The sequence below is a fragment of the Miscanthus floridulus genome, chromosome 1 (assembly GCF_019320115.1).
Source record: "Miscanthus floridulus cultivar M001 chromosome 1, ASM1932011v1, whole genome shotgun sequence".
NCBI classification, from domain to species: Eukaryota; Viridiplantae; Streptophyta; class Magnoliopsida; order Poales; family Poaceae; genus Miscanthus; species Miscanthus floridulus.
Genome location: NC_089580.1, coordinates 38507226 through 38577401, shown reverse-complemented (window position 1 = coordinate 38577401; position 70176 = coordinate 38507226). Strand labels below are relative to the sequence as shown.

The following is a 70176-nucleotide window of genomic DNA, read 5'->3' as shown; positions in this document are numbered from 1 at the left end:
TTAATTAATGCATAATTTCATTTTTTGTTTCATAGATATTTAATTCCACAACTCATCTGGAGTTGGAAACCGAGCCAAACATAAAACTCACTTCTTCTCAGACTTCGTTGAAACGTTGCCATATATCATTAAAAGTACTGAGAAACTCCGATCAAACTCCCATAAGACTAGCAGTACAACCTAGAGGCTTTGATTTTGAAACAGTCGTCAATTGCCGTTGCCACGGCACATCAACAACTTGATCGACTGAACCGGCAGGGAGGGAGCAGGGACCCACGATTTCTGAACCCTGCAGTGGGTTAGTTACTTAGGATCTCTTCGCTTATCTTATAATCTGTTTTTTTAGCTTGTTTTTTCAGCCGAAACAGTATTTTTCTCTCACAATAAATCAGCTAGAACAATATTTCAGTTTGTTTTTTCAGCGAAGCGAACGGAGCCTTAATTTAGCATGATGTTTCAGGTTGCAGCTCCATGAGCGAGCATGCTCAAAGTATGAAACAGGTTCAGTAGTTTCAGGGTTCGGTAGGATGCTTTTTATAACTGGTATAAGAGTAGACTGCTGTTGGGCAGTGAGATAGGACACATGCCTGCAGGTTTACTGATTGGCTGGTGGCCTGATCATGATGCTACGAGAGGAGCCGTGCAATTCCAGCAGGTACAACTGCTTGGAGCTTGCTTGGACCTAGCACAATATGGTTAGTTAACCTAACGGCGGCGACGGAGACTAATTACAGGAAGAGTAACCCATTAAACAAGTGCGTTCTGTGTGATCAGTGGCTATATCTCAGTCGTCACATGCTTGGTGGGACGTTTTTGTCACTGATCGGCCAAGAGCGTCGATCCTGGAGCGCGATATGGACAAACGGACGATCTCGTCGTCTGAATTTTCTGATGAAATGGCATCAGTCACAAGGGCGGCAAAAGAAGCCATTCTCGAATTGCTAGTAGTAATCAGCACCGGGCAAATGTTAAGGTAGCAACGTAACGGGCCAACTACTTGATAAAAACCAGCGGATTGGAGTGGACGACCTGTAAACCTATGTTACGTAAAGTAATCTACTGAGGAACAGACGTCGAAAGGGTTTCCCTCCTGCTGCTGCACTATAGCCGCGGTAGGGGCAGGCACCGAAAGGCTCCCTTGCCGCACTGTAGCTATAACCAGGGCAGACGCTAAAGTCAGCCTTACTGTCACATCTAGTCACTGTAGCAGCCTGACATATCTGTGTACTAGGATTAGATGTGTAGAGTTGTATATATAGCTTCCCACTGCAACTCAATAAAGTTGAGCAAGTTCCGTTTTCCATATCCTCTGCAGAGCTCCAGCCAACGCTGGTGCTTGTGCTCTGTGTGTGCACACGTTCTGTTCTCCATCTCTTCTTCTACCTCTAGCCACAGTGAGCGAGAACGCCAGTGACCGATCGGCTCACCCGTAGGAGATCTTGGGACCAACACTTTCAACTTCAGAAAAGGCAGCTCATGAACTCTGAACTCTTGATAACAATTCAAGTTTGGTTTCAGGACAGTAGTGCATCACTGCATATGATCGTTGTCTTGTATTGCACTGTCATGTAGTATGTAAAATCATGAATGCGTTTGTTTCAAAAAAAATCATGAATGCGTCACCGGATTGTCTTTTTCTGTTAAATTATGAAGCTAGGGTGAGGTGAGACGACACTGTCGTCTGAAAACAACCTTCAGGGAACAAGACGACAGCAGAGCCAATGCATGTGTGAAGTCCAATTAACGCGTTACTTTTATCACTTACTGCCAACAACTACGTAAAGAAAACCATCATGGAGAAGAAAAGGTATACCTCAAATCGAGTCCTGAACAATGCTTAAGTAATGCATCAGCTGTACTATCCAAGGCAAGGTTTATTTCTTCAGTTAGTGGGCGGAGCGCGACCGCCCATCTCCATCGCATGTCCTCTTGAACGAAGCCAATTTTAATACTGCATCATCATCAGCTGCTTAATGATCATTATTCACGACCACCAGCACAACGCGATTCTCGATTAATTAATCAAATGATCGAATCGGAGCTAGCTAGCTTCCAACTCACGCTCTCTGCTAACCTCATGTTCCTGCCTCGCGAGGCCAGCAGCAACTTCGTACCGGATCCAGCCTAGCACAAGTCAAAGCGTCACTACGTATATATAAAGTCCTAAGCTTTGCTTGCTCCTGCGCTGAGCACTAGCCTTGCGCATTCTGAACATTGCAAGCTTAATGCTCGGCTTCGTGTGGTTTTCAGGGGAATCATCACGTTGTTTCCAGTGAAATTCCTGCCGCCGCATAAAGCTACCGCTTTTGCTTATGGATCCCAAGCAGCAGCAGCAGCAGCTCGCTCTGCGGCCCATCTCCACCAGGAGAGCCGGCAGCGTCGCCGGCGAGGTGGCCGCGGCGATGGAGCGGTCGAGCCTGGCCACCGCGTCGTTCCGGGTGTACTACAGCCTGCGCCCCGGCGCCGTGCCGTTCCTGTGGGAGTCCAAGCCCGGCACGCCCAAGAGCGGCGGCGGCGGCGCCACGGCTGCCGTGTCGCCCGCGCCCGCCGAGATGGTGGCGGCTCATCAACATCAACTCCCGCTGGTATCGCCGCCGCCGTCGTACCACTCATCCCAGCTGAAGAAGGGGAGGAGGTGCCGGCCAAGGGCGTCGTGCCAGGCGGCGGCTGGCCTCGTGAGGGCGCTGCTCGCCGTGATCGGCATCAGGAGGAGGTCGCATCGGCGCCCACCAGCGTCGCTTGGTTGAGCTCATGTCGAGTCTTGTTTGCCGCGCGCTTACTGCACAGCCGCACAGGGACATCAAACTCATACAAATAACATTAAGCATGTTCGCTTGGTGGTTTTAACCGGAGCTTATCAGCCAGCCAATATTGTTTTTCTCTCACAACAAATCAGCGTTTATCAGTGTAGAAACCAACCAGCGAACATGCTAATTATACGTACACATACACTATACTACTATACCGTGGTACATAGCTATTTGCAATAGATAGTTTAATTTCTTATATCGTGCTCCCTCCGTTCTAAATATTAAGTCGTTTTGATTTTCTTTACATCGAATTTGCTATTTATTTAGACATACGTTGTATCTTGATACATAGCAGATTCGATGTAAAAAAAAGTCAAAGCGACTTATAATTTAAAACCTAGGGAATATATGTGCATTAGCTGTGATTAAATTCTATGTTATCCTTTGTATTCAAATCTAAGTACCAATATATAATAGTATTTTTTCTTAAGGAAAAGAAAAAAAAAATAGTGATGACGGTTCTTATATGGAAGCACCCGACGTGGATTATTCACGACACATTCTCCATATATGAGCATCCAAGAAACAGTCGAAAAGAAAAACTTCTACATAAAATTAGAGAAATGATATACGATACTCTGACACGATTTTGTTGCCACTCAATTTTAATGTACGCTATTGTATCTGCTTTTTAAGATGTCACCGGCAGAGCGAGAGCCCTACCTAAATGATTTTCCATTGATACCAGACAAGACGTGTCGAGCACCTAATGGCCCTGTTCGCTGGTCTGAAACTTGGCTGAAACTGGCTGAAAAACATTGTTCCGGCTAAATTGTTGTGAGAGAAAAACACTGTTCCGACTGAAAAAAGAAGCCAAACAAACTATTTTTAAGACAAGCGAACATTTTCTTGAAGGTCAGAGAAGTACATGAGGGGGAGATATAGACATATATCTATGTATATAAGCATCCATTGATACACTGTTGTATCTTGCTATTGGATTTGGTTTTGACCAGATCAAATTGGATTATAACCGGGTCTAGTTGAAATTGGTTGCTGAGGGGGTTTGGTTTAAACTGAGTTTGGTTATTGGGTCAGGTTCGAACTAGGTTCGAACTCGGTTAAAATGGTTCTTTTTAAGGGGTTGGTTGTAACACCCCTGATGTTACGAGCTCGTTTAACATCGAGATTTAGGTCTAAGAAAAATTTCCAAAACGAGTCTCTCGGATTTTAAACTTTAAAATATCTGAGCTTATGTTTAAAATGACATTTTTGACAAACTATATTGGGCAAAGTAATTAAATAGCGCTTAAATATTTTGTCTCTATAGGTTAGTGCGAAGTATGAACTTTTGCGTAAAATAATTATTGGTGGAAGTTAATCGGATCGAACGATGCATAAACACACAATGTGATAAGACAGAAGCACAGTATTCATTTAATTTTCTTGACTTCACTTGATTGGGTCTCATGAGACGTACTGTCATACTAGGCGTGCCTGCACTAGTGTAGTACGTGTCCGTATATGATATATAATTGCACTGCACTCATGTCATTATCACCCCATCTCCCATCTATTCACCCGGCTCGTCATTCCTGGTAGTAAAATTTTGCAAGCTACGGCTTTGGCTCGCAGCGTCAACAACCATCACATCTTCTCATGGTTCTTGGCACTAGTACTAGCTCTCCTGCTTGTGGAGACCTTGGCACATCGCTCCAATGCACTCTGGGCGAATAGAAGTAATAGCTGAAGCGGTGCTTCACCTTCACTACGCAGGGGCGTCAGAAGCACGTGGTCGTGCCCCTGCCTCGTGTCCTCTCACCTTCCTATGCACACGCTGGAGCACCACTGTAGGCCGCGCTGTGTCATGCTGTCTCTGCTTGCCTACCTCTGCTGTCTCTGTCTGTCGCTGCCTACCTTCCTTTTCTCTGTTTGCTCTTACGCCGGGCCATCCATGCTGCAGTAGGCATTTTTCTTCCTTGCTTCTTCGCCTACCCCCTGCGCTCGGAATTCGAGCGTCCGCTCCCTTGCATGCACGCCCACAGCCACAGATCTGGCTCGCCTCCTCTCCCCCATCTCTGCTTGCCTTCTTCGTTGGGATGTCGTTGCCGCGCCTCCCGCCATCGTCCGCCTCGCCTCGCTACCTTGGGGCTCTACCGCGCCGAGCCCCGTCTCCTTCCTCCTTGTCTGGAACCGCGATTCGCGCCCTCCATTGCGCCCCGCCATGCTCCTCCGCCTGTGCAGCCCCGGGCGGGCGTCATCGACGCCTCCGTGGCCGAAGCCCGCTGTGCCCCGCCCCAGCACGTGGAGAGCCATGTCCGCCGGTGCTGAGGTGCTGCCTGCCGTGCATCCCCCGGGGTCATGCGCTGCCGCGCCATGCCTCCCATCGCCTGCTGCCGCGAGCGCCTGAGCCCATGCCGCTTCACCTCCATCGCCGCGCACTGCAGCGCCCTCGTGCTGCTGGCTGTCGTTTCCCCGCCAAGCTGCCGGCCAGCCACAGCTGCTCGCCTCCGCGGCTGCTGCTGGTCATGCCACACATCCCGTCGCCGTACGCGCCGGTGCCGCTTGCCTTCGCGTCGCGTCCGTCCCATGTCTCCTCTGTTTTGAGGAAGGGGATAAGGGTAAGGTTTGAATAGAAAAATTGTAAGGGGTTCTTATTACGAAGTACGTGACTCAAATGAATAGTAGAAACTGTAGCATTCTAAATAGATAGAAACTTGGGGACATTTTTACAAGACCGTCGACGCACACTGGGCTTGCCCAGTTGGGCTGGCTGTGTGCGCTGGGCCATGCGCCCCTGTGGGCCACGCGCGCCCCGCCCACACCTAGGCCGGTTGCCTGTGCGCCTGGGCCGCTGCGTCCTTTACCGCGCCGTTGGGCCGCGCTTAGCTAGCAGGCCGTGCGCGCAGTTGCTGGGCCGCTTGTGCCTGCGCGGCGGGGCCGCCTTGTAACACCCCGGTGTTACGATCTTATTTAGCGCCACGATTTAGGCCTAAGTTAAATTTTCGTAACGAGTTTCTCGGAATTTTTAATTTAAAACGTATTCGACGCGATAAGCGAATCCGGGGCGACTTTGTTTCGTGGACTCAAATACACGCTCAAGTTAAATTACGCCGTACGTAGAAATATTCAGGACTGTCCGATAACGATGCTATCGAACGATAATCCTGGCAATTAAATAGCGAACGGTGTGTTCTAGTAGATTAAGCGGGGAAAACAACTTTTATAAATAGAATAAAATCCATTAATAAATAGAACGATATACATATATATAGTGTTTGAATCAAATTTAAATTTGAGCCTTGCTGAAATTTTCCTATGCCTAGCCGTTGCAAATTGACTAAAGCAGTAAACCGTTATATAATATATATATATATATACCCGTTACGACAATAGCTCTAAATCTGTGCGTGCATGCATGCTATCGATTGTCTCATTCAATTAGTTGTTCGTTCACACACACGGACATATATATATATATATATATATACACACACACACTATCTCCTCCTCCTATGCTCTCATCAGACGCACTGGCTAGCTAGCGTCCGCGAAATAGACCCGTCGTTTGGCTATTACTGTCCTAATAAAAGTACCCTTTGGCTTGCTTAATTAGGCATCGCGGCACGTAACGACGAGCGCGCGATTAGATTGGATTGAACATGCTAGCTACAGGAGTAGTAAAGTAAACAGAGCGTGGTGACAGATAAGACAACAATATATATATATATATATATATATATATATATATATATATATATATATATATATATATATATTACCAATAGTACAGGTTGATCGATCGGTAGCTTTGTCTGTGAAGGGAAACAGCTCGATCCGTACATTATATAGGTATTCGCTCGGTCATAACGTCAGCCCCGCCATGTGCCTCGGCTGCCCCCCCTGTCTGTGTCTATCCTTGTGCTAGACTGTGCTAGTTGACCTGCACCTTTGCCTGCCTGCGGCTCTCGCGTTTGCATCCGTACCGGACCCCTCAACCTCGGCCGTCCACATGCCTCCACGCCGCAAGAATCCTGTCACCTCCTGTTTTCCTTGATTTAACTTGAGTACGGAGCGCACCAGGGCCGCCCCACTCCGTGACCCACCATTGTCTCCCTCTCCCCCATCCTTTTCCCTGGCGCGCCGCACCACTGCAACGCCTGCGCCGCTCCTCCCTTCCTTTTTCCTCTACCGTGCTGGGCCTGCTGCTCTCAGCGTCGCCCCTCCATTTTCCCCGCTCGCGTGTGTGTGCGTGCCCTCGGCCACGCGCCTGGGCCGTGAAGCACCGGCGCCCCTCCTCTTCCTCACAGCGCCGCCGTCGCCCGCTCACCCGGGCACCACTCGGTCCCACAACTGCGCGCCGTGCATCCGGCTGCCTGCGCCCTTGTCCTGCTCGCTCTTCCCGCGGATACGCTGACTCTACAGCACCGCTCCATTCCCGTACTCCGAAGCGCCCCAATGCCGAGCCGGTTCGCCCCGGCTGTTCGGCCACAGCACTTGTCCGTCTCAGCGACCCGCACCGACTGGACGCCGTCGGTGGCGGTTCCCCGCGGCTCCTCTGTGACCGCGCGCGAGTGCCGCTGCACCCGAGCGACCCGTCGACTTCCGCACGCGGCTCCGCGTCGTCCTCGCCACGCCATCCTAGGGCGCCATCCCGCGCTGAGCCCTGTGCGCCCATGCCGAATGGGGTCGTGTCCTCGCTGCCGTGCCGCGTCCGACCGCCCGCGCCCGAGCCGCCTCACCAGCCTGCTGCACCTCCCGAGCCGCGTCTCCGTCGCCGTCCACTGCCGCGAAGGCGCACCCGTGCCCGCGCCCCGGTCCCACGCTGGGCCAGCTGCTCCGCGGCGTCGTGCCGTAGCGCTCAGCCGCACTGCGTCCCGTCGCTGCCCCGCGCCGTCGTCCCCCACCGGCGGGTGCGTTGGTGGCCGGGTTTTGGTCGACCGTGCCCGCCGGCCGGACCTCCTCTGCTCCTCTATATGAAGAAGAGGATGGGAAGGGTATAAGTCCAAGTAATATTTTGTACAGGGTTTTATTTGCAAGATACGAGACTCGTTTGAATAGTGAACTAGATCGCAGGTTAATTAGTTAAAAACCGTGGGACTTTTCTGTAAGTGTGCGCGCTTGTGCTTGGGCCATGCCGCGTGGGCCGGCCTATTGGGCCGCTGACATCCGCGTGTGCGCCCCCCCTTTTTTTTGGGCTGCCCTGGCCGCATGGGCCGCTGCCGCGCGCGAGCCTGGCTGGGCTGCTGCTTTCCCGCTGGGCCGTCTGCGCCCGTCCGCTGTGGGCCGCCTGCCTGGCCGGCCTGCTCCCGCGCTGCTGGCCTGGCCGCGCCGCTGGGCCGCGCAACCGCCTGGGCCGCGTGCGTCGATTTCCGAGTTGGGCCGAATAATTAGCTGCTGGCCCCTTTTTGAATTCTAAGGCATTTGCCAATTTAGTGATGAAATAAATTGTAAAAATTGTAGTAAATCATAGAAAAATCATAAAAATGCCAAACCAGTTTTGTTAGTCCCCTAAAATCGTGCTCTACATGTTAGTATATTTTGTTCATGTAGTTTGGTAATATTTTTGGGAGCTATATAATTAATCTAAGATATGTAATATCGTAAAATATAAACTTGTAGGAACTTCCGTGATAAATTGGTAATAGTATTGGATCTGAAATCTTTACAGTAGGTTCCTAGCAATATTAGCTGCTCACTGTAATTTTTGTAGCTCCAAAATAATTAGCTTGCTAAATAGATAATGATGCCTTATCCGACAACGTGTATATGTAGCCTAAGTACGGTCGTCGTTAGAACTAGCTCGTTCACTAGAGAGACGTAGAGCGTATTTATACGAGTCACGATTGCAGTCAGTTGATCATACCCTTGCATTTCATTACATTGCATATCATGATAGGGACGTCGATGGATCACGGAGTCATCGGGAGTTGCTGAAGAAATGGTGCTTTTGGAGATCACGTCGCCATGATGGAAAGCTAACTTCTAATTATATTTTAACCAGGCAAGCCCCGGTGCATAACCCCTACTTTCTGCGGATTAAATTATATTTGTGCATTAAGTTTTAAGGAGTTGAATGAAACCACTTGCATATATATCTTTACCCTATGAGTCTTACTAGTATGACAGGATCGTGTAGATTGCTATGCTACAGGACTCCGGTAGAAGTCGAGTGATTGCCTGTCACTCGCGAGAGATAGGAAATATATTATTGGATTACTATCACTTGGAAAATATGAAAATGGTGGAAAGGAAAATGGTGACCGGGCAGGGATATGATTTGGGTATTGGTGGGTGTAAGAAGTTGTGTCGCCGCGGAGGCGGGTCATAGCTTGGTTACACCGTTTCTCCCTGTCTGGTCGATTAAGGACCGATCATGCATATGACTCTAGGCAGGTCACAGACTTATTATCCCGAGCATATACTTGTGTATGGGCGCTTGGAAGACTTGTTGCTCTCTTGTCACGGATCCAGCTCTTTCCGGACCGACTGTTAGGGTTTGTTTTTGGTGGAGGAGGTCCTTGCACCGCACTGAGTCCGGGACTCAGGGGCGGGGGCTTGGAGTCCCAGTTTGGACGGGGACCTGGACACCCGGGACAGGAGAGTGACGGGTTGGTCCTACTTGTGCCTGGGGTACAAGCGGGGCATGTGTTTTCGGGGTACCCAGCTGGGGGCATTGATTCGCGAATCGCCGGACTATCCGGTACGGCTTGTCTACGGTTTAGCATCGTAGTAAGAATTGAAGATGAAAGATGGAAGATGGAAAAGGAAATCTGATTGCTTACCATCTGCTTGAAAGTAGCCCAGGTGCTTATATAGAATGGTTAGTTAATGAACCAATGCTTCCTGCAAATGCAATGAACCCACAAGCCAAATAGCTTTGCATATCCGTGGAGTCTTTTCTTTTCTCCTATCGGGTAAGTCTTGCTGAGTACAATTGAGTACTTAGGGTTTTATTCCCCCTGTTGCAGGTGACAGGTGGATGCTAGAGCTGACCTTTGTGTGTGGATTCCTCCTGGTGGGCTCAACGAGGATTTCCTTTACGCTGCGATCGTAGTTGTTATTTATAACTCTCACCAAATGCTTTTATAAATGAAAGTTTAATAATCTGTTGTCGTAGTTTATATATCAATACTTCATCATGTCATTAATAGAGGTTTATTTTCGTTGTAACTCTGATCACATGTTTATATTCCGTTGTTCAATTAAATTGTTTACAACTCTGATAATATGATTTCATTCCGCTGTTATATTAATAGATATTATACTCTGACGTTGTATTAAAAGTGATGTAAGAAATGGTTATGAATGATGTAAGCTTTATTCTCTCATTTGTGATCCTGATGGCAAAAATATGGATTTTTGAGTTCTCCCCTGGGGTGTGCCCGACAGAACCAAGTAATCTAGTGTTCTCCCTTAAGTGCTTAGTGTTTAATGGAAGACGAGCACTCCTGTGAGGCATTAAATTAGGCGGTTCTGCCACAGGTGGTATCAGAGCATAAATGAGGAAATAAAGCTTTGAAAACCTTTTCTAAACTAAAATTAGATAATCCATTGTTGCAAAAAGTTAGGATGTTTATATGCGAAGTTATATAAGTAGCCCTATTACTATGGTTATGTATCCAGGATAGATGGCACTCTGCTGACTTAGATAGGCTTGATCAAGTTTTCTGTAGGTACACTGACTCGAGCATAGTTCGATAGTATCGACTAGTTACAGGGAGAGAACGATGTGCCAAAAATCTGAGAACGGTTGCCTTATATGTTGACAACAGTGAAAGGACGTATAGGGCGTGCATTCATGTATATCCTGTTTGTGCATTGTCGTGCCGTATTACTTGTAAATACACCATCCATAGGTGTCATGAGTGTCGTATTGTGCACGTCTGACTCGTTCCTATTCTAGAGTTAGGTCTGCACTATAGCTTCGTGTTCCGCGTTCGCCCTTAGTTCACGCCGGTCGTGACCCACGTCTCTTCATACCCCTTTCTGCGCTCTTGTCGGACCCTTGCCCTGTAGTCGTACTAGTCAGTAATGGCATCGCACGTCGCTCGCCTTGAACTCGTGGAATTTGGTCGATTAGTCATAGTGACCCCGCGCGGGAACCCTGGTGAACCACGCCAGGACCACTGAACGCTCCGCCTTTATAAGCAGAGTCTGGCTTAGCCATTGGTACCACCACTCGGCGCACTTTAGCTTGCTTAGCTTTTCCTTGAGCCAGCTTTTCGCTCAGCCTTCCTTGCAACCACCACCAAAGATGGCAGGATCCTGGGTTAGTACCTACTGCCTGAACATTGAGGGTTTTCCCAGAATCCTACATGCCACCTTGCAAAAGCTCGGAGTCAATGATCGCCCCGAGTATGAGGGCCGCGAGTATGAGGAGCATGGCACCGAGCGGTGTGAGGTTACCATCTATATCAGGAAGAGTGAAGAGTTCCCCGACCTCACTAAAGCCTGGAGTGTGACCGCAACTGGGTTTTGTTTCGTCGACACCTACCAGGTTGTGGCCCGTAAAGCATTGCGGTACCTCTGCCAGATCTATGAGGAGCCCATTGCTCATACCCCCATGCGGTTCTTTCCTCCTTTGGACAAGAATCGGCGGGCATGGAGGGCCCGCATGGAGGCTTTGCAAGGACGAGATGTGTAAGAGGACAGTCCCACCATGGTGCACTTGACCACGTACCTGCTCGCTCTAGATGAGTAGTACGACCGTCAAGCCTTGGAACTAAGGGTGTGCCTTCGGCGCGCCGAGAAAGCCGAGATCTTCAACCGGATGCTTTAGGTGCAGATCGCCGAAGCGCATGTCAATGTTGCAGCTGTTGAGAGCCGAGAGTCTACCATGGAGGAAACTCTAAAGGAGGCCAAAGATCGGCATGTCCATCAGCTGCGGGTGGTCTATCTTGTTACCAGGGCCGAATGGAGGATGTTGGCTGCTAGAAGGCAGGATGCCCCGATCTTGGAAGGGATCCCTATCCACCCGCTAGAAAGAAGAAGAACTGGTGTTATAGCACCGCCCACACCTCCACCCTCGGAAGTGTCAGATGAAGAGCCCTTGGTTCCTCTCACTCAGTTGTTGCCCTTTGAGGATGTAGACTAGTTGCCTTGGGACGTTGTGCCATAGTAGTAGTGTTTTTTCGTTGCTGTCCCCCTGTATTGTACTCTTGCCATTGTTGTCGTCCGTAGTTGCTGAGATCATTCGCCAGTAGGGAAGGTGAATGCTGTGTCGTGAATGGGAGCCTGAATGCCTATACGTTGTACCCGTATCAGATCATTGGAACATGCATTTTGTTATTTTACTGTGCTTATTGCGTTCATCTACCTTAAAGTTTTGTTAGATGTGCTTAAAGTTTTCCAGGGTGATATTAAGCAGGTTACAAGAGAAGTTGACATTCGAATGCCAGCAGATTAGCCATGATTGGATAAATTTGGACACTGTATCGACTAATTGTGGATGTCCCAGCAGAACACTTGAAGCTCTTTAAAAACAAATCCGCAGTTGGATTTGAATTCCTTGTCCCTTGTTGTGAAGGGAACTTTTGTTGTTTGAATTTATCCCTTGCAATATTCCCCTTATTTTGTGGTCTATGACCCCACCGCCTTCATGGCGTGTAAGTTGGTAATAGTTGCCTGGTTAATAGCTTATGGTGCCGCGACGACACCGAGGGTCCCTGTGGAATAGCTGCCACCTGTGACGCTGCTCGGCACGCGCTGGTATCGAGGTTGTTAACCAAGTACCTTTACCAAGTTACACCGCCGTACCGTTTTGTTTTAAAAATTTTCTCCTTGGAAATGTTTAGGTGTTCAAACGGGAAATCCACAATGGGTTGATGCAGAGGTGTTCTCTCTAGTAACCAAGAGGAGATGGTTTGGAGAAAGAAAGTATGACATGATCTGGGTTTACAGAAAAGACGGATGTGGTTAAGGAAGGAAAGCAAAAGAAGAGTAGTAACGGAAGGTTAGCCGTGGATAGTCGTAAAAGTCTGAGTGGACGTCTTGCCCAAAGCCCTGTGCTTAGTTGACCGCTACGCATGTTGGGTCATTTCGCTACGTGCCCTACGAACGCCGTCGGTGTCGGGTCCATTATCTTCCTGTTTTCGCGTGGCCGTGGCATCATGCAGTGCTCGTCGTCTTTGTGCACTGTGCATTGCTCCTTTTCCCCAGCATCCGGTCGGCTCTCGACTCTCACGCCTCGTCTCTCATACCGGACCCCCTTCCCTCTCTTTTTTCTTCTTCTTTTGGTGACACGACCGCCCGCACGCCTGCCTCGTCGAGCGGACCCCTCCCCTCCTTTTATTTTCCCCTTCACCGCTCACGCAGGAAGCGCACCATATCCTCGACCTTATCTCCACAGCACTCACCGTCTGTGTATCTCGTCCCCGCCGCCTCCACCGTCGGTGTGTTGCTTTCCCCTCTCTGTTTGCCTCTATAAATACCCTTGGTCCTTGCTTTTCTTCTTCATCCCCATTCCTCTCGCATTCCCAGCAGAGCTACGAAATTCAGTTATCGTTGTGAAGCTAGGTTCGGCAGTCGGAGGTGATAGTGTGATCTGAGAAGAAGGAAGGATCCGATTCGTTGAAGAAGTTCAAGTTCCCTTTTTGGGTAGTCAATCTTAGGGTGCATGATGTTTTACTTCTCCGTCGACTATTTCTGGATCTGTTGGTGCTACGCCATGTTTTGGATAATCATTATCTTGTTGTTTCTCCATTGTCCTCGTCTATCTCGACTTCTGGATTAAGTCTTGGTTGTACCAAGTTGCTCTTAATCATGTATCCCTAGATCTCTGTGTGGTGTAGTATTCGAAGTCATGTAATCTCTCGTGTAACCCCTGATCTACGAATGTAATTGCGTTTTCCCTTTTTCTGGTTCTAGCTTCAAATCTCAGGACGAGATTCTTTTTATGGGGGGTTGGTTGTAACACCCCGGTGTTACGATCTTATTTAGCGCCACGATTTAGGCCTAAGTTAAATTTTCGTAACGAGTTTCTCGGAATTTTTAATTTAAAACGTATTCGACGCGATAAGCGAATCCGGGGCGACTTTGTTTCGAGGACTCAAATACACGCTCAAGTTAAATTACGCCGTACGTAGAAATATTCAGGACTGTCCTATAACGATGCTATCGAACGATAATCCTGGCAATTAAATAGCGAACGGTGTGTTCTAGTAGATTAAGCGGGAAAAATAACTTTTATAAATAGAATAAAATCCATTAATAAATAGAACGATATACATATATATAGTGTTTGAATCAAATTTAAATTTGAGCCTTGCTGAAATTTTCCTATGCCTAGCCGTTGCAAATTGACTAAAGCAGTAAACCGTTATATAATATATATATATACCCGTTACGACAATAGCTCCAAATCTATACGTGCATGCATGCTATCGATTGTCTCATTCAATTGGTTGTTCGTTCACACACACGGACATATATATATATATATATATATATATATATATATATATATATATATATATATATATATATATATATATATATATATATATATATATACACACACACACACAATCTCCTCCTATGCTCTCATCAGATGCACTGGCTAGCTAGCGTCTGCGAAATAGACCCGCCGTTTGGCTGTTACTGTCCTAATAAAAGTACCCTGTGGCTTGCTTAATTAGGCATCGCGGCACGTAACGACGAGCGCGCGATTAGATTGGATTGAACATGCTAGCTACAGGAGTAGTACAGTAAACAAAGCGTGGTGACAGATAAGACAACAATATATATATATATATTACCAATAGTACAGGTTGATCGATCGGTAGCTTTGTCTGTGAAGGGAAACAGCTCGATCTGTACATTATATAGGTATCCGCTCGGTCATAACGTCAGCCCCGCCATGTGCCTCGGCTGTCCCCCTGTCTGTGTCTATCCTTGTGCTAGACTGTGCTAGTTGACCTGCACCTTTGCCTGCCTGCGGCTCTCGCGTTTGCGTCCGTACCGGACCCCTCTACCTCGGCCGTCCACATGCCTCCACGTCGCAAGAATCCTGTCACCTCCTGTTTTCCTCGATTTAACTTGAGTACGGAGCGCACCAGGGCCGCCCCACTCCGTGACCCACCATTGTCTCCCTCTCCCCCATCCTTTTCCCTGGCGCACCGCACCACTGCAACGCCTGCGCCGCTCCTCCCTTCCTTTTTCCTCTGCCGCACTGGGCCTGCCGCTCTCAGCGTCGCCCCTCCATTTTCCCTGCTCGCGTGCGCGTGCGTGCCCTCGGCCACGCGCCTGGGCCGTGAAGCACCGGCGCCCCTCCTCTTCCTCACAGCGCCGCCGTCGCCCGCTCACCCGGGCACCACTCGGTCCCACAACTACACGCCGCGCATCCGGCTGCTGCGCCCTTGTCCTGCTCGCTCTTCCCGCGGATACGCTGACTCTACAGCGCCGCTCCATTCCCATACTCCGAAGCGCCCCAATGCCGAGCCGGTTCGCCCCGGCTGTCTGGCCACAGCACTTGTCCGTCTCAGCGACCCGCACTGACTGGACGCCGTCGGTGGCGGTTCCCCACGGCTCCTCCGTGACCGCGCGCGAGTGCCGCTGCACCCGAGCGACCCGTCGACTTCTGCACGCGGCTCCGCGTCGTCCTCGCCACGCCGTCCTGGGGCACCGTCCCGTGCTGAGCCCTGTGCGCCCATGCCGAATGGGGTCGTGTCCTCGCTGCCATGCCGCGTCCGACCGCCCGTGCCCGAGCCGCCTCACTAGCCTGCTGCACCTCCCGAGCCACGTCTCCATCGCCGTCTACTGCCGCGAAGGCGCACCCGTGCCCACACCCCGGTCCCACGCTGGGCCAGCTGCTCCGCGGCGCCGTGCCGTAGCGCTTGGCCGCACTGCGTCCCGTCGCTGCCCCGCGCCGTCGTCCCCCACCGGCGGGTGCGTTGGTGGCCGGGTTTTGGTCGACCGTGCCCGCCAGCCGGACCTCCTCTGCTCCTCTGTCTGAAGAAGAGGATGGGAAGGGTATAAGTCCAAGTAATATTTTGTACAGGGTTTTATTTGCAAGATACGAGACTTGTTTGAATAGTGAACTAGATCGCAGGTTAATTAGTTAACAACCGCGGGACTTTTCTGTAAGTGTGCGCGCCTGTGCTTGGGCCATGCCGCGTGGGCCGGCCTATTGGGCCGCTGACATCCGCGTGTGCGCCCCCCCTTTTTTTTGGGCTGCCCTGGCCGCATGGGCCGCTGCCGCGCGCGAGCCTGGCTGGGCTGCTGCTTTCCCGCTGGGCCGTCTGCGCCCGCCCACTGTGGGCCGCCTGCCTGGCCGGCCTGCTCCCGCGCTGCTGGCCTGGCCGCGCCGCTGGGCCGCGCAACCTCCTGGGCCGCGTGCGCGGATTTCTGAGTTGGGCCGAATAATTAGCTGCTGGCCCCTTTTTGAATTCTAAGGCATTTGCAAATTTAGTGATGAAATAAATTGTAAAAATTGTAGTAAATCATAGAAAAATCATAAAAATGCCAAACCAGTTTTGTTAGTCCCCTAAAATCGTGCTCTACATGTTAGTATATTTTGTTCATATAGTTTGGTAATATTTTTGGGAGCTATATAATTAATCTAGGATATGTAATATCGTAAAATATAAACTTGTAGGAACTTCCGTGATAAATTGGTAATAGTATTGGATCTGAAATCTTTATAGTAGGTTCCTAGCAATATTAGCTGCTCACTGTAATTTTTGTAGCTCCAAAATAATTAGCTTGCTAAATAGATAATGACGCCTTATCCGACAATGTGTATATGTAGCCTAAGTACGGTCGTCGTTAGAACTAGCTCGTTCACTTGAGAGACGTAGAGCGTATTTATACGAGTCACGATTGCAGTCAGTTGATCATACCCTTGCATTTCATTACATTGCATATCATGATAGGGACGTCGATGGATCACGGAGTCATCGGGAGTTGCTGAAGAAATGGTGCTTTTAGAGATCACGTCGCCATGATGGAAAGCTAACTTCTAATTATATTTTAACCAGGCAAGCCCTGGTGCATAACCCCTACTTTCTGCATATTAAATTATATTTGTGCATTAAGTTTTAAGGAGTCGAATGAAACCACTTGCATATATATCTTTACCCTATGAGTCTTACTAGTATGATAGGATTATGTAGATTGCTATGCTATAGGACTCCGGTAGAAGTCGAGTGATTGCCTGTCACTCGCGAGAGATAGGAAATATATTATTGGATTACTATCACTTGAAAAATATGAAAATGGTGGAAAGGAAAATGGTGACCGGGCAGGGATATGGTTTGGGTATTGGTGGGTGTAAAAAGTTGTGTCGCCGCGGAGGCGGGTCATAGCTTGGTTACACCGTTTCTCCCTGTCTGGTCGATTAAGGACCGATCGTGCATATGACTCTAGGCAGGTCACAGACTTATTATCCCGAGCACATACTTGTGTATGGGCGCTTGGAAGACTTGTTGCTCTCTTGTCGTGGATCCGGCTCTTTCCGAACCGACTGTTAGGGTTTGTTTTTGGTGGAGGAGGTCCTTGCACCGCACTGAGTCCGGGACTCAGGGGCGGGGGCTTGGAGTCCCAGTTTGGACGGGGACCTGGACACCCGGGACAGGAGAGTGACGGGTTGGTCCTGCTTGTGCCTGCGGTACAACCGGGGCATGTGTTTTCGGAGTACCTAGCTGGGGACATTGATTCGTGAATCGCCGGGCTATCCCGTACGGCTTGTCTACGGTTTAGCATCGTAGTAAGAACTGAAGATGAAAGATGGAAGATGTAAAAGTAAATCTGATTGCTTACCACCTGCTTGAAAGTAGCACAGGTGCTTATATAGAATGGTTAGTTAATGAACCAATGCGGCTTTTAATAAAAATCGAATATAAGGATGCACGTTTAGTAATGCTTCCTGCAAATGCAATGAACCCATAAGCCAAATAGCTTTGTATATCCTTAGAGTCTTTTCTTTTCTCCTATCGGGTAAGTCTTGCTAAGTACAATTGAGTACTCAGGGTTTTATTCCCCCTGTTGCAGGTGACAGGTGGATGCTAGAGCTGACCTTTATGTGTGGATTCCTCCTGGTGGGCTCAACGAGGATTTCCTTTACGCTGCGATCGTAGTTGTTATTTATAACTCTCACCAAATGCTTTTATAAATGAAAGTTTAATAATCTGTTGTCGTAGTTTATATATCAATACTTCATCATGTCATTAATAGAGGTTTATTTTCGCTGTAACTCTGATCACATGTTTATATTCTGCTGTTCAATTAAATTGTTTACAACTCTGATAATATGATTTCATTCCGCTGTTATATTAATAGATATTATACTCTGACATTGTATTAAAAGTGATGTAAGAAATGGTTATGAATGATGTAAGCTTTATTCTCTCATTTGTGATCTTGATGGCAAAAATGTGGATTTTTGGGTTCTCCCCTGGGGTGTGCCCGACGGAACCAAGTAATCTAGTGTTCTCCCTCAAGTGCTTAGTGTTTAATGGAAGACGAGCACTCCTGTGAGGCATTAAATTAGGCGGTTCTGCCACACGCCTACCCCGCTGGGCTGGTCGGTTGCCACCGCTGGGCTGGTTGATGGCCGCTGGCCTTTTATTTCTAAAACAATTCGCTAATTTAGTTGGGGAATAAATTTATAAAATCAATATAAAATTATGTGGCTGTCCAAAAATGATGAAACCAATTTTATTAGTCTCCTAAAATCATGATCTACCTGTTAGTAGATTTTGTTCTCATAGTTTGATAATATTTTGGAAGCAATATAATTAATAAGAGATAATTAATATTATGAAAAGGTAAACTTGTATGAATCATTATGGTAAATTATTAATAGTATTGGATCTAAAATATCTACAGTAGGTTCCTAGCAATATTAGGTACTCGTTGTAATTGTTGCAGTTTCAGAATAATTAGTTTGCTAGATAGATAATGATGTCCTATTTCGAATAATGATTAAATCAATAGAATAAAATGAAGAAACAACTTGAGTTTATGTAACAAAAATAATTGTTGATAAATAACGTCTTATTCGACAACATGGATATGTAGCCTAAGTACAATCGTCGTTAGAACTAGCTCGTTAGCTTGTGAGGCGCGATCGGATTTCTAAGCATTTCGGCTATCGTTGATTATTTATATCTATACATTTGCATCAATACATATCATATAGGTACGATGATGGATCAACGGATCAATTGAAGGATGATTGGGAATTCAAAGATGGTGTAATGGTATTCTCTCCAGAAGATGACGCGATGGGCTTTCTATTCAGTGGATGATGAATGATGTGAAGATGTAGATACCAACTTTTAATATATATCTTACCTAGGTAAGTCCCGGTGCATAACCTCTACTTTTCTACAGTTTAAATTATATTTATGTATTTAGTTTTAAGGAGTTGAATGAAACCCACTTGCATATATCTATCTATCTCTCTCTCTCTCTCTCTCTCTCTCTATATATATATATATATATATATATATATATATATATATATATATATATATATATATATATATATCCTAGGAGTCTTACTAGTATAACAAGATCATGTAGATTGCTATGCTACAGGACTCCGGTAGAAGTCGAGTGATGGCTGTCACTCGTGAGATATAGGGAAATATATTACTGTATTATTATCACTTAGAATATATAAATGGTGGAAAGGAAAAATAGTGACCGGGTGGGATATGGTTTGGGTATTGGTGGGTGTAAGAGGTTGTGTCTTCGTGGACGCGGGGCATGGCTTGGTTACACTGATTTCCCTGTCTATGTCGGTTAAAGACCGGTTGTTGCATAAGCCATCGAGGCAAGTCACAGATCTATTGTCCCGAGCACATACTTAGGTATGGGCGCTTGGAAGACTTGTTGCTCTCTTGTCGTGGGTTCTTGCTCTTTCTGGACCGACTGTCAGAGTTATTTTTTTTGGTGGAGGAGGTCCTTGTACCGTACTGAGTCTAGGACTTAGGGGCGGGGGCTTAGAGTCCTAGTTTGGACAGGGACCCAGAACCCCAGGATAGGAGGGTGATAGGTTGATCCTGCTTGTGCCTTAGGTACAAGCAAGGCGTGTGTTTTCGGGGCACCCAGCTAGGCACATTGGTTCGCGAATCGCCACCGAGTCGGTACGGCTTGTCTTATGCCTAGCACCGTAGTAAGAACTGAAAGATAAAAGATGGAATGGAAAAAGGAAATCCGATTGCTTACCACCTGCTTGAAAGTAGCACAGGTGCTTACATAGAATGGTTAGTTAATGAACCAATGCGGCTATTAATAAAAATCGAATATAAGGACGCACGCTTAGTAATGCTTCCTGCAAATACAATAAACCCAAAAACCAGATAGCTTTACATATCCTTGGAGACTTTTCGTTCCTCCTGTCGGGTAAATCTTGCTGACTACAATGAGTACTTAGGGTTTTATTTCCCTTATTGTAGGTGATAGGTGGATGCTATAGTTGACCCTTATGTATGGATACCTCCTGGTGGGCTCAGCGAGGATTCCTTTACGCTGCGATTGTAGTTGTTATTTATAACTCTCACCAAATGTTTTTATAAATGGAAGTTTCATAATCTGTTGACGTAGTGTATATATCAATACTTCATCATGCCATGATAAGATAATTATTTTCGTTGTAATTCTGATCACATGTTTATATTCCTCTGTTAAATTAAATTAATCATAACTCTGATAATATGATTACATTCGGTTGTTATAATAATAAATATTATACTCTGATGTTGTATTAAAAGTGGTGTAAGAAATGGTTAAGAATGATGTAAGCTTTATTCTCTCATTTGTGATTCTGATGGAAAAATATGGATTTTTGGATTCTTCCCTAGGGTGTGCCCGACGGAATTGTGTAATTTAGTGTTCTCCCCTGAGTGCTTAGTGTCTAATGAAAGACAAGCACTTCTGGGAGGCATTAGATTAGGCGGTTCTGCCACAGGTGGTATCAGAGCGGAAATAAGAAAATAACGCTTCAAAAACCTTTTCTAAAATAAAATTTGACAACAAATGATTTTTAAAAAGTTGGGTCATCTTTATGCGAAGTTATATAAGTAGCACTACTACTATGGTTATGTATCAAGGATAGATGACACTCTACCGACTTAGGTAGGCTTAATCAAGTTTTCTGTAGGTACACTAACTCGAGCATAGTCCGATAGTATCGACTGGCTACAGGGAGAGAATGTTGTGCCAAAAATCTAATGACGGTTGCCCTATATGTTGGCTCTAGTGAAAGGACGTATAGGACGTGCATTCATGCATATCCTGGTTGTGCATTGTAGTGTCGTATTGCTTGTAGATACGCCATCCTTAAGTGTCTCGCATGTCGGATTGTGCACTACTAATTCGTTCCTGTCTGGAGTTTGGTCTGTGCTGTGGCTTCATGTTTCACGTTCGCCCGTGGTTCACTCCTATATTGACCCATGTTTCTCCTTGTACTATTTTCTGCGCTCTTGTCGGACCTTGTCCTATAGTCGTACTAGCCAGTAATGGCCTCGGACATCGCTAGCCTCGAACACGTGAAATTTAGTCGATTCATTCGTAGTGACCCCGCGTAAGAACCCTGGTGGACTGCGCTAGGACCACTGAACACTCTACCTTTATAAGTAGAGCCTGGCTTAGCCATTAGTATCACCACTCGGTGCACTTTAGCTCGCTTAGCTTTTCCTTTGAGCCAGCTTTTCGCTCAGCCTTCCTCACCACCACCGCCAGGATGGCAGGAGCCTGGGTTAGTAGTTACTGCTTAAATGTTGAGGGTTTTCCAGAATCCTGCATGCCACCCTGCAAAAGCTCAGAGTCAAAGATCGTCCCGAGTATGAGGGCCATGAGTATGAGGAGCATGGCACTGAGCGGTGTGAGGTTACCGTCTGCATTAGGAAGAGTGAAGAGTTCCCCGACCTCACTTAAGCCTGGAGTGTGACCATAACCGGGTTTTGCTTCATCGACACCTATCAGGTTGTGGCCTGCAAAGCCTTGTGGTACCTCTGCCAGATCTATGAGGAGCCCATTGCCCGTACCCCCATGCGGTTTTTTCCACCTTTGGACAGGAATCGGTGGGCATGGAGGCTTTGCTAGGGCGAAATGCGCAAGAAGATAGTCCTACTATGGTGCACTTGACCACGTACCTACTTGCTCTGGATGAGCAGTATGACCGACAAGCCTTGAAACTGAGGATCTACCTCCGTCGAGTTGAGGAAGCCGAGATCTTCACCCAGATGCTCGAGGTGCAGCTCGCTGAAGCGCATGCCAGCGCTGTAGCTGCTAAGAGCTGGGAGACTAACATGTCAAAAGCTCTGAAGGAGGCTGAAGATCGGCATGTCCATCAGCTACGGAAGGCCTATCTTATCACCAGAGCCAAGCGGAGGACGCTGGCTGTTGAACAGCAGGATGTCACGATCTTGGAAGGGATCCCTATCCACCTACCAGAAAGAAGAAGAACCGGTGTTGCAGTGCCACCAGCACCTCCACCCTCGGAAGTGTCAGAAGTAGAGCCCTTGATTTCTCTCACTCAGTCACTGCCAAGAGGAGAAGCGGATCCATAGCCAGGGAAGTGGAAGAATCCGTCACGCCCGGAAATGAAGATGCGTGGCTAGAGTAGCTTAGTTGCCTTGGGATGTTGTACCCATAGTACAAGCGAGACGTGTGTTTTCGGGGCACCCAGCTGGACACATTGGTTCGCGAATCGCCGCCGAGTTAGTACGGCTTGTCTTATGTCTAGCACCATAGTAAGAACTGAAAGATGAAAGATGGAATGGAAAAAGGAAATCTGATTGCTTACCACATGCTTGAAAGTAGCACATGTGCTTACATAGAATGGTTAGTTAATGAACTAATGCGGCTATTAATAAAAATCGAATATAAGGACGCACGTTTAGTAATGCTTTCTGCAAATGCAATAAACCCACAAGCCAGATAGTCTTGCATATCCTTGGAGTCTTTTCGTTCCTCCTGTCGGGTAAGTCTTGCTGAGCACAATTGAGTACTCAGGGTTTTATTTCCCCTGCTGCAGGTGACAGGTGGATGCTAGAGCTAACCCTTATGTGTGGATACCTCTTGGTGGGCTCAGTAAGGATTCCTTTATGCTGCGATCGTAGTTGTTATTTATAACTCTCACCAAATGCTTTTATAAATGAAAGTTTCATAATTTGTTGTCGTAGTGTATATATCAATACTTCATCATGCCATGATTTGATAATTATTTCCGCTGTAATTCTGATCACATATTTATATTCCGTTGTTAAATTAAATTGATCATAACTCTAATAATATAATTACATTTCATTGTTATAATAATAAATATTGTACTCTGATGTTGTATTAAAAGTGGTGTAAGAAATAGTTAAGAATAATGTAAGCTTTATTCTTTCATTTGTGACCCTGATAGAAAAATATGGATTTTCGGATTCTCCTCTAGGGTGTGTCCGACGGAACTGTGTAATTTAGTGTTCTCCACTGAGTGCTTAGTGTATAATGGAAGACAAGTACTTCTGGGAGGCATTAGATTAGGCGGTTCTGCCAGAGGCTCATGCCTCCGTCGTCTCCGATCCTCCCTCCGTGACGACAAGAGTACACACCACCCCAAGTCATATAGAAGCGCCTCCACGAGCGCCCTCCTCGCAAAACGTCATTCCAGGAGCACGAGCACCCTGAGTTCACCAACTTGCCATCATTGGGGATGGCAACGGGTCGAGTGAGATGCGGGTGGAGCAAAAACCCGTTCGCGATGAGACCCGCAACAAGCAGCTGCATCCGCTCGCGACGAGACACGTGGGTAAGAAATCACACCCGCACCCACAGGTCGCCCGTCGTGTTTCGGGCACCCATCAGCAGCGTGTTCGTTTCATCGTATACGATCACGGATTATTTATTGTTGGCTGGTTTGGCTGATTTGGTGTGAGAGAAAAATACTGTTCCAGCTTATAATCCACGATCGTATACGATCGTATAAGCTCAGCCGAACAATGATACATTATTATGAATTATGAATATATATAGATTTGGAAAATAACAATTTAATATACATAAATCTATAAAACCATGTTGCATAGTAGAACACAAGTCAAAAGTTCATATTTTACATCAAAACCATTATTACTACCTCCACAGCTTCACGACTTACTTGCTGTATCACAGCACAAACAAAAAAGAAAAAAAATAAAGAAAGCAGATCAGTACCCACAGCTGCAGTTGAAGAACCGAAGGGGGTGCATGACGCGAATGCCAGTCACTGGCCCTTGGACCTCACGGCCTCACCACACCTGCACAGCCACTGGCGGAGCACGAACTGCCCTCGCGCGGATGGTGGATCTAGCTGTGGTCGGCTGAGCTACCGGCACCGGGACTCCGAGTGCGAGGGGCGGGAGCTGGTCCCTGCGGGTGGCGACAACGATGCTGGCACTCCGGATGCGAGGGTGTCGGAGGTACTACTCCCTGCGTGGTGGCGACAAACGACTCCGGCGCTCCGGGGATCGAGGCGCTCCCTACGTACGACGATTCTTCGTCGAGTATGTGGTACGGAGTAGTACGTGCTAGCTCAAAGCCGTCCGATCAGGTGTCAAGTCCAAGTTGTATTTTGCTTTTCAAACTTCCTTCATGGACCCTGGACCAATCCAGCTACGTGTTCCAGACGGACTCTAGTCCGCACAAGCGCTGCTGACGCTAGTTGATTTTCTGTTGCCCGCTTGCTTCCTTTCTTTTAATCATGTATGTATGAACACGATCAGCTGTCAAGCAAAATAAGTGATACGTGATGTACCAGGACCTGGAATCTTCCAAATCCAATACCCAGCCAATAATCGATCCTTTACTGCTTCACGTGATATTAAGCAATTCGACTTCAATACATTGTTTCAGCACGTCAATCCTACCAAATATTCCATGCCCAAATAATAGGCCGAGGAATATTAATAATATATTCTATATTTGGGTTTTTAGGCAAGATTCTTTATTTGGGTTAGGATTCCTATTTAGTTTACTCGGGACCGAGGAATCTATTTGGAATAGGATTCCTAAATATCCAGGCCACCTTAAGAATCGGTGTCTACTTTGGAATCAGATTTCGTTTCGGGCTAGACAAGAGCTATTCTAATTCGTATGAACACAGGTTATATACATAAATCCAGACAGATGAAACTATCCATTGTTCGGTAGTTAGAGGGAGACAGAACAAAAAAAATGGATGGATAAAAAAATAGACTGAAATTTTGCCTCTTTATTATTACTAGCAAAATTAACCGTGCATTGCAACGGGGTTAATAAAAAGCATATACTAATTTTTATTCGACTAAGATTTAGGTGTAAAAGAAATAATTGTTTATGTCAAAAGATTAAATTTTGTTTAGTGTCTGAACACTCATGGTAGTTGTGCTTCGTCTCCACCTCATCGACCTCTCCTCAAACACCGCTACTATCACCTCTAGCTTGTCCATGTAGGGCATGGCGTCTTTCCTCCGTACCTTCTGAAGTGTGCACTCCCACCGTGCCACTACATTGTTGTTTTCAGCGTAATGCGTGATGCAGAACAGGGTGCGGCGTGGTCAGAACGCCAGAACCGCACCCAATCCACCACTGACGAGCAGTGTCCCAGATAGAGCCTCATCATAGGCGCTGGCCCCAACGGGATGCTTCACATATAGCAGGACCACTGAGCTTGCAGAGATTAGAGCCCTAGTTGCCGAGCTTGTTGGCTCTGCACCGCCGCTCTATGGCATCGTACTCCGTGAACACCACGCGGTCGCCTCACAGTCGTTATTCTAGCCATGGAATCCTAATCTTCTTATCAATTCCTATTTCTGATGCCAATGCAATGAGACTCATCTACGTCGTGGCGACAAGACTGTAGGATCTCTAGTTGGCCTAGAGGAGGATGAATAGGCCTGTCAAAACAAACACTCAAACTTTTATTAAATTCACCCTGCGACACTGCCGCTCTGGAGGGCGGTACTGTCGGACCAAAACAGCGGCACTGCCGCACCTACAGACAACTTCGAGTCACAATTCAAAATCAGTGAACGAAAACTTAGATCGGAGAAATTTCTTAGCCTACTGCAGATATGATAGTCACAGATCAAAAGCAAGAAGTTGTAGAAACACTGCGGCAGAACCGTCGAGATAACATGCTTCTGGATGCACTCGTCTTCCACTAGACACTAAGCACCTCAAAAGTGAGCTATATCGGACAGTTTCATCGAGCACACCCCAAGGAAGAACTCGAAACAATCCACGTTTTATATCCAGAATCCAATAATAAGTACGAGCTTACAATACTTAGTCCATTTCATACAACAAGAGTTCTTAAAAATTATTTATTACAATACCAGAGTTCATAGTGCGATAATTAAACAACGGAATAAAAATAAGCATCTAGCGGAAATGATTCAAGGATCCGTCTGTGCCCACCAGAAAAATTCTCCACACAAGAGCTACTCCTTAAGCTGCACCTGCAACAGGGGTAAAATAAACCCTGAGTATACAATATACTCGCAAGACTTACCCGACTAATGGGAATAATTTCCTGACTCCAAAGAATATAATAGACAATATGAGTTTGTTGTTTTCTTTTTATTTATGAAAAGCATTACTAATAGTTCATCCTTACAGTCAAGTTTATTAGCAGTCATGGTTACTTCATTAGCTAACCATTTTAGGTAAGCACATGTTCTGTTTTCTACCAAGGGTTGAGCCATCAGAACCATTTTATCATCTTTCATCTTTTAGTTCTTACTACGGTGCTAGACCATAGCCAAGTCGTACCGTCTCATGAAAATCGTGATTCACAAACTAATGTATCCTAGCTGGGTACCACAAAACACACTCCCCCGTTTGTACTCCAGGCACAAACAAGACCAACCCATTCCACTCCTGTCATAGGGTCTAGGTCCCCGTCCAAACTTGAACTCTAAGCCCCCATACTTGAGACCCGGTCTCAGTATGGTGCTTAGAACTCCACCTTTTCTCACCTCCAATCAGTCGGTCCAAAAAGAGTCGAACCCACGACAAGAGCGTAACGAGCATTTCCGCTCCTATAAGCAAATATGTGCTCAGAATAATAAGTCTATGACCTGACTACCATCCACAGCAACGGACGGTCCTTAATCGACACGAACAGGGAAACAATATAACCAAGTTAAGCCCCGTCGACCGTGGGACACAAACTATTACACCTATCAATACCCATACCATATCCCTGTCCTATCTCTATTACGCATACTAAGCTACTAAGGTAGCTCTAATGACTAAGATACTAAGCTAACTATCATCTTTATCAAGCGAAGTGTTGGGTTCAACTAACAAACACCTAGCTTTACAAATGAAGAATATATCTTTATCTCTACTAATAATTTAATATATATTGAAACAAAGAGCATTTAACTACCCTAATGCTTAGTCTATTCTAAAGCTACAAAAATTAAAATAAACACATAATAATACAAAGAAGCTACCATAAAAATTTTAGGACTAAAGCTATCACCAATTTACCATAAAAATTCCTACAATAATTCTCATAGCAATATTAAACATTTTCAAATGATTTAATAGCTCCTATTATCAACCATGTACATGTATGAACTCAATACACTAACAGAAAGAGCATAATTTTAGAAACTTAACAAAATTTGTTTCACAATTTTTGGACACCTACATGATTTTATATGATTTATCAAAGATCAGCTCAAAAATTATATTAGAAAACTATTTCTAATTTCTTATGAAAAAGGAAAACGAATTCTCCCGTGCGGCCCACGCGACGCAGCGCGCGCGTGAGCGCTCGGCGGCCCGCGATGGGGAAACCCCCCGCGCGCTGACGTTTTTGTAGAAACACCCCCACGCTATCCTCTATTAACACGATGACTATGCGCACTATTTCTACAAACAATGTTTATGCAAGAAGACCGTCGTATTAACCCGTCTTCGCATCGAAGAGGCCCCCGACGCCTCTGTGCTCGCCGACGCGGCATTGATCAACACTGGGCCGCTATGCCGGCCAACTAGGGACCCCCTCGACCCATCTAGAGGACCGATGCTCACCTACGGGACAGCGCACAACAATGGGTAGCGATTCGAAGACCGGAGACGCCCTGAGCAAGGCTGGACACGTACGCGCGGCGAGCTCGGCGACGAGCCACGGCGGACACGACCGCATCAGCAGCGTTGGGACAACGATAGGGGTACAACTCAGGTGCGCATGGTGAAGAGGGGTTCGAGGCAAGTCTAGTGATGCAACCAATTTGGCCTGAGGTAGTTAGATGAGAGCTGCCCTCGGTGATGGGCGGACTCGGCCTTATCGGCACGGTGACAGAGAAAAGCTCCAAAATTAAAGCTCGACCGGACGCCATTCAAGGCGGGGTAGGGACGGGTAGCTAGGCAGCTGTGTGACGGAGCCAACAACACGATGAATCGACTTGAGGTGATCTCACCCTGACGAATTTAATGGCGCGCTCGATGGCGGTAGCAGAGGGAGAAAGAGAGAAAGAGAGAGACAGGGCATGGCAGGTGGCTCGGCTCGTCCTCGCCTTAGCTAGACGCGAGTGGCACAATCAGGACACCCACGCATAGGCGATACAGACAAGGCATGTGCGCGTCTGACCAGAGTCTTAAATGACAAGCCGACGGTGGCTCGACCACGTGCGCGCGGCAATGGTAGCCTTGACTAGGCCGATAGCGACGTAGAGGGTACAACGAACAGGCGTGGACACGATGATGATGCGACAGTAGCAATAGCGTCGTGGCGCGAGGCGGGTCGGTAGTGCGGCGAGGCAGCAGTGGGTGGACACGACGGCAGCGCGGCCGCGGCGACACCAATGGTGGCAGCGCGAGGATGGGCAGCAGAACACGGAGCCAGCGGCTCACTGCGGTCTTGACTGACCCAGCGTGGCGGCACCGGGCATGCGGCCATGTGCGCGACGTGGGGTGGCCACGCGGTGACAGCGCGCACGACGCCAACCATCCCGAGACTTTGACGTGCACAAATTTTAAAGCGCCCATAAAAACTAAACGATTGCTTCTAGACCTAAACCATCTTCACCATGCTCAAGATGGCACATGAGACTATCAAATCAAGTTATAACACTACACCATCCCTTAACCTAATCTCTCAAAATAATTTGCTAAACATAACAATGTCTAGCTGTTGACAGACTTGAAAATTTTCTAAGTTTTGAGGCGAATTTGATTTCAATTTACGATTTCTAAGCTAGTGGAAATATTAGCTAATAATATTATTTTTCAACAGCAAGTATTTCACTGTCATCTACAAAGTTTATACTTTAAACTTTATTTAAGTATTACACACATGTTCTATAGCATTTTTGTTCACTAAAAAATAGTTTTAAACCCTACTTGATATACATGAACTATTGAATCAACTTTCGTTTAATATTTTTATTGATCATTTTAAGTCACAAGAAATTTATCTATACATTCTATCACATGCATTAACACAAAAATATGATGCTCATGACATATTTTAGTAAACGATTTATGGTGCAACACCGAGAGTGTTACAAACACCACACATAAGTAAATCGACTAGAAACCCTAGAAATCACCTGAATCAACAATATGAAATGCAAGTAATGTAAATCAAGCATAAATGACACAATGATTTATTCCGTGATTTGGCTCGCCACCAAGACTTGCCTACCTCTATGTTGTTGAGGTCAGCCACTAAGGCTTAGGGCTTTCCAATCCTTCCTCGTTCTCAAGTCAAGAGACTTAACTCTTGAGATGAGGTGTGAGTATATTAGTTTCAAGAGATGGTTATAAATCTTTTGGGGCTGCCACACAAGTTGGCAAGCTCCACAGGCGACGCTCTAGCCAGCTAGGAGCCAAGCTCCAAGAGTAACAAACACAACCGCCGACCAAAACGTGAACCAAATACTCTTTTGAGTTGGGGAATCAATGGAGCTGCTCTCTAATCGAGTTTTGGATCCTTTTCTCTCAAGAATTTATGGGGAAATCAATGGATTTGCTTGAAGGCTCAAGGTCAATAATGAAGGAAGAGAGAGAAAGGCTCCTTTCTATTTTTGACGAGCTGTAGTGAGGAAGAAGAGGCAGAGAGCCGTTGGAGAGGAAGGAAACGGGTATAAATATTCCTTAGCCCCCAACAGTCACTTAAGTCATGGCAGTGCTGCGGCTCAAGTGCGGAAGTGCCGCACCATGCAAGACAACAAGGATAAGAGTGAAGTGTAGACTGTCTTAGCTGTGAATATGATGATGCATGTGTATATTTGAGCACTTGGCAGCACATATGAGCTTAAGCATTATGTCCCCCTTTATAGTACGGTTTTTTTATACTCAAATTCAAAATATAAAAAATTTAAACCTTCTTTGAGTTTAAAACTATCTATATTTGTAATTGGGGGCTCATCCGTTTCGTGTAGTATCCTCAAATATGAATTTTCTGCTTGTCATCTCGATAAATCTCATTAGTTCTCTAATTGCGTGATCATTATCACAAATACCCATAATTAGGGCTTAATTGCACTTTCAAAGACCAAGCGTAGGCCCGAGCCATGTAGATACACAAGTTTTGTAAGCTGCTGATGCGGCATCATACGGGCCGCCTGTAGGAGTATTAATCCCGTTTGCATCACTATTTGTAGGGAGATAGACTTGTCACCTGTGGTGGCGTAGCCTCGAGTGGTTTGTGCTCCTACGTTGTATTTCATTTGGATCGTCGTTTCTTTTTAACTTTTGTACATGAAATTTTTACAATAGATTCTACACATCAATAGAAGATTACCATAAAATTTCACCGCAAAAGGACTAAGGAAACATCTTCTATCAATTTACGAAAGAAAACATAGATCTATAACTACATGAAATATTTTATTCTAGTGTAGACCTAGTCAATAGGAGTTTTAAAAATATAGTTTTTCTATTTTTTTAGTTTACTATTTCTATAATTTTCACATAATTTACAAGTTTATTGTTTTACCAGAAAAAAAGAAGAGGCTTGACCGAGTTCGCTAACGCAAAAGGCCCACGAGGCGGATTCCCGCCCAGCAGAGAGGCTCAACGTGGGCTAAACTTTTACATCAGGAATCCCTAAGTTTTTTTAATTCAATTTAGATCCTTTCACCTTTTTCTTTCCCTTTTACACTTTTGCACCTAGAACCCTTCCTTATCTTCTTTTTCTTTTTTCTCATCCTCTTCCCTAAACCCACGGAACCGTCCGAATTTCAAGCTGATCCATGCCGGCGGCAAACAGATCCAGATCGGACACGGATAGGCTGGACGAAAATTTGTAGGTGGCAGAAATTTTTCCTCTTTATTATTAGATATAGATATAGATTATATTATATATATTATTATTAAATAATAATTAAGGGGTATAGATTACCGAGAGGAGTATAGGAGTAATAAGAAAAGGAATACTGTAAATAATATACAGCTGGCCGAGTCGGTTTGCTAGTTGTTGTGCTTTTGCGAAGAATCACAAGAAGCCTAACCTTCCGACTTCCTCGTCACGTCTTTCTCCGTCTCGAGAACTGTAGAGCCGCGCGGGCGCCGCCCGCCTCGTCCCCTCGCGCGGCTCGCAGTTGTTCTTCAAGTGCCGCCTCTGCTTCGGCGCGGATCGTCTCCCGTTTTCCCGTTCATGGCCGGCCGCGGCGATAAGAAACCGGCGAATTCCGCCCCGCCGCGGAAGGGCGGTTCCCCTCACGGATCGGTAAGTGCAGCGATGGTCCAACACTCCAATCCCTCTCTCTTTCGGCCGCCAAAACGCCGATCGCCCCACTAATTTTCGGCCCCTAACGCTTGGTCCTCGCCGCTGTTGATTGCTACAATGTAGTGCTGCTGGATCGCAAAAATAACGCCATGTTTGTGTGGTGCGGCTGTGTTGGTGTTCAACGTGGGTTAGTTTCTTATTAGCTGCATATTCGTGGTTTGATAGGAAGTGGGAATTTGTTTTTTTTAATGAAACACCGTATCCTGAATGATTTATCATTGTTTCCGTGGTTTACCACTTTTTGAAGTGGGAATTTGTGAACCATCTCTTTTCTAAACCTTTTTCTAGAGGAACGCAAGCACTGTCCTTTCTCTGCAATTAGGACATTGAATTTTTATGCCTATTTGTATGTACAATATATGAGTTGCAGTTTTATAGTTCAACTGGAATAACAAGATGTACGCTACTCATAGTTTGAGAATTGTTTGATTAGTTATTAATTCTAAATCTGAATTCAGGTAATGCTGGATATGGTAGGTATATTTTTGATAAACCTCGATTCTTTTTTTTTTCATGCTTCTGACAATCCATTTTTACCTTAAGGTCTATGGAAGCTCTTCGGCACCACGAAAACAGGGTGCCTGTACATTCTCTCCTTCGGTTAGCAGCAAAGATTCACAGCAAAAGTTGGTTACACCAGTTCAACCACAAAAACCTGTAGAGTCCAGAAGCAGTCAGTGTAGTACAGGATCTGACTCTGGAGCTGCCCCACTTGATATATGCATGAGTGCTAACACATGCGCTGTCAAGTTAAAACCTTCTATACTCGAGACCACCAGAGAAAAAAGGCGAGACAGGGAATGTTCCAAGGATGTAGCTCCATTGCAATTGAGATCTGGAATGGTTCTGTTGAAAAGATTCTTAAAGCCTAATGATCAGGTATGTCTATGTTTACACATGTTATTGTTGTAATACAGGGTCAATCACGTACTAGTCATTATCTGAGCGTTAACTTCTCTCTTTTTAAAAATTAGCCTCTTATCTTTGCATAAACATCTTGTTGGAAGTAGTATTTTATCTAGGAAAAAGTAATGTTTATACTTTATAGGCAATATAAAGAGTATGAAATGTTAGGGCCTGTTTAGTTACCTCCCAAAATGTAAAATTTTTCAAAATTCCTTGTCACATCGAATTTTTGGACGCATGCATGAAGTATTAAATATAAATAAAAAATAAAACTAATTACACAGTTTAGACGAAATCCACGAGACGAATCTTTTAAGCCTAATTAGACTATGATTGGATACTAATTGTTAAATAACAACGAAAATGCTACGGTGCTCATTTTACCAAATTTTTCGGATCTAAACTGGGCCTTATTCTCCATGCAACTTTTCTCCTTTTGAGAAAATTTGAGTGCTCATTTCTTTGTGGTTTTTTCTTCAATGTCTTATCAGCACATTTTGTTGCAACTTGCATAATTCTTGGATTTCATATTTTGCCATGAATGCGCGTGGTATGCTGATTTGATTATCATGATATTCTTAAGTACGTCAACTAATGAACACTTACTGGTGGAAGTATATACCTGACGCTTTTATTGCTCATATCAGGTTAAAATTGTCAAACTTTGTCGGCAACTTGGTGTTGGTCCTGGGGGATTTTATAGACCTGGCTACCGAAATGGTGCTATGCTAAGACTGTGGATGATGTGCTTAGGGAAGAACTGGGATCCAAATTCATACTCATATGGAGATAGACGTCCGTTTGATGGTGCTCAACCACCGACCGTACCAGAAGAATTCAAGAAGTTCGTTCAAGATAGCATCCAAGCTTCCAATGAATTTTTGAAACAACAAAAAGGAGCTGCCAATGCTATGCAAGAAATCCCTGCGATGTCACCAGATATCTGCCTTGTTAACTTCTACAACAGTAGTGGGAGGTTGGGTCTTCATCAGGTACAAAAAGAAACACTTTCTGTGTTGGTATAATGCAAATATCAGTTTCAGAACATTGTAATTTCAATCTGAGACCAATCTAGTCAATGATCTAAAGCCTGGACTGCTACTTAATTTTTTTTTTCTTTTAAAAAGGAAAGGGGAACTGATTCCTGCTTAGCTAAATCGTTAAACTCTCTTTTTGGATGGGCACCTGCAGTTCTATAGGCAAGATAAAAGCAGAAGCTAGTTATTAGGCTTTACTTTTGTTTTCTCCGAAACGTGAATTTCATGTTCTTGGGCATTTCTAGTAAAGCGTCCTTAATTCCACTGATCTAACAATTGAAATGGCATATCATTGCGATCTTGTTTGGTGATTACTCACTGGATTGTACCATTGTGTTATTTGATAGGACAAAGACGAATCAAAGAGCAGCATTGACAAGGGATTGCCTGTCGTTTCTTTTTCGATAGGCGAGACCGCAGAATTCTTGTATGGTGATGTTAGAGACGAAGAGAAGCTTTCAAAGGTTGATCTTGAATCTGGTGACGTCCTAATATTTGGTGGTAAGTCAAGGCTCATATTCCACGGGGTTTCCAACACCAAACCTAAAACGGCACCAAAGTGGCTGATGGACGAGACAAATCTTCGACCTGGGCGTCTGAATCTCACATTCAGGCAATACTAGGCAGGTTTCTTTTTTTTACAGAAACAGAGGGGGAAAACATTCCCCACCTTGAGCATTGGCATCGGAACAGCGAAGAACTTGCTGTTCTATCAGATGAAATTTTAGTACAGGGTATAGCAATTAAGCCATATAATTGAATCAATGCAGATGCACCAAGAATAAACTACACTCGTAAATGCTCATGATAGTTGGGTTACTTGAAATTGCAAGTAGAGATCACTTATCATTTCTTATATTCCCGCATGTTCTTAGCTAAAAGGTAGCAAGGAGATTTATCTAGTAACTGAAAACCACGACTTCATGCTTAGATGTTTGTTTTCATGGTCAATTTTTTGCCTTCATCATGCATGTGAGCATATGCCTATATGGGGACATACATCAATTTTTACAGGCTTTAACTGAAATACAATGAAAATTCTTACAGCACTGTTATACACAACAAAACTGAGAAAACACTTAGCCGGTGGAGACAGATTGAAAGGAACACGAATGACAGGAATTCTGATCTTTGACGTCTTCCTTGAGAAACAGAGGGAACCTCAACGTTCTACCTGCGGTGATGCATCTCGTCCAGAATAACGGTCAGTGCAAGGATGAACGCTCGGTCTATGCCTGGGCTGATCCTCGCAGTATACGTGTGCCTCCCGAGTAGTGCACCCCCTGCGGTGTTTGACAACCCACGATATAATCAGCTCAAATCGAATGGGGGGAAATTCATGAAAAAAATAGTTGGGAGAATTATTTATTTGACACTGAAACAAATCAGTGTTTCGTATTTGGCACTCGAAAATTTGAACTTTCTTATCTGACATCAAGTTGAAATTTCCTTTCGTAAATGACACTGTCGTCCATTTAGGACAGTAACGGTGTCATGTGACTGGTAAAAAGACATAAATACCCTTGTTTTGCAGCAGAAATCCACGGTGCCAAATAGGGAAGTTCAAGTATTTTCCTATGGACGATATTGCCGGAGCTCTTTGCGCAGCCCGGTGCCATCGCCCCGGTGACCCGACGCATAGACCCCGTACCAACGTCCCCGCATCGCCGCCCTACCGATTGAAGGAGGCAGGACGATGGCGTGTCGCTGCCCCCACGGGAGCGCCTAGCTCGCTTTGCCGCAACCTCGCTAGTGCCGCGCGTTGGTCATCGCGGTCTCCGCGTGCCGCTCGCCGCTGTCCGCGCGAGGTCTGCCGGCACCACAGCGCCTCACCATGCACCGGCGCCGCTGTCGTGGCCCCGCACGCGAGCTCCCAGCTCGCTGCCGCACGCGAGGTCCGCTCGTGCTGCTCCCCGTGCGAGGTCTTCCCGCGTCGCCGCGGCCTCGCCGTGAGCCGGCTCCGCCACTCGCCAGTCGTCGCTGGACCTGTGCGCCGCTTGCCGCCATCCCCGGGCGCCAGCTCGTAGCTCGCTTTGCCGCGTGTTCGGTGCTGCCCTGCGCGCGTCACAGCTCACCGCTTGTCGCGGCCTCGGGGATGGTGGCGGCTGCATGGGCGGCGTGGCTGATCACCGGCTGGCACGCGCCCTGGTACACCACGTACAAGGCTCACTACAGGGAAGCCGAGTGCATGAGGGTGGAGATGGAGGAGCTCCTCTACGCCTACGGCGTCGACGTCGTCTTCACCGGCCATGTAAGCCTTGCCCTTGCGCCTCTACTGATGGTCTGAGCTGAAGAACGATTGAACACGGTGGTCTGTGATCGATGTTCATCAGGTGCACGCGTACGAGCGGTCGAACAGGGTATTCAACTACACGCTGGACGCGTGCGGCCCCGTGTACATCTCGGTGGGCGACGGCGGCAACCGCAAGAAGATGGCAACGGCGCACACGGACGACCCGGGCCACTGCCCGGACCCGGCGTCGACGCCGGACCCCTTCATAGGCGGCCGCCTCTGCGCGACCAACTTCACGACGGGCCCCGCCGCGGGGCGCTTCTGCTGGGACCGCCAACCGGACTACAGCGCATACAGGGAGAGCAGCTTTGGGCACGGCATGCTGGAGGTGAAGAACGACACGCACGCGCTCTGCGCGGTGGCACCGCAACCAGGACCTCAACGCCGCCGTCGCCGCCGCCGAGGTCTACATCGTCAGGGAGCCCGACAAGTGCCTCGGGGATGGCGTGGGAGTCTTCTGTGTTTCGTATTTGGCGTGGGAGCCTGACAAGTACACCGAACGAGAAGGCAGCGAGCGAGCCGCCGCCGGTCTCGCGTGCAAGGGCCGGGGGCGCTGCTGTCGCGCAGATGGTGGTCGGCCTCACCCTCGGCTGGCCATGGCAACGGCGAGTGCGTGCGCCCGGAGCTCCGCTCCGCCGTGGCCGCGCGAAGGTGAGCATGGCCTACATGAGCACGCCTCGGAGTGCGCTGACGCTGGCCCCAGCACGGGTACGTGGCTCGTCGAGCAAGGCCGGGGGCGGCCTCCCGCGGGGTGGCATGCTCGCATCCCGTGGTGGTAGGAGAGTCGGGGCTGCTGCGTGGTGGTGAGCTCGGACACGCCGTGGAGGCCGGCGATGGACTACGTCGTGGACCTCGTGGAGACCGGCGCCACCGTCATCAGGCTGGGCTCGGCGTTCCATGCGGACATGAGCGGGCCCAACCTCACCATGCGGCCGATGCCGGATTCGGATGCCGGGGCGGAGCTGACGGAGTCGGACTTCCTGGCGAGCGTCACGTCGGTGACCGAGGCACTGGTGTTCATGTCCATCTCCTCGGGGCCGCTGGGGCTGATGGGGACAGAGGTGTACCCGGGCCAACGCCCGGACACGGAGTAGTGGACGAGCGAGCGGAGCGCGGAAGCGCTGGCGGAGTTCTGGACGAGGTTGGAGGCAGCGGAGACGGAGACGGGCACGCCTCGGTCGAACTCGAGGGCGAAGTACACCATATCCGCGGCGGTGTCGACGGAGACGAGTACGTCCTGGTCAAACTCGTGGGCAGCCTCGTACAGTGCCCCGGATCTGGGATGCTGGGGCTCGGTTTCGGTTAAATTTCAGTCTTACGTAAACAGAGGGGTCCGTTGGACAAAGGGAGAAAAAACTGACAGTCAACTAACAGATAAGCAATGAAAATAGACGACAGTGCCAGTTAAGAAAGGAAATTTTAACTTCATGCCAAATAGAAAAGTTCAAATTTTTGAGTGCCAAATACGAAACACTGATTTATTTCGATGCCAAATAAATAATTCTCTCAAAATAGTTTGGTTTAGGAGCTGAAAGATGCTGCTGGCTTGAGCAATGGCGGCATCGGAGCTGCCGCGACAGACAGTGCACGCGCCGTCGTAGTAGCTGCCTCGGATGACGAAGTCAGGCGCCTCCTCGCCGGCGGCGTTGCCGGCCAGGAAGACGTAGATCTTGGTCCTGATCTGGAACGCCGACGGCTTGACCGCGGCGAAGAGCAGGTTCCTCCGGCTGGAGCTGTCCCCTCTGAAGACGGCCTGGTGTCCATGAAGTAGCCCGAGTCCTTCGTGGTGAGCACCGGGCGGCGCGCGGCGTCGAGGAGGGACTTGCGCAGGAGCGCGAACACCGCGGCCTCCACCTGCATCACCGCCGCGCCGGCGGCGTCCGTGACGGTGAAGTCGCGCCCCATCAGGCTGATCGTCTTGGTCACCGCGAACGCCGTGGCCACCGGCGCGCAGGACCGCGTGTCCACCACCGCCGTCACTGCCGGTTCCGGTGCCGGAGCCGTGGCTGGTGCTGGCGCATCCATCTTCTCCGAGTCCTGACCAACAGCCGGGAACCCGAGCGCGCGGTGCCTATATATCGTCGGCGTCCAGCCGACGAGGCAAATGACGATGTTGAGGTCTCCGGTCGGTTTGACTTTGACGCGGGCCGCCGCCACGTTGGCGTGGGCCGGGGTCAGCAACCATTGGCGTCAGTAATCCAGCTGATCGCTTCCGGCCCACCAATGACCAATCATATATCGACCACTCATTGGCCAGCGTAAAGTCGGCCGGTCCATGAATGTACGTTCTACTCTTGACGCAACACGAACTTATCCTGCAAACGGAGCAGCACAACACAACAGTCTTTTTTTAGGGAACGGCTGCCGGTCGTGTATTAACAAAGGAGAGTTACAAAACTTAGTAACAAAGAAAAGAAAAAAAAAACATTTATACAGCTACGAGGCATCTAATAACATAAACACAGCTCAAGAAGCAAAAACATAGTTACATTGATGGGACAATCTCTCTCCAACACTTTAACTCCTTCGGTGCACTAAAGCCTCGCTTCACCCTAATCTTGGAAATGAGGTCTTCGTGCAAAAGAGTGGCGGCAGTTAAAAAAAATATTAATTTCCTTTCCTTCCACAACTCTCAAACAACTAGTAACAATAGTGATCGGTGTTAGAATTAACTTAGGGTTAGCTACTTTTACAACAGGATCTCTAGTTCTTAGATTTGATCTCTTGGGTTACCTTTATTAGTAGAGGAGAAAACCATTAGGCTTTAGGTGCGACCATGCCTACGTGATGCAGGCGCTGATGTAGAGAGGTGGTGATGTTGTCTCCCGTAGTCGTACCTGTCGCCGACATCCTCTTGGCAGCGGCGACTCCCTCCTAGGATCAACCTACAGGTGGTGGCAATGACCTCGTCAACAAGATCGGAGAAGGAGACGTGGGGCGGCGGCCTTCAATTCCTTTTTACTCACGCGCTCGATTAGATTGGGTACTTAGGGTTTTGGGTCTGCCTAACCTCTCCTGTTTGTGTTGGCCGCCGAGAGGGTCAGGGAACCTTCTTTTGTAAGCGTTGTATAACGGTGGGGGGGGGGGGGGGGGGGGGGGGCAACCGGGATTCCTTTTTGCGACTCGATCAAGTTGCGCACATGGGGTTTCCCCTACGGACTTGGTCTTTTTGACCGTTCATGAGTCAACACAACAATTGGACCACCTTACCCGATAATCCAAGGGGCGTCCCTACCGTCGGCCACCGATGTGAGATGGAACCAAGCCCCTGCCAATGCCATGTGCACTAGAACTTTCCACCCACAGGTCAAAAACCTCGGCCCATGCCCACCTGATGAGCAAATAGGGTTGGGTAGGATTGAGTTCGTCGGGTTGGGTCGCCCACGAATAGATCTAGGCTCAAGTAGTGCAAGAACCGTCTGCAATCTACATACACCGATGATGAGAAGGCCTTTAGACAAATACATTGTGTGCAAATTTAAAGTGAAGAGATTGGCTTCGTATTGGGGACTAGTTTTCTTTGTGAGTTGTGCTCGCTAGCTAGGCGCTCATGCTGTATTTTGTTTCTTTTCTTGTGGTTTGCAAGCCTTATGGCTTCTTTTTTTATTCTCAACTCTCGGCTGTGTATCATCCGTAGATGGTAGACGTTGAAATTTTGCTCCCTTATATAAAAAAATATATCATCTCTAGTAAATACTCCATCTGTTCTAAATTATAAGTCGCTTTGATTTTTTTTTTCATTCGATATATATTTAGATGCATAGTAAAATAGATATATCAAAAAATTAAAATGATTTGTAATTTGGAACGGATGGAGTAGTACAGTGCATCTCGTCGACGATGAGGGCATAGTCAATGCCTGGACTCTGTACGCGTTCTTTCCTATCAGCGCGGTGGACCGTGGTGCGGCATCTTTCAATGGATGACGCGTCATGAACTCTGAAGGTCAGCGTTGCACTGATCTTTCAGGAAAAATAATCTGGTCCGACACTCCGGCTGTGTTTTTTTCTCTCCTTCTAATAAAACTTCCAAAACCCACAGCCTCAAATTGTAGGAAGGGGACATTCTCAAATTGTACTTATCGTTGTGACAGCCTTGTCAAAGGCACACCAATCACAACCCACAGGAAACCCCAAATGGAGCAACACCAATGGCGTCAAAATTACTACACTCTCCGTACTGTATTGCATAGACTGATCAGGACAACACAAACACAAGGAGCAGCATAACTGAAGGCGCGCGGCGGGCGTGCTTGGAACCAAAACTGAAGCGTACATGCGTGTCATCGCTGGAAATGCATCTCGTCGAGGATGACGACGAGCGCGACGACGAAGGCGTAGTCGATGCCCGGGTTGACGGTGACGCTGTACGAGTTCTTCCCCAGCAGCGCGCTCACCACGCTGAACCGCCAGTCGATCTGCGGCGGCAGCCAATCCATTCTCAGTCCAACTGTCCAAGAAAGCAAATGGGAAGGAGACACTTCCACACTTGCCTTGGCGATGACGGTGTCGGAGTCGCCGAGGCAGACAGCGCAGGCGCCGTCGTGGTAGCTGCCGGTGATCCTAAAGTCGCAGGCCTGCTCGGCGTCGTTGCTGGCGAGGAAGACGCTGACCTTGGTGGACCCCCGCAGCTGGATCAAGGACGGCTTCACCACGGTGAACATCAGATCCCGCCGGAGGGTGCTGTCGCCCCGGAACACCTTCCACCGCGTGTTCAGCATCAGCGCCTGCGTTCCAATTCCAAGCAGCCGCGCGCGCGTCAGGACTCAGGGAAGGAGGACGTGAGGCGGGGAAGCGGAACAGATAGAGCGAGAGAGATGAATAAACAAACTGATTCTTGGACGGTGAGGACGGGGCGTCGGTCGGCGTCGACGAGGACGCAGCGCCGGCGCAGGGTGAAGAGCACGCCGTCGACGCGCAGCACGAGCGCGCCCGTGGCCGCGTCCGTGACGGCGAAGTCGCTGCCGGACATGCTCAGCGCCTTGGCCACGGCCAGCGTCGCCGCGTCCGCCGCGCAGAACCGCGCGTCCACCACCGCCAGCGCCGGCACCGCCGCGTCCTCCATATCCATCGCCGCCGCGGCGCGCGCAGGCACGGGCTAGGGAGGGCCGGACCGACGGCTGCGGCGAAGGCAAATCAGGGGCGAATGCGTTGCGATGCGACCAGACTCGGCGCACGGACGCGTCTTCGTTTCCCCTCCTCGCCAAGTTTGACCAGGAGGGCGCTCAGGCAGGCAGGTGCCTATAGCCTCTAGTAGTCTAGTAGCAGCGGTACTGGCAAGCGACTTTTCCGTCTGTGCTATTATAAAAGATTGTAATCCTTCTGTATGCCTCTAAAAAAATTCAGCGGTCTTCAGCGTTATTACTCTAACTTTTTCGTGTCATCCATGCCACTTCTGTCAGTTTGGGCTCTAACGCCGTTAAACTGCAGGTGTGAAAAGACGAAAATGCCCTTAAGTTCAAATATGTAATTAATTTTTTTGAGCATCTTAACGACTTCAAATGAAAAAACTCAAAACTAGAAAGTTATAGATCTCGTCGAGATCTATAATTTTTATATAATTTTTTTTCATTTAATTTCGCAAAAAAATATGATTTGATATGATTAATATATCTTAGAAAAATCATATTATTTTTTTTGCGAAATTAAATGAAAAAAATTTTATATGAAAATTATAGATCTCGACGAGATCTACAACTTTCTAGTTTTGAGTTTTCATTTGAAGTCGTTAAGATGCTCAAAAAAAATTAATAACATATTTTAACTTAAAGGCATTTTCGTCTTTTCACTCCTGCAGTTTAACGGCGTTAGAGCCCAAAGTGACGGAAGTGGCATGAATGACACGAAAAAGTTGGAGTAGTGGCGCTGAAGACCGCTGAATTTTTTCAGGGGCACACAGGGGATTACGATCTTTTATAATGGCACACAGGGAAAAATCTCTACTGGCAATGGCAGCTCTGTTTGCACCGTCAAATGTATAGATTCCAAAATTTTTTTAAAAAGTGTCACATCGAATCTTGCGGCATATGGCATATGTATGGAGTATTAAATGTAGACGAAAAACAAAATTAATTACACAGTTAGGTGAGATATCACGAGATGAAAGTTTCGAACTTAATTAATTACCAAATACAAACAAAAAGTGCTATAGTAGCCAAAACCAAATTTTTTCAGCTTGGCAAACTGACAACACGGTTTCAGATTGCGCAGCTGCATCTAGATCTCAGATTCTTCTTAACCAAGAGGAAGCCTTTTGGTGGTAATAATAAAATGAAAGCCGGAGGAATTCAGGAAAGACAAATCTGCGTTCACTTCGTCAAGTAGTACACGTGTGAGCAGCATAGGTGGTGAATGGAGTATGGACACCGGACAGGCGGACACGCTTTAATTTCTCTCCTCTCTCTTTCGTCGTTCCTTCTTTAATCTTTATTCATTCATTCCCGTGTGATCTGATCACATCTCTAGCTGAGTCATGGCACTTAAAAGGAGTGTTCGGGAGGGCTCCTCTCCATGGCTTCTTCGGAGGAGCTCGTGGCTCCTATAAAACGGTTCTAGCTTATCTTTTTTTCATTGAAAAAGTACTTTAAATAGCTCCTCCATCTAAATTGTTTGGCAGGGCTCGTCAAGCCGGAGCGAGGCCTGCCAAACACACCATGGCCTTGTTTAGATCACCTACAAATTCCAAGTTTTTTTCACTCTCTCTCCATCACATCAATTTTTAGCCGCTTGCATGGAGTATTAAATGTAGGTAAAAAAAATAACTAATTACACAGTTTAGTTGAAAATCACGAGATGAATCTTTTGAGCCTAGTTGGTCCACGATTGGACAATATTTGCCAAATAAAACGAAAGTAGTACTATTTATCAGGTTAAAAAAAAACTTTCATTCTAAACAAGGCCCATAAAAAAATCATCCGTGCTCAGTGGCTTTCTTTCCCTTTCTTCTTCTCTTTCCTCGATAAGCCAGCACTTTTTTTTTGATCGGGATAAGCCAGCACTCTGACAACACGCAGTGTAAGCCGCCCACTTCGGTGGCGGTCGGCACTCGGCGTTTCAGTGGGCCGACCTGGCCGTGTCCGCGTTCCAAATCCGTGTCCAGCCCATGTCGAAGACTAGGTCCATTCGCGGCCCAACCCACGGGCGCAGTGCAGTGTAGGAGGCCGAAATTTATCTGTGGAGGAGGAAGGCGTACGGCCCAACCTGGCGGCGAGCTCCTTTCCTGTGGCACGTGCTCATCTCGTTTCCCTGCGGACCGAGCAGCTCCGCACGGTACGGCAGCCGGCAGGCAGCAGCGCGCCATGCATCCCCAGCTACCGCGGCAGCCAGCAGGTAAAGAAGAGTAAAGAGAGCAAGGGCGGCGGCAGTGGCCAGTGGCGACCGCCCGGCCGGTCCCGGCGACAAGGCGCGCGCTAACGCCCAACCGCCAGACCAGTGGCCCGGCGCGCAATTATTCCCGCGGCGCTCGGTGCCAAAACGCCCGTCCTTGACGCCGTTGTCTTCCTCGTCGGCCATGCAGCGCTATCTCGTGCCCGGCCGGCAAAATGGCCAGGGAGGCTGTAGCTGCTGCAGGTGTCACAGACTTCCAGTCGGTGTACTCGGCGCCGATGATTCCAACCAAAAACTTCATCGAAAAGGTACGGTCACGGTGGTCCACATCAGTTAGGTGCTACGGCACACCTCACTCTTTTAATAGCACACAAAAACGTTCGTCATCAGATCTCCTGCTGCTGGGTACGCTACCTTACCTGTATCCGTGTGCGAAAAGTATGCTACAGCTCCGTTTGTTTTGGTTTGTTTAGCTCGTTTTTGCTCTAATGAATATTATTTTTCTCACACTAAATTAATCTATAGTACTTTTAGTCATATCTTATAAACCAAACGCGACCAAACCAACAGGCTCATAAGAAACGTTCACCCTGTTCGCTTATTGGTTTCAGCCAGCCCAAACCAGCCAGTCAACAATATTTTTTTCTCACAATAAATCAGCACCGACCAATCTAAACCAGCCTAGAAACAAACCGCCGGTTAACTGCAAGCTTTGGGGTGGTGAACATATGCTTCCGAGATCCGAGTGGAAGCTCGAATACCAAATGAGAACGTGCAGCGAGAGAGACAGGAGGACAGCTCATGCTCACTATTTTGTTCTGCAGCAACAGGTAGCTAGGCGTAGCTAGCGTAGCAAAAGAAGAACCAACCAGTCGAGCTTTAAAGCTAATACAGTAGTATTTGGATTCAGCTACTAAAATTTAAAAGATGTGTTAGAAGAGTGTTGCATAGGATGTTTAAATATTAATTAAAAAATAAATTATATAATCCGTCAGTACTCCACGAGACGAAATTTTTAAGCCTAATTAATCATTCATTAACATGTGTTTACTGTAGCAAAACATTATCAAATCATAGACTAATTAAGCTTAAAAGATTCGTTTCATAAATTAGTTGCAAACTATGTAATTAATTTCGTAATTAGTCTATATTTAATATTTTAATACATATGTCTAAATATTTAATGGGACACTACTAAAATTTAGAAGAGCAACCAAACACCCTCTAAAGCGCTTTATCACAAAAACAAGCAAAACAAAACACACTTCAAAAAGCAAGCACCTTCACTAAAAAAAGCGGGGTTCGATCTTCCAGGAGAAAATTCGGGAGGAACCAAATTCCAATTAACCGGTGGTACTAGTTTCTGCTGTACCGGTACTGGCGTGCTGCAGTGACGTCTCGTCCGCAGCCCACAGGTGCGTGCCAAGGGAAAGCTCACTGTCACCGGCCATTAAGGGTGTGTTTAGTTCGCGAAATGAAAATTTTTGATGTCATATTAGATGTTTTGGAGACGTTGAAAGAAGTTTTCGGATACTAATAAAAAAAACTAATTACATAGATCGTCTGAAAACTGCGAGACGAATTTATTAAGCCTAATTAATCCATCATTAGCGCATGTCGGTACTGTAGCATTTATGCTAATCATGACCTAATTAGACTTAAAATATTCGTCTCGCGATTTCCAACCAAACTGTACAATTAGTTTTTTTCGTCTATATTTAATACTCCATACATGTGCCGTAAGATTCGATGTGACACTTTAGAGTGGAAATTTTTGGAACTAAACATGGCCTAAAAGCATCCGATACCAGGTGATAACACCAAAATTAACGCGCATTAAGGTGTGCTCAAGTACGTTGCGCTCCGTACATGCTGGGTGCACTCCGCTACTAGCTCGCCTCACTTGAACTCTGATTAATTCGACTTGCCCTTGCCCCTTGGCTACTACTGCTGCTCAGGCTGCTTTATTTTGCTGGAGCTTTACCAAACGCACTTGTTGGGTGCAGTTTGCTAGCTGCCATATCGGATGAGATGAGACGAGAGCTGCCTGAAACCCAAATGAAATGATGATGACTAACAAAGAGGCGTCTAGCCGTCTACGTCCACTCGTCCACAAGACAATAAATAAATAACCCCATCTCCTGCCAGCTCAGCACGGTTCAACGCTGGGCCCCTCACCGTCAAAACCCAAACCACCCAATCTGACCCCTTAATAATTTCCAACTATCAATAAACAACGGGCCCCACCTACGGCCCAGCGTCCTGGCCCACCTGGCAGCCGGCGGAGCCCCGCGCGGGACTAGTGGACAAGAATATCTTCACGGGGCACGAGGGCGCGCGGGCCCCGGTCGTCAGCGCCTCGCCCGCCCGTGACGCCGCTGTTATAGATGTGAAAGAATGTGCTAGCCGTATAAATCTCGTTACCCTCACTCCGGGGCCTCGTCTTCCTCGTTTCGCCAGTCGCCACGCTGAAAAATTCACGCGCTAAGCGCACCCCGCGAAATCTACCAGATGCTCTACGGGGCGGCGCGCGCGCCAATGGCGGGGTCCTGAGGTGCACGGGGGCAGTGGGGAGGGCGGGGAGGAAGGACGGCGCTGGTGAGGCGGAGGCTCTCGGCGGGCGGGGATGATACGGTACCAGATACGGAACGAGTATGGGCTGGCGGATCCGGAGATGTACGCGGCCCCCGGGGACGGGGAGGAGGATGACCCGGAGGCGCTCCTCGAGGGCGTCGCCATGGCCGGCCTCGTCGGCATGCTCCGCCAGTTAGGGGATCTCGCGGAGTGAGTGGCGCTGCCTGTTCTCCCGATTTTGTGTTTAAAGCTCTATATAGGTCCTGTACGTAGCTTGTGATTTCGGTTTCTTCTTCGTCATCTGAGGCTTGTTCTGTCGCAGCCGATTTGTGCTGGTTGCCTTTCGTTTTGTTTTGAGAGGTGTTTGTGTACAGTGCAGTGTAGTTTGGTTACTTATTTGGTCGAAATTTTGGGCGACTTCCTCAGCTTATTCGCTCAATCTGAGGGCTTCAGTTGGGCGAGGAACTCACCTTCTTCGTTTTGTTTTCCAAGTTGCATTTCGCTGGCAATGGTTCGACTTTTTTTAGCGGACCCTCGGTGTTGGATTTTTCTAGAGATAATTTTAAGGGAGTGCCATTTGAATTTCTGCACAAACTGGGTCTGCGAATCGAATTTGCATCCATTCCAGGGTTGCTGAGATGGGTGAATGTGGGAATTACACTGTCTGGTGTCTTTGTTGCAAGAATTTGAGGTGTTTCCAAAGATTTTTTTGTCTGTCACGTCTCGCCTAGTAGTTGACCATAACACGAGTGATGAGATTAGACTTTGGAGTGCATATTTCTATTTCGCTGTGCAAGTCAAATCTGTTGCGTTTTATATAGGTATATAATATCAGCTGACTTGCGCACATGGGTTGAAGTGGAAAGACGCTGCAGAATGTGAAGTATTTGACCTTACTTAGTCACATCTATCTATCTCTGCAGCCAATAATCAGGGCTTCATCAGAGTATTTGACCTTTGTTGAGTCTGTTGAAGGAGAATTTGCATAACCATTGGGGTTTCCTACTGGCGAAATACCTAAGGGCATTGCGTTGTGAATCTCATAGCTGCAAAGAAATACTCCATTCCAAATTGTAAGATGTTTTGGCTTTTCTAGATACATAGCTTTTGCTATGCACTTACACTATGTCTAGATACATAGTAAAAGCAATGTATTAGAAAAGCCAAAACGTCTTACAATTTGGAGCGAAGGGAGTACTTCTTGATCCAATGAGAGTGCTTGCAATATATGTGGAAGGAATGCATTGCCATTAGAGCTCTGAACTTTGCTAGCCTTTTGGTCTGCACATTAAAAATTGGGGTAATTTGAGGACGATTAGAAGAATTTGCACTATGGTTGCTGTTTTCTCGACCTTTTGTTGTTGTTCGGTTTGAACCAAACTTTACTGCTTACTCCGTGTATTTTCTTATTTAAAAAAGACTATAATGGTGGCCTGGCACTTCCCTTTTTGTTAACTAACTAGATGTGTCATTCAAACTACTGGCTTGGTGTAATTTTACTGATGAATATTTGTTCTATTTTTGGCTCAACTTCAGCATTTTAATTAAAAAAAATCATATTTTGTTGTTGTTGAGGAGTTGGTGGTACTACTGTTTTGTCTGTCAGAACATCTTTGCATCAGCTACTGTTCCCATTTGCTCAACTAGTCAAGTTCAATGTTGTTGCAAAATCACAGTATTTTTTTTTAAAAAAATAATTCTGTATGTTATTTTTTAGTTAGTACCAGTGTACATGAAAGTCCAACTATTCTCGTTAGATAAGTTTTCATCTTAAGAGAAGTATTGGATAAAGTCTCAAGCCAAGTAGTCAACTTGTTTAAAATATAGGAGTTTAGTTGTTAATCTCTGATACTTTCTCACTCGTCTCATAATAGTGAACATGCAGTTTTACAGTTGGCTTCTCATTCATACTGAATTACATGTGCAACAGGTTTGCAGCTGAAATTTTTCATGACCTTCACGAAGAGGTTATGGCTACTGCTTCTAGAGGACATGGTTTAATGCTCCGGTTGCAGCAATTAGAGGCAGAATTTCCAGCAGTTGAAAAGGCTATTATATCTCAGACTGAGCACTCAAATTACCCTCATGATGATGGTTAGCCAAAAAAAAAGCTCTGCGTACCTCCTTTCTAATTTCTCTTGGATTGCTTTTATTTTTTTAAATCTCTCCACATTGTCTTGTAGGAATTGAGTGGCATGCTAATCTTCAACTTAATCAGAATGTGATCACACAAGGTGATATGCCTCGTTTCATTATGGATTCATATGAAGAATGCCGTGGCCCACCACAATTGTTCACGTTGGATAAGTATGTAGATGTTGTCTTCTGTGAACATTTACTATTTAAATGTTTTCTGCAATTACACACTAGGATTATTCTTCAGGTTTGATGTTGCTGGTGCTGGAGCCTCCTTAAAACGATATTCAGACCCCTCTTTCTTCAAGACGGAACATGCCTCCAACATGACAGAAACGGATGTTTTAATTGAAAAGAAACCTCGTAGAATTAAGGTAAGTAAAAAAGTCAATTTTTGCCCATATTTTACTAAATTAACTCGCCAATTATTGTTTTCCACTTTGTCCTGGATGCTTGGTGACTTTGCCTTCTTGATTATTTTGTTCACAAAAAGAACCCGTGAAGCTGATTGCATATTATGGTGACTATGTTGACTTGGCATTGTTTTCCTTTAAATTAATTTATCTTGCCAAAAGAAAATCAATGTGTACATTGGGGATAAGAGTCAAGCTAATTAAATTATATGTGGGATTAGACGTTAAATTAGGACGATGATAGGTTTTGGGGTTTATTGGTAATATCTAAGAACCTGGTCTTTTCCCTCAGGTAAGTGCTTGTTGTGTTAGTATGTCATTATGTAGATCTGGATGCAACCAGTTCTTTGAGGCCCCATAGTTTCCAGAGAGAACAGTGCTGTTAAATCAAAAACTTATTTACCTTTCTTTGTTGTTTATTCAGAAGAAGGCCATGCGTTGGAGGAAAGGGGCAACTCTTGAATCATTACTCACTGCAAACTCTGAGTAAGTTTGGTGCCATTTTCTTGGGCATGACTAGTGAGCATTAGATTCATCCAAAACAACCAGTTTCCACAAGTCTTAGCTGATATGATTTTAGACTGAATTTTTCCATGTTATGATACATTACTTTTGTGCAAAAACCTGCAGGCCTCACATTACCCCCAAGGATCGAAGTTCTAGGAAAGTTCCACCTAGGACAACAAAGTTGAAATCCAGGCAACCACAGACTCCTGATCATAAAACTACTAGCAGAATCTGGCGGGAGCATCTGCAAGAAGTAATTTCATCGCAGCAAAAAATCATCTCCAGATATTCGGCGAGGCATTACCATGTGAAATTTAGATCAACTGACTCAAGTGAAACTGCATCTCCTTTTGGAGAAATGGACAATTTTGGTGCCCTTCAATCTTCTGATAAATTGGATCTGACAAAAATTGTTCCGGTAAACGAATCTGATGCCGTGGAGACTAAATCTGAACCCACTGATGGACCAGCTTACTTGGAGCTAGGGGATAAACGAATTCTGGGGAAACAACATGAACCTTTTCAACAAATTGGCATGGTCCATGGCTCAGAAAAGGTGCAGGATTGTCCAAACTTGGATGTTGGAGAAAGTAATAACAGATCACATTTGACATGTGAAGAGAAACCCCTATTGGCTGGGGTTCCTGCTGATCAGAAAGATATTGATGGCCACAGGGCTGATGACATTGTGAGTGATCAAGACAACTTCATCGATGCTTGTAATGACATGGACTCGGAAGATGAAGAAGATCCTGAAATGGAAACTGAATGTGATCCCAGTGCCAGCGTTGAATTGGTTGAATTGAACCGTCACAACAAGGAAGGTGAAAATGCATTGTATGCAGAACCTGCAGAAGTAGGTCCTGCAATAGACTCGTCAACAGGGTTGGACAATTCAAGCAGTGGTGGAGAACCAACCTGTATGGACTTGCCACTTTCAAGTGATTCTGCTCCCCCAGTGTCAGCCACTAATGGTCCAAACTCTGGTTCACAATCTGGCAGACAATTGAATGGTGTTGACTGGCCCAAAGATGAAGAGCCTTCTAATGATGTGGATCTAATGGACGTGAGCTCATCATCTAGTGTAGTTTCTGAAAATGGCGACGCACAAAACAATGATGGTCTCATTAGTTGTCTACAACACAAGGAGGAAGCTTTTCACTCTCTGAGTGATGATCATGCTGCTGCTATCCATAATTCTGATAAACAGTCACCCGATACATCTAGCAACTTGGATGGTAATTCTTACTTGAAGTAGCAAGTCTTTCGATAAAATATATTCTCATTTGTTACAGTAAATATAACTTTCTTGTTTTAGCTTTACCTCTATTTTTCGTTTACTAACATAGTTATTGTCTTGTCTGGTTAGATATGGCTATCGGCTGGAACAATTACACCGATAAAGTATGTCATCCAGTGGAGCATGTCCAGGATGTTGTACTGGATGATATTTCTATGGTATTGAGCAAACCTATTGATGTTTCAGAAGACGAAGATAAAATCAGTTCTGGGATTGCTGATGATTTGTCTCTCCACCCTACCAAACCCAACCAAGAGGAAATGCAGGAGTTGAAGAAAGAATTGGAAGAAGGCAGATCTCTAGAATCAGGAAGTTCACCTAACAAACTTGCATCGCTGCCAGATAAGGATCATGTTATGTGGATGAATGATGTAGAAGTCGACAATGTTACAATTCCTAAAGAAACCCCAACAGGTTTGGATTCTGATGGCATCCACGAGCGTCAAGATGGTATGTTGATAATTAGTCTTTATGTTTTTCCTTAATGCTTCAAAAAATGCTATAGTCGCATGCCTCACTTGATATTGCATTTTGAATGGGTGTTCTGTTTATTCAGGAATTTCACCGAAACATTCAAGCATCCACAATAATGTACTGTATGAATCATATGATGATTGGATTACTGAAGACATGCACTCTTTACTAGATGATGGCCTATCAACTACTTTCAATAAGCATGTTGCAGAGGACCATCAAATTGTTGTGCTTGAACAAAGGACTTGTCCAACTAGCCTCAACACATGCAAGGATGATTCTATGCAAGCATGTGCCATGGCCAGGGATTTTACTGATGCTCAAAAGCTTCCAGGAGTCGTTTCAGGTGTATTAGCTTCTCAAGAGGAGACAGAATCTCATGTAGGAGAGACACTTGCACCCACGTCCTGTGCATTTAGCGATGATACTAAAGCACTAGAGATTGGTGTCCCTCTAGCCCCTAGTACTTCCTTTCTACCTAACACCAGTAGTTCCTTTGTAGAACAACATGAATTGACTGGAACGGAAGAAATTCCAGAGGTTGCTGAATTTGCGGTTGCAGAAGAATCAACTACTAGTGGATCCTTTGTAGAACAACATGAATTGACTGAAACGGAAGAAATTCCAGAGGTTGGTGAATTTGCGGTTGCAGAAGAATCAACTACTAGTGGATTTGCAAATGATGTGGTACCTCCCAAAGAGTTCATTGATGCTAACATACATCCTGAAAAAGCAGAGGTTCTGGTTACAAGTTCAACTGAAGAAGCCACTAGGCTGGATTTGCAACTACAGTCTCCTTCCAGGGAAGATTTGGAAACAATGGAAGCTATTCACAGAAATCTTGGGGCAGTAGATGACTCAAGAGAAGATATCTCTAAGAAGAGTATGTTGCAGACAGACAATATTCCTCCTCTTATTGTAGAGACTACAAGTGAAAAATGTAGTGGCAGGGATGATGGTACACAATTTCTAGTAGAATCTGATTATCAAGAGGAATTACTAGAAGAGGCCAGTCATAACGCTGAAGATCTCTTTCTCTGCGATTTGAACAAGGATGGTGCAGTAACCCTGAATAGTAACACAGTTGGGAAACAACCAGTGGATGCTGATCAAGATTTGGCGTGGGGGATGCACGCTCAAGATTCTAGTAGTACAAACCCGTTCCTGGATCCTGCCTACTTGATGAGCCATACTCAAATTTATCCATCTTCCAGTATGAACTGCCAACCATGTTTCCCTGAAGAAGAGGATTTCCTTTCAGAACTTCTAATACAACATGACAATATGGGAGTAACTGCTGATGCCCTTTGGGAACCTGCAACTCCACCTGATGAGGCGCCATTACCATCAGAAATTATGACTGAAGATGATTTCAGATCCTTCTGCCATGAATATCATGAGATAGATTTTTCATCCGTCACTGACTGTTCCCACAGTGAACCAGCCTCAGATTCTAACAAAACTCCAAATGCTTTTCTGGTCAGAGAGTCAGATTTGCCATGTTATAACTCAGCCTTGCCAGTGAAGTTAGATAAGGAAGCCTGTGTTCATTCTAAGTTCTGTTCTGAGTGTGTTGAATGTTCATGTGCTGTGGATGCACAAGGCACTACATCAATGACTGTTTCTGGTAAAGAAGATCTCAAGGACAAGGGCGAGACAACAGGAGTAGATTCCCATTTAAAATCTCCTGAGTTTTCCAATGATAACAGAAGTCCTGAATTAAATATGCTCTCTGTTCCAGTGGATATACAGCAGGGACTGCATGGCTTGTCTGGAGTTGATTCTTGTAGTAGTTCCCCTTTGCTGCGTAAGGAGAAGACTAGTGAAAAATGCTTCTTTCCTTTAAGCAACGACGTTGAAGTGAAACAAGAGCTGGAAATCCGTGCCGACCTTGTTCCACATTCTTCTATTAATGAAAAAATAGATGGACTGGATGTTGCTGTACCAGTGGAACCAGAGGTACATGCCTGTGCCTTGGATGAATACAACAACCAAGATGTTCCACGCCGTTCAACTAGTGAGAAGAATGAGGCCCTTACTTTGGGCAAACCTGTTCTAGCCCAGGGGCCAGAAGGTTGTGCCTTTGGTGGATTTGAATTTGATCCTCCGATCATTCCATCACCTTCAGTTGATGAGACTAAGGACAATCTAGAAGTCAGAATGAACATGATCCTCCAATCATTCCATCATTCTTTGAGGACTTCTTTTCAAGCAGAACAGAAGTCAGAATGTTGCACGTCAGGTGAACATGATTCTCAAATCGTTCCATTTCCTTTGCATGATGAGAAGATCGACGAACTGGATGGTCCTCCTTTGAGCAATGCTGATGAACTGGATCGGGGATCAAAAGTTTGTGTTCCACATGGACATGATGCTCAAATCACTCCATGTTCAACTGATGGGGATATACATGAATTAGATCGCCCTGCTTTGAGCAGTTCCACTTTAGTGGATCTTGAATCAGAAGACCATGTCTCGGATGACCGTGATTCCAATGTCGCTTCCAATGTCGCTCCATGTTTGGTTAAAGATAAGATTGATGAATATGTAGATGCTCAACCAAACCTTCTTCCTGGGGAGCTAGAGCAGGAAACTCATGCACCCCCTGAATTAGACTTTCGAGTTGCTCCACAATCAGTGAAGGAATCTGATTGCTCAACTGAATTTGATTCCCAGACCGCACCATGTTCTTCAAATATACCAGTACTAGCTGACACAACAGTGTTGACTTGTATTTCTGCCATGCCTAGCAGTGAGGAAACGAATCAGTTGTCTCCTGGTCTGCCACCCAATGTACAATTTCAAAATGATTCCTACAAAGATCCTCAAGCACCACCCCCTCTCCCTCCTCTCCAGTGGAGGCTTGGGAAGCCTCGTCTAGGACTTCTGAGTAGAAAAGGCTGTATGACTGAGCCTGCGAGGGTAATAGATCCTGTTTTGCAGATATCAAGCCAAGAGATGGATATTAGGCTAGGTTTGCTTGATCCAACGGATAGATCTATAGAACCAGTACCCTCTCAAGAAATCAAAGAAGATAAATGTGAGAGTTCCTTGATATATCATAATGATCAAAATGTAGATTTTGGAAGATTATCGACCAGGGTTGCAGTAACTGATGTTGCAAGGACTGAACACAGGCCATCCTTAGAGGCTTCAGAGGACATTAAGCAAGAGGGACATATTTCAGCATCAGCAACAGGAGTTGAGGAACACCTGGATGCTGGGGTCACATCAACAACAGCAGATGAGGAACATCTGGATGATTCTGTAATGACAGATGGAACAGCTTTATACTCACCAGAACCTCTGTTTCCATTACCTGCATATGAACTGCAGGACCCTCAACCAGATACTAGAGAAAATAGTGAGCATCCCAGCCATTCACATGGAGCTGCATCTGGAGATGATAAGTCAATGGATGCTGTTGGCAGCATGGAAAGCACCCTAACAAAAGGACATGTTTCTGAAAATAGGTGTTACCAGCAACATCAGCATGGTGAATCATCCTCAGAGACTTCAGACCATGAAGAGCATATTACAAATGCATCAGAGGACAGTGTTAAGCATCAGTCTGGTACAAGTGAGGCACCTTCAGACACAGCAAAACATTCTGCACCAAGCACGCTGTTGAAAGGGAATGGCCAAGAGAGTCAACTTTTACAAGAACATAATGTTGGGAGCTCCGAGGACGATCAACCAGGAGGCCCATTGCGCAGCTTAGAACCAATGGCACCTCAAGATTATCCACATGATGAATATAATTTAGAGAGAGAAAACAGAAACCAGGCCAGCAAAAATATAGATGGCCTGGAATGGCCTGGTGATAAAAGTGAGTTGGTCACTGGCCTTGATGAAGGTTGCTATGCGCATGCTGAGCTGCCACCTGTGATGGGATGGACTGTTGGACCTCAGATGCTTCATCCTAAATATGGTATTTTAGTAGAAGAGAGCCAATTTGAGCCAAATATCGCCGACAATCATTTGATCAGGAAGCCTATTTCAATAAAAAACATCCCAAGGAATCCACTCGTTGATGCTGTTGCTGCTCATGATAGAAGCTCGGTAATTTGCGTTCATCCTGATATATTTTTTTCTGTGTCGTAGCTATGGTCCCTGTATTAACCTAAAGCCATCTATATTTTTGCAGATGAGAAAAGTTTCGGAGCTTGCACCATCAACTGACAAGCCGAAGCCTAATGAGAGAAACATGTTGATAGAACAGATAAGAAACAAGGTTGGCAAATAAAATGCTTTCTCCATCGAGAAACAAAACTAAAACTCAAATATATGTGCATTCTCTCTAACTTGTTTGATGTTTGCTTTCCGATCAGACCTTCAGCTTGAAACCAGTTGCTCCAGCTAAGCCAACAGCCATGAGATCCCCTGCTAGAACCAGTACTAGAAACTTAAAGGTCGCCGCTATCATAGAAAAGGCAAATGCCATCCGACAGGTTCTCTCTGCACATAACTTCAGCTTCATTCGTGACAAGTTAGCTTCCATTTTGATGTTAATGTTGGCCTTTTGCCGATCTCTGTTGTTCATCGTATGGAACAGGCAGTGGGAAGTGACGATGAAGACGCAGATAGTTGGAGTGATACATAATGCCCACCTTTTGCCCTCTTGGTGTTTCTTTCCATGGCAGAAAGATACCAATTGGGGACAGGTTGGGGATGGACAGCCATGTCATCGTTTTTGTTAGTAATATAATGCTAGTCTTGTGTATAGTATACGCCCATAATCCTTCTTTCATTTTTCTTTCTGTATTCTTTCGACCGATTGTTTGTATACCGGCCTGCCTCTCCCACAGCAGCAAAGGCTGTTGCGGTTGGCATGATCCTAGGATAGCATGCATCAGTAGTTATAACTTAATAAGTAAACAATTATTTCATCTTCTGAAAAAGGGGAGATAATTGCGTCATCGATTCCACACAGCATAGCAGGCATCGATTCCACACAGCATAGCAGACCTTGAGTTGCAAAAATATGAAATCCAATGCACCCACTTTGACTAATTTGTTGATCACAGAGAAAAAAAATGGTCAACTAACAATTGGAGGCAATATTATATGCACAATGTTGAGGTTGGGTAACGTGACACATGAGATGGAGAGTTGTGATTTACAGGCTATACAAGAGCCTCCATGGAGAGGTGGTACCCGGAGACGAGAGCAGAGAGGCCGATGGCCACGAACGCGAAGAAGGCCATGCTGATTGCCGCCGCCGCCGAGTCGGTGAACAGGTTGTCCGCCGCCTGGCGCATGTAGTCCGTCACCGGCGCCGCCGCGGACATCGCCGATATCAAGAAGTAAGCGACGACCTGCACCAAGGTTCCCGGTTTTTTCATCAGAAAAAAGCGAGACAGATAAGAAGCGTATAGTAATCGGCGGCGGTTGGCGACACGACGCTGCCAGGTTGGGCATCGGTGGTTGGATCGGATCGTTGCGATCCCCACGACGCGCGGGCACACGCGCACGGCGCACCGGACGAACCCAACCTGGTCTCCGGCGAAGTCGACGACGGCCGACGCCTTCCTCGGCGCGATGAGGTCCCGCCCGGAGCTGAGGCGGTGGACGTCGCGCAGGACCTGCGCCGTGGCGTACAGCCACGCCACGATCGAGACGCCCAGGCAGTAGCTGCACGCTCGGAAACTCAGCACTCGATCGGTACCATGGATTGTTGCAATGGTTGATCGAGAATGGTTTGGTTAGCGTACTGACTTGTACTCAGGGTACTTGCGGAAATCCTGGCTACCGCCGTGCTGGTTGGACGCCATGACGACGAGGGCGAGGAGGGAGAAGAGCCACGCCAGGGCCCGGAGCAGCAGCCGCGCCCGCGCCGGCGCGCCGTCCATCTTCCACCTCTCCACCATGGACCTTACGCCGCCAGAGTCAGCCGGCCCGGCCCCGGCGTCGCCATCGGCTGCGGCCGTCGCCGGCGCGACACTCGGCCGCGCGTCGGCCTTGCCGGACTCCGACATAGGCGGATCTCAATCGGGTGGCGCCGGCGCGCGCGGGCGCGTGTGCTGACTGGCTGGCTAGTTGCTTTCCTCCTCGGCCGGACACGCGAACGGAGACTAGGTGGACGTCACGACGAGGCAGAGCCGGCGAAACCGACGTGGTTGTCGAAATATAGGCGGCTGAGGGTCAGGGCCTCAGGGGAGGAGATGTATTGAGTGTGACGACGGGCCTGCACGGGCACTGACCGTGACGGTGACGCCGACGCCGACGCCGACGCCGACGTTTTTTCGGCCGGCCGCGTCCGCGATAGGGGGAGCTGTGGTGCTGGACTTGCTGGTGCGTGCGGGCCCGTCGAGTGTTACTCGGGTCGGCTGGTTGTTATGCGACATGGGCCGTATAATAGGCCTGTCATCTTAAAGCCCATGTGTCCATGGAAGCATGCGCTCGCGCGTATATTTACACAATATATACTCTTGTACTTTGGGAAAAAAAAAATACTTCGACCTTCTCTTGTACAGTTGTACCACACCGGTTACGCAAACAAGGGCAAAACAGTTCATAACCCGGTTCCTGGAGACGGGTAGCACCGCGCGGCAAGCGTGGTTAGCTATCTTACCTATACGGAATTGTATTGAACTGAATGATGATTGGTCTCCTGCCTGCGTCTCCCAGATTCTTCAGGTTGAACGAGAGCACACTACATGTGTGCTTAGATTTTTTTAATAATGGTTTTTCTTCTAAATAATCTCTGGTAGTTTTTTTTATGCGCTACGGAATTCTAAACATGAAGTGATGTTTGTATTTTTTGTGGGCTAATTTTAGGATTTGACGATACTTTTCTTATAGGGGTAAACAATGTGTACTCGTCCATATAGCGAGGCGATTCGAGGTGACTACGTCAATTTCAAGATCTGTCCACTGAATCTTTTAGTGACGCTCCAGAGATAGAGTTGTTAGGGCAGTACCAATGAAAGAAACTAGTAGTTTCTATAACATAGGATACCATACCAAAAAATTACTGCTTTCCAACCCATGGTTTCTATGAGTAATAATTATTTTCTCTTTCTCTCTCCCAACTCTATCTTCTTCCTCTAATGGGAGTGCGACACGAGCTCCCTAGAAACTGGTGGTTTCTCCCCAATGGCGATTTCATGGTTTCTTGGTGCATTGGGTTAAGAATAGACCTGATTTCTTCATGAAGAAACCATTTCTATGATTTTTGCTCTCTTTCTTCATTAATTACGTTGCCATGTCAGCGTTTTGTCTACGTGACAAATCATTTAATGAGGATAGAAACCATCATCAATACACCATTGGGACTGCCCTTACATGCGTGCATTCATAGAGTTAAAACCTGTTTACTTGCTCTTATATGATATGGGTCAAGCTGGCCCATGGGATGCACAAAAGTATTATTTGAATGTTTGTATGTCGACTTGGGGCAGGCTGAGCTCATACAAGATTCTCCCATCGACTTGGGGCATGACTAGCGCCATGCAGCTTGGCTGCTTTCGGCTTATGTGTTGTCTCTGAAATGGATCAGAAGTTTATGCAACCAATCAATAGCCCGACATAGCCTGGTTAGAGCAATACAAGTAACCAAACAAAGAAGCTTTGTATCGTCTCGGCATTGGCTAGTGGGGGCCTGCATCAGAAGAGAATCATACAGAACATGTATGCTATGAGCACTGAGCATATGTGTTCGTACAATTTATTTTGAAAAAAATGAAATTTACAAACATATGAAATTTAACCTCCTCCAACAGTGAACCGATCGGAGCTTATGCCAAATTCTGGGGCCTGTTCGGCTGGTATTAAAGTCGGCTGAAGCTAAGTTATTGTGAGAGAAAGATAGTGTAGATTCTAACTGATAAGCTGGCTGATAAATTTAAGCGAACAGGCTCCAACTAACAAAGGCCACCCAAGTACCGAACGTGCCACCAATAATGCATCAGTCTCCAGCTCCACCCGAGTCATCCCTGAATCTGCTGCAAACTCCAACGCTCAGAGGATGATCAGGCACGATCCATAGACCATAGCTTCTGTTTCACATCTTGAGATTATGTCCCGCACCGGTTATCCATCATCGGATTAATGGGATCATTACAGTGTGATACTACTGCCCGAGGGAAGTGCAGGATCATTAGCCATTAGGCACACGCACACACGGGTGCTTTCACCTTCTCACGAGGGGAATTGATGCCGCGCGAACGTTCGATGGGATAGGAACCGAGCGGTCCAGCAGAAATGAGCCGCACTCTCACTGTATCACTGCAGTCCTTCCCCAACTGCCTCGTCCCGCCACGCACGCATACCCGGCCCCGGTCAGTCTCGCCCCGCCCCACGCCCACCGCTCCTTCACCCTGACCCCCTCCTCTCTCCGCGCGGGCGGGACCTGGGAGCCGGGATAAGGACGAGCATGCTCCATCCGTAGGACCCTGCGCGTCGCTCGCCCCATCCGTCAGCCCCTAGCTTGTCACGTCCCTTCCCCCGACGCTCAGACCGTGCCCCATGACTATCTGAACATAGCTCTGAAGCATAAAACACTTGTAACATGAAACACTTAAATGCAACATACGTCTGAAGCAGATGAAACATGTGGAACATATACTTGCAACATATGTGTGAAACATATACAACATTCAGGTAAAACACTTGCAACTTGCAACATGAAAGCACTTATTACAACATAAGACTGAAACAGCTGAAAGATTTCAAACATACTCTTACAACATATGTGTGAAACATATGTAATCTCCAAATAAACACACTTGCAAATACGTCTGAAAAAGCATATGAAACATTTGAAACAGACGCTTCCAACATACGTGTATAACCATTGCAATATGTACAATATCACGATCTATTTTGTAACATCTATATAAAACACTTGCAATATACCTCTGAAACATATGAAATAAATGGTTTGATGTCTCACCTTGCGGGTTCATAAGTCAGCTCTCGCGATTTTTTTTAAATCTGACATTGTTTGTTTCTTTTTTTTAAACTAACACTTTTGGCCGCACCTATTGTCATGGCGTGGCGAAATGCATGTGCCGCGCCATGCATGGTGGCGCGGCAGGAGGGTGACGTGGCGAAGACCGAGGCCGTTGACCGATGACGTGACAGGGTCTGCCGCGCCACCGCGCATGATGCGGCAGGACCTGGACGCAAACAGAAGATCGGCTGCTTTTGGTTGAGGATCGGCAGCGACGCGATCATGGACCATGGACCCCGGCTTCCTCGACCCCATCCTGGTGGGCTCCGACCAAGTGCTCTAGTCCGACATGGGGTCACGCAGCACGATCGACTACCGCGTGTCTAACCAGGGTGCTTTCTTCGGCGATTTCGTGGCGGCGATGACCAAGCTCGAGAGGATTGGGGTCAAGACGCCGGCCACCGGCGTCGAGATATACCGGGACTGTCGGTTCCCGAACTAGTTGCTACTTAATCTCGTTGGCAGTGCTGCTACGACGCATTGAAACGAATATGAAGCAAATAAATGCAGTCCATGCATAAGTTGACAAGCTGCCACATAAATTTTTTATTGGTTTGACATAAGTTCGACATAACATAACCAACTAAGCCTGCAAGTTTCGGACGCCAATATTTGTTCGACCTAACAAACTAAGACCCAGCAGTGTAAGGATCCCTCGACGCCTCTGTCTCTTCGGATTTGTTGGCAACACATTGGGAGTGTAGCCAACGTCGGTGTGGTCACGTCGCCGGTGCGTATGGCTCGTACCCTGCAAGTATATGATATGCATAATTACTTATAATATTTATGATCGTTAGTTCATGGAGCCTACGTATTTAAAGAAACTACCTTTGTTAGTACCTGTGAGGTTCCTTGGGTACCGAGCAGGGCACCATCTAGCTGAGACATGTCGATCTCGTCCTGTGGCCAATCGTCCCACTGGCCATGCTGTTTGCGGAAGCCCGGGGGGTCATCATCGTCGTCCTCGGTTGCAGGGTCCTTGCCAGCGCTATGATGTGGTGGTGTACGCACCGCGGAAGTGGCACCTGTCACCGACTGAGAAGAGCCGGCTGGTGTCCTCAAAGAGGCTGAAGACGTGCCACCCGACCGCGCCGGGAGTGACGGTTCCACATAAGGAGTGTCCATGCAGCTCAGCTTCTGAGCTAGCTTCCTGCAGCTCTTCTTCACCTTCTACATAAATAGATGTTAAAGTTAGTGCATTTCTCAATTGCATATACACTAAAGAAACATTTTCGGAATGGACAAGTTTATGTTTACCTCCACAAAAGCCTCGAGAACGCCAGGCCCCTGCCCTCTAGACTCGTGAAGCCGAAAAACTATTTCGTTGGACATCCTTGACAATTGTGTCGCCTGGGTACAGAAACGCGGTTGGACAGTTTTAGTACACATACTTAATACCAAAAGGATAACAAATTGTACCATTCAAGTATCTTACCACGTATCTTTGAAGTGGAGCTCTCTGTAGCTGTGTGTCCTCCCTAGTGGCAACGTCATACACATCTTCGATCACATCTTCCTCCGAGTCCTCGTCAATTGTCTCCTCAGTGTATGGGGGCTTGATATGTGTCCTTGTAGACCTGTGAAGCCACCGTAGGTACTCGTCGAAGGTGTGCTGGTCGTGTGGAGGACCCGCATGGAGCGGTTGCCGTTCCCTGGTCTCCCATAAAAGGATGTGCGCGTTGTGTGTCACGTGTCAATCCTTGGTCTTGTACATCTTTCTGCGGTCATACCTGCAACAAAACGATGTTAGTTGTACCACACACACCTCTGAATTATAGTTTTGTTATTAATCGATAACGCACCCATGCAATCCTTGGTTGGTGGAGTAAAGCGGTGGTGGGTAGCCTGTCATTCTTTCAAACTATCTGCAGACCCTGATGGGCAAGTGAATCTCGACCACATGGAAGAAAATAAGAGGGACATTGCAGCGATACTCATCTAACTCATCCCTAGTGACATGACTCAGATAGTACTTGAGCTCTGGAGCATCCCAAGGACACCAATGCACCTGAACATTTCGTAATTGAGTTAGGTTGTGATATAGTGTACATCGAACAAGACACATGTATGATAGTAAAGAGAGCATAACCTGGTGATGTGTTAGGACGTCGAGACCGTCCGTGTACTCCCTGTACTCGCGCCTCGCATTCCCTCTAACTAACTCTGCTTCGGTCCAGATATACAGAGCTATAGGGAGTGTATCAAGCCCATTTCATTGCTGCATTGAACACGATAATGAAATAGCCATTAATAATTTAATCATATGTAACTGCCTCGAAGAATATAGTGAACCGAAGTACTTACCGGTAAACCAGCATTGAACACTTGTGGGTAGGTTCTTGCGACGCCTATTTGTTGGGCTAGGTTTGTGAAATACATATTAGCCGCCGAATCACCAAGTGTGTGGTCGACATAATGGGAACTAGCGTGCCGACAAGCACGTGAACCTCGGAAGAAAAATCTTGTGTCAATTGTGTATTGGACTTCTCCTGGTATTCACTTGGGCTTCATATATTGTGATTGATTGTCTCTTGCCACGGCCGGTAAAATCACCCTACATTCTTATATTTACTTAACTTATTATACGTGTGTAGTGTAGTTCTCTAGTTTGCCTAGTTGAGTAGCTTGCTAGTTGTTTAGTTAGTTGGTTTAGTTTCTTGCTAGCTCAACTAGAGTAATAGTAGTGACTTAGTTTCTTGATTGTGCCTAGAGATCATAGCATATCATAATTGTTGGGATAGGTGGCTTGCAACCTTGACTAGAGCTAGAGAAAAAACTTCGCTTATTATTTAACTAACATCTTGCTCTAGTAATTTGTAGAGAATTTTATTTGGTTATTTACCCCTCCTCTAGTCATTATGACCTTTCAGCATGGCTTTTACAAAATTAAAATTTACAAATACGAATTTTAGAACATGTTGAGCTAAATTAATCATTACTAACTAGCTAAACTTAAAATATCTAGATGTTCGTTTGATCTATACTGCACTAATAGGTACTTGTTGTGATGGTAAAAGTTACATTTGCCCCTACTAGCCCAGATTAGCACAGGGGATAAGAGAGGAAAAGTTGAGACATGGATATAGGTAGGATGCCAAAAAAACAAAAAACAAAAAACTGACTTTATTTTAATCACTAGCTCTTTCTAACTCAAATTAGCTGGCCCTTAGTCCGGAGTAATAGTGCACTAATGAGAACTTCCAAATTCAAAATAGAAATGACAATGCATTTGGTTCCTAATAGGCTAGGTTTGTCTAAGAACATGTTTGGTTGCCCATATCATCTCCAGCAACGTCCATTGCGTGCAAGGACCGTGTGTTTGGATGCCAAGGCGTGTCGCCAGGCTTGACCACACGCATGCAAAAGGGCTCCCCGAGCCAGGCCCAAGGGAATCGACCGTATCCAGCAAGCTAGGCTCGCGCCATGCGGGGTAATAATACAGTTAATGATGTTACTAGCACATAATTAATGAATATTAAGTAATTTTAAAGAAGATTAAGGTTTGATAAGATAAAATAAGTGTTATTATGACACAATATATCGTAAAAGAATAATTATTTTAGTATTTATGTTGACACATTCATGTCACATGATTTGTTCTCATGCAGATAACGAAACAATATCTCCTCTGAGTCAGGCTTCATGCATACATGGCTCACCCATGGAAGCAAGAAAAAATCTTGCCCGCACATAATACAAGGTAACACATGTGTCTCTAATTTCTTCTTTTCTTCTTTTTTTAGAATTACATAGCACAACATAGACGTCCACAACACACGCACACTCACCCCTATAAATACACGTACGTAAATTCTATCCCTATGAGCATCTTCGATCTCGAGATTCACGAAGTCACGACCGACGCCGGCAGATCTCGAGATTCACGAAGTCACGACCGACACCTGCAGATATCGAGATTCACGAAGTTACAACAGACGCCTCGCTGTGGACCGGGACGTCGTCTACCACAGAAAGCTTAGCGCCATTAAATCCTTGAATAAATTTAGGAAAAATACGAGCACCCATGCCAAGTCAAAGACTTAAATTCGGATGGACAAGTTCTAACACAAGGAACCAACCAACTAATGTATGATCAGTTCGCAGGTGTCTGTTATATTTTAGCACGTCAAGGCAAAACAGTATCAGGCAAAGTATCCAGACAGCCCTTAACACGACTTATTACTCTGGCCTTGTCTTTTTGTAAAGACCAACTAGCCGTCCTTCTCCACATGATGAAAAAATGGACCTCCGATTCCAAAACCCTAGTTAGCCCAAAGCACAAAATATACTTACCAGTCTGTATGTATAACGGAAAATAACGAACTACCGTAGAAAAAGATTTTCTCCGTTCAAAAGGAAACGGTAATGCTCCTAATATAGCGTCCGTTCGGACGGACAGACCTCGCCCGCGTCGCCTGCTCGAGGAACAGACCCCGCCCACGCCGCCCCCACTCGCGTTGCCCGCTCGCTCTACACGCTGCGCGCTCCTGCTCACGGAACCAACCCCACCCTCGCCTGCGCCGCCCTCGGCCACACGCCCGCGTCGCGTGCCCCCGCCCGAACTCGCGCCTCCCGTTGCGGCAAAGCTCCATCCACCTGCCGCGGTTCCTGCCGAGGTCCATACTGTCGACGAGCTCCACACCGACGACCTCCGCGCCACTCCATAGCATCGACCTCCATGTCGACGTCGAGGTCCGCGTCGACGAGCCTCCATTTTTGTCCAAGCACCAATTAGATGTTGCACTTGAAAGCGCATGTTGCAAGCGTCTGTTTCAAATATTTCAGATGTTTCAGAGGTATGTTGCAAGTGTTTCATATGGATGTTGCAAAAGTAGAACGAGATGTTGCAATGGTTGTACACGTATGTTGCAAGCTTTTGTTCCCAATGTTTCATCTGTTTTTTCGGACATATGTTGTAAGTGTGTTTATCTAGTTGTTGCATATGTTTCACACATATGTTTGCAAGTGTGTTTTATCTGGATGTTGTGTATGTTTTTGCAATGGTTTCAAGTGTTTTTGCAAATGTTTCATATGCATATTTCAAGTGTTTCATCTGCTTTGTTGCGAGTGTTGTATCTGAATGTTTTAATAGCAAATCGTGTGTTGCATCTCTCTTCTTGCCTTTTGCTGCCTCACCTCAGCGTCTCCTTCTCTTCACGGCATCGGCTGGGCATCCACCGCCTCCACCCTCTCTTCTCGATGCTGATGACATTCAGGACAATGCAGGTCCCATGTGGGCGCGCAAAACAGCGTGGGAAAAGGACTGTCCGGACGTGCGCTAACAAGCCCGAAAAGGAAAACAAAACAAAGGGTGTGCTTAATCATTACCATTACCAAAAAAAAAAAGGAAAACCAAGTATTGGTCCGCTGTTCGCTGAATCACCATTACCATTCTTATCTGGCGATGATGATCACGGTGACAACTGACAAACGAGCGTGCTGCACGCGGCTGCTCCTCTCGTCAGCCACTCGACGCCTCCAGATCACTGAGCCCCACCGCGACCACCGGACGGATTTGATCCCGAGTCCCGACGGTCGGCGGCGACGATCCAACCACCCGATCCGCAGGGGCCAAACCAATCCGCGATCCAATAAAAAATGGTTGCCAAAAATCCAGTCAGCCACGTGTTCCAATTCCTCGCGTTCGTTCCGTTCCCTGCCAGAAAGGCAGAAGCGGAAGAACACGCGCACACCTGGCACAGCACAGGATGCGTGCCACTGTTGCTACTCGGCTACCCATCTGCCCCACACCCGACACGCAGTCTAAGGATCGGATCATTTGGTCCATTCATCCTCATCTCCGCGCACGTCGATCCAAGAGCATGAGTAGGAAAAGGAATTGCGGAAAGAGACGCGTCGACGTCGACGGCGACGCCGGGTTAAGCTCGCCTTGATTGCCCGAGGCAGGCGTCCTTCTCCTCCACAGAGACGGCATTGGTTTCCGGGGTCCGATGGCGGCGGAGGCGAAGGCGCCGCTGCTGGAGGAGGCGCGGAGGGGTGCCACGCCGGCGCAGACCATCGGGAACATCGTCGTCTCCATCGTCGGCACTGGGGTGCTCGGCCTGCCCTACGCATTCCGCACCGCTGGCTGGCTCGCCGGCGCACTCGGCGTCGCTGGCGCCGGGGCCGCGACATTCTACTGCATGCTCCTGCTGGTCAGTACAGTACCTGTTTCGATTAATCTTTGCTCCAGATCTAGCTTAGTGATTGATTCGAAGCTTCATCCATCCACGAAATGAAGCTGGAATGCAGAGACAAGCTGCGAGAGCAAGAGACGGAGGAGGACGGCGAGCAGCATCGCTGCAGCAACTACACCTACGGCGACCTGGGCGAGAGGTGCTTCGGCCGGATCGGCAGGCACTTCACGGAGGCCACCATCATCCTGTCGCAGACGGGCGGCACCGTGGCGTACCTGGTGTTCATCGGCCAGAATGTGTCGTCCGTGTTCGCCGCCGAGGACGGGCACGGCCCGCTGACGCCGTCCACCGTGGTCCTCGCGCTGCTGCTGCCCGTCCAGGCGGCGCTCTCCCTGGTCCGCTCGCTGTCGTCGCTCGGGCAGTTCAGCATCCTCGCCGACGCGTGCACCGTGCTGGCCGTGGCCACCGTGGTGAAGCAGGACCTCCAGCTCCTGGCCGCGCGCGGCGAGCAGCCGTTCCAGGGCCGCGCCGCGGTGGAGGGGCTCTGGGGAGTCACGTTCGCCGCCGGCTTCTCCGTCTTCTGCTTCGAGGGCTTCTGCATGACGCTGGCGCTCGAGGCGTCCATGGCTGACCGGAGCAGGTTCCGCTCCGTGCTCCTCCAGGCCATCGCCGGCGTCACCGCCGTGTACGTCTGCTTCGGCGCCTGCGGCTACCTCGCCTACGGCGACGCCACCAAGGACATCATCACGCTCAACCTCCCCAGCACCTGGTCCACCACCGCCGTCAAGGTCAGTCAGGAAAAACTCTCTCAGTCACGAACAACACGGCCGGCCCATCCCCATCGATGAAATGAAACCAATGGCAAAAAAAAAAAAATGGATGCTCTTCGTGCAGGTGGTGCTGTGCTTCGCGCTGGCGCTGACGTTCCCGGTGATGATGCACCCGATCCACGAGATCGTGGAGGCGCGGCTGCTGGCGCCGGGCGGGTGGCTGCGGAAGCGCTGCCACGTCGGCGGCGCCATGGGGCGGGCGGCCCTGCACGCGAGCCGCGTCGCCGTGCTCGTGGCACTGTCGGCGATCGCGTGCTTCGTGCCGGCGTTCGGGTCGTTCGCGTCCTTCGTGGGGAGCACGGTGTGCGCGCTGCTCTCCTTCGTGCTGCCCGCGCTGTTCCACCTCCACGTCGTGGGCCACGCCGCGGGCGCCGCGCAGCGCGCCGTCGACTGGGCCATCCTCCTCTTCGGCCTCGCGTTCGCCGCGCACGGCCTGTACGACGCCGTCCTGTCGCGGCACTGACAACGGCAGGCGGCGACGCCGCCGGCGTAGTGCACGTTCCCATTCCAACAAACGAATTTCTCTTCCACGCGCGCTTGTGTTGATAAGATAAAAAAAAATGCAACAGTTTCGTCATATAAAATTGATTGATTAATACGTTTCGGATAGGCGTGGACCGGAGGATTTGTTCACTCCTTCCTATTTTCAGAAAATAAAAAATTACAAGTTCAGACTAGCATGACAGTTGACAGATGGCCTGGTGTACACTGCGCTCCTGTTCTGCTAAATAAAAACAGGTGAACTTTAGCGACGACTCGGTGTGTGGGTTTGAGTGCTTTACCCTTCGACTTTATGCTAAAAGGAACCACGAATCAGGCCCATCTACCATCGTGCTCCATTGAGAAGCCAATTTAGTTAGAAATCCTCTTGTGCATTTCATTGATGGAACAAAAGCTGAGAGAAAGGGCTTGTTTGGTTCGTGGCCTGAACCAAACTTGCCTAGGTCAACAGCTGCCTCGATGTTGCACGTGCTGCATTTGGATGGAGCCCTGGATAGCTGACTGGGCCAGGCAAGCAGCCTATTCGGCTGAGGCTGAAACGATCGTATATGATCGTGGATTATTACTGCTGGCTAGTTTAGTGTGAGAGAAAAATATTATTCTAGTTAAAAATTTACGATCCTTTACGACCCAGCGAACATGTCGAACGTGGCCTGAGCCAGGCGATCGAGTGCCTGGTGCAGCGCACGTCGTTTGTCTGGGTTAGAGCTGTCGCGTCGGTAGTTTTTCTTCTTTATTTCTCGGCTGTAGCTCTTTGGTGACCGAGATGACACCATTAATTAATATTTAAATAGGTACTCTTATTCCTTTTTTTATTGGTCATTCGGTAATAGTTGTGGCCGAAATACCTTGAATATATTTTATTCTATATTCATTTCTTTATTATAAATAGTAACATTATTTGTGTTTTATAATATTAATTTATTAAAAATTTATTTATATTATAATAACATGGATTGCTCTAACGATGTTAAAGTTAAAGTTATATACACAAGAAAACATATTTTCTCTCTCTATTAAACTTATTAGGCACAGGCTTTCAACCAAACACATCATTTCTCCTCTTTTCTGGCGAGGCATATTTCATTAAAATTCTAGGCAACACTTTTTATCAGGCAAGTCATCCAAGTCTCCAACCAAACAGGCCCAAAATATATGTTGCTTCCGTCCCTATGTAGGATCCATGAATCAACTCATGTCATGTTCCTCTTGGTGGCATTCACGACGGCCAAAAATGGACAATCCGTTCTCAAACCATCCCGACATGTACGATAATTCACATACAGATGTTATTGTAAGGACCAAATGGTCCATGAGAGAGTGAATTGGTTCTAACAAACTAAACGACAATCTTAATCCATGCAAACTCTAAACCCCTATAGCACATCGACTCCTAAGTTTTTCTGGAAAGACAAACTATTGAGTCATACCAATCATGTCCTTAGAAAGATCACGCTAAGAGTAAGGTCACACACTAACATGAATTATAGTTGCCACACAAAAAAGTTGCAAGCAATTGAAAGAGAGCAAGTAAAAAAAAAGACAAATTGGCAACTTTAATTAAGCTACTCTCCACTAGTGAATACCCGTTTGTCACTCTCGTATGGTTGTTTTAAAGACCATATACAAGCTTCTAGAGCCTCATCACAAAAGCTCCACTAAGGATGGTCACTAAGACTTCCACCGAGCTGTCTAGGTGTTAGCAAAACTAAGAGCAACAAGTCTTTAAACTTGAACTCAAAAAATCCAAGCTCGCACACCACCAATACTCAAGGCTAACACTTAAAGCTCATTTCTGGGGTTGGGTGGCTCTTCAAATTCTTATATAGAGGGTGAAGAGGTTGCTTGCCAATGAAAAAAAGCTAGCAAACACAAACATCGTCAGATTGTCCTATGCCTGCCTTCGCCACACCAGATCGTACGGTGACATTATTCTAGTTGATTCCTGTAACGGCTAGTTAGAAATATACATGAATATTCCCACTGTATGATATGTCAATGGGTCGCACAGTCTCACTGGATCATATGTTGTACCAGACTTGCACACCCGGTCACAAAGCTCAGGTTGGCTGAAAGGTCATAATGGTTAGAGAGGGTGAATAGCCTATTAAAAATTTCTACAACAACACTTAACAAACCGGTTAGACAATTATGAGACAAAACAAGTGTTGCGCTAGCCTACTAAAAATGTAAGCCACCTACCACAATTCTAGTTGATATAGTTTCTATCCACAGAATAGCTATGTCACTACACTAAGTTAGTGTGCTCTCAAAGGCTAACTAAAGAGCCACACTAATTAAACTAACAAACTCTCACAACTAGCTACACTAAAGAGCTTGACAACTAGTTTACGGTAATATAAAGAGAGTGAGCAAAAAGGTTATACCGCCGTGTCGAGAAAGGAGCCAATCAATCACAAGAATGAATAACAATAAAGACCAATCACCTCGGAATCAAATGATGAACACAATGATTTTTTACCGAGGTTCACTTGCTTGCCGGCAAGCTACTCCTCGTTGTGGCGATTCACTCACTTAGAGGTTCACGCGCTAATTGGCATCACACGCCAAACCCTCGAAAGGGTGCCGCACAACCAACACAAGATGAGGATCGCACAAGCCACAAGCAATCCACTAGAGTACCTTTTAGCTCTCCGCCGGAGAAAGGTCAAAAACCCCTCACAATCACCACGATCGGAGCCGAAGACAATCACCAACCTCCACTCGACGATCCTCGTTGCTCCAAGCTGTCTAGGAGTCGGCAACCACTAAGAGTAACAAGCTAATCCCGCAGCGAAACACGAACACCAAGTGCCTCTAGATGCAAACACTCAAGCAATGCACTTGGATTCTCTCCCAATCTCACAAAGATGATGAATCAATGATGAAGATGAGTGGGAGGGCTTTGGCTAAGCTCACAAGGTTGCTATGTCAATGCAAATGGCCAAGACCATGAGCTTGAGCCGGCTATGGGGCTTAAATAGAAGCCCCCACGAAATAGAGTCGTTGTACTCCTTCACTGGGCACAACACGGGGTGACCAGACGCTCCGGTCATATCGACCGAACGCTGGACCTCAGCGTCCGGTCACGCGATACGTGCCATGTGTCCCCTCTCTTCAAATGTTGATCGCCCGATCTCAACGATCAAGTGATGACCGGACACAGCAGCTCAAAGTGACCGGACACTGAACCCCAGCGTCCGGTCGTTTCTAGATGATCTATCAAGGCCACAAAGCCCACCACCGGATCATATGACACACCACAGTGAGCTGCCCAACAAGTCACTTAGTCAAGCTTGGCTTCACTTGATGATCCACCGAGGTCATAG

At 46.9% G+C, this 70176-nt stretch overlaps 6 protein-coding genes and 2 pseudogenes across 7 annotated transcripts; 5 read left to right on the top strand and 3 right to left on the bottom strand.

Annotated features, from left to right (window-relative positions):
- Positions 1-2312: 2312 nt before the first annotated feature.
- LOC136455013 (uncharacterized) lies at positions 2313-2747 on the top strand. The gene has a single exon (XM_066455216.1). It carries the CDS (start codon positions 2313-2315, stop codon positions 2745-2747), a length of 435 nt encoding a protein of 144 aa, XP_066311313.1.
- Positions 2748-31212: 28465 nt separating this feature from the next.
- On the top strand, positions 31213-34344 carry LOC136479734 (uncharacterized). Its single transcript, XM_066477504.1, has 4 exons — positions 31213-31398; positions 32002-32337; positions 33012-33356; positions 33749-34344. Exons 1-4 carry the CDS (start codon positions 31327-31329, stop codon positions 34022-34024), a joined length of 1029 nt encoding a protein of 342 aa, XP_066333601.1. The 5' UTR covers positions 31213-31326; the 3' UTR covers positions 34025-34344.
- A 211-nt stretch (positions 34345-34555) lies between these two features.
- Positions 34556-37952, bottom strand: LOC136479743 (protein LURP-one-related 15-like; annotated as a pseudogene).
- Positions 35497-36473, top strand: LOC136510286 (purple acid phosphatase 15-like; annotated as a pseudogene).
- A 1582-nt stretch (positions 37953-39534) lies between the features above and the next one.
- On the bottom strand, positions 39535-40911 carry LOC136479725 (protein LURP-one-related 15-like). Its single transcript, XM_066477496.1, has 3 exons — positions 40525-40911; positions 40187-40420; positions 39535-40111 (listed from the first exon to the last, which is right to left on the bottom strand). The coding sequence occupies exons 1-3, from the start codon at positions 40762-40764 to the stop codon at positions 39977-39979; spliced, it is 609 nt and encodes a 202-aa protein (XP_066333593.1). The 5' UTR covers positions 40765-40911; the 3' UTR covers positions 39535-39976.
- Positions 40912-45565: 4654 nt separating this feature from the next.
- On the top strand, positions 45566-55342 carry LOC136486632 (SCAR-like protein 1). Its single transcript, XM_066483609.1, has 11 exons — positions 45566-45803; positions 47524-47687; positions 47777-47900; positions 47977-48103; positions 48567-48628; positions 48773-49887; positions 50019-50399; positions 50506-54485; positions 54571-54657; positions 54755-54874; positions 54979-55342. Exons 1-11 carry the CDS (start codon positions 45646-45648, stop codon positions 55024-55026), a joined length of 6366 nt encoding a protein of 2121 aa, XP_066339706.1. The 5' UTR covers positions 45566-45645; the 3' UTR covers positions 55027-55342.
- Positions 55343-55398: 56 nt separating this feature from the next.
- On the bottom strand, positions 55399-56920 carry LOC136486706 (CASP-like protein 4B3). 2 transcript variants are annotated; one of them, XM_066483773.1, is made up of 3 exons: positions 56142-56915; positions 55919-56057; positions 55422-55741 (listed from the first exon to the last, which is right to left on the bottom strand). In XM_066483773.1, exons 1-3 carry the CDS (start codon positions 56399-56401, stop codon positions 55550-55552), a joined length of 591 nt encoding a protein of 196 aa, XP_066339870.1. In that variant the 5' UTR covers positions 56402-56915; the 3' UTR covers positions 55422-55549. The 2 variants fall into 2 exon arrangements, with proteins under 2 accessions (XP_066339798.1, XP_066339870.1); XM_066483701.1 differs by having other exon boundaries at positions 55399-56057; positions 56142-56920.
- An 8248-nt stretch (positions 56921-65168) lies between these two features.
- Positions 65169-66963, top strand: LOC136479717 (amino acid transporter ANT1-like). The gene is made up of 3 exons (XM_066477489.1): positions 65169-65534; positions 65621-66304; positions 66411-66963. Exons 1-3 carry the CDS (start codon positions 65331-65333, stop codon positions 66807-66809), a joined length of 1287 nt encoding a protein of 428 aa, XP_066333586.1. The 5' UTR covers positions 65169-65330; the 3' UTR covers positions 66810-66963.
- The last annotated feature ends 3213 nt before the right edge of the window (positions 66964-70176 follow it).

Coding starts and splice junctions, on each gene's coding strand:
- LOC136455013 (XM_066455216.1), top strand. CDS start 2,313: ATGGATCCCAAGCAGCAGCAGCAGCAGCTCGCTCTGCGGCCCATCTCC.
- LOC136479717 (XM_066477489.1), top strand. CDS start 65,331: ATGGCGGCGGAGGCGAAGGCGCCGCTGCTGGAGGAGGCGCGGAGGGGT. Junction 65,535..65,620: donor TCTACTGCATGCTCCTGCTG/GTCAGTACAGTA, acceptor CACGAAATGAAG/CTGGAATGCAGAGACAAGCT. Junction 66,305..66,410: donor GGTCCACCACCGCCGTCAAG/GTCAGTCAGGAA, acceptor CTCTTCGTGCAG/GTGGTGCTGTGCTTCGCGCT.
- LOC136479734 (XM_066477504.1), top strand. CDS start 31,327: ATGGCCGGCCGCGGCGATAAGAAACCGGCGAATTCCGCCCCGCCGCGG. Junction 31,399..32,001: donor GCGGTTCCCCTCACGGATCG/GTAAGTGCAGCG, acceptor TTTTACCTTAAG/GTCTATGGAAGCTCTTCGGC. Junction 32,338..33,011: donor TCTTAAAGCCTAATGATCAG/GTATGTCTATGT, acceptor TGCTCATATCAG/GTTAAAATTGTCAAACTTTG.
- LOC136486706 (XM_066483701.1), bottom strand. CDS start 56,401: ATGTCGGAGTCCGGCAAGGCCGACGCGCGGCCGAGTGTCGCGCCGGCG. Junction 56,058..56,141: donor CGCAAGTACCCTGAGTACAA/GTCAGTACGCTA, acceptor CCGAGCGTGCAG/CTACTGCCTGGGCGTCTCGA.
- LOC136486632 (XM_066483609.1), top strand. CDS start 45,646: ATGATACGGTACCAGATACGGAACGAGTATGGGCTGGCGGATCCGGAG. Junction 47,688..47,776: donor AAATTACCCTCATGATGATG/GTTAGCCAAAAA, acceptor ATTGTCTTGTAG/GAATTGAGTGGCATGCTAAT. Junction 48,104..48,566: donor AGAAACCTCGTAGAATTAAG/GTAAGTAAAAAA, acceptor TTGTTTATTCAG/AAGAAGGCCATGCGTTGGAG.
- LOC136479725 (XM_066477496.1), bottom strand. CDS start 40,764: ATGGATATGGAGGACGCGGCGGTGCCGGCGCTGGCGGTGGTGGACGCG. Junction 40,421..40,524: donor TCCTCACCGTCCAAGAATCA/GTTTGTTTATTC, acceptor ATTGGAACGCAG/GCGCTGATGCTGAACACGCG. Junction 40,112..40,186: donor CCGACACCGTCATCGCCAAG/GCAAGTGTGGAA, acceptor CTGCCGCCGCAG/ATCGACTGGCGGTTCAGCGT.